Source organism: Pelophylax lessonae, assembly GCF_965119305.1.
Source record: "Pelophylax lessonae genome assembly, chromosome: 9".
Classification (NCBI taxonomy): domain Eukaryota; kingdom Metazoa; phylum Chordata; class Amphibia; order Anura; family Ranidae; genus Pelophylax; species Pelophylax lessonae.
Window position 1 is genome coordinate 192,608,863 of NC_138776.1, and position 72,089 is coordinate 192,680,951.

Sequence of the window (72,089 nt, forward strand, 5' to 3'; positions counted from 1 at the left end):
AGCCCAAACTTGAACATCTCAGGAGAGATCTGAAAATGACGTGCACCGATGCTCCCCATCCAACCTGATGAAGCTTGAGAGGTCCTGCAAAAAAGAATGGGAAAAACTGCCCAAAAATATGTGTGCCGAGCTTGTAGCATCATACTCAAAAAGACGTGAGGCTGTAATTGGTACACAAAGGTGCTTCAACAAAGTATTGAGCAAAGGCTGTGTTTACTTATGTACATGGAATTTGTTTCCTTTTTTATTTTTTAAAACATTTGTAAAGATTTAAAAACAAACTTCTTTTACATTGTCATTATGGGGTATTGTTTATAGAATTTTGAGGAAAAAAAATTTAATCCATTTTGGAATAAGGCTGTAACATAACAAAATGTGTAAAAAGTGAAGCGATGTGAATACTTTTCGGATGCACTGTATAAATACATGTGTACTTGATTAGACTGTTTTATGGTTGGCCTCTTTGCTTGCACTGTTAATGCCTGAATTTTACTTTTTTTATGACTGTCTTCCATGTATTCTATGCCTATGTATCTGGAATTAGACTCTTTGTTTGATATTTGTTTTCTTGTTTTGCAAGTTTCTTTACATAACAATAAAAATTCAATAAAACAAGAAAATACATAAGCACCCCCCAAAAAAAATAAAAGAAAACAAAAATAAAAATTAAACTTTTCTTATAATCTAAGCTGGTTTCAGTAAGAGTGGAGGAGTCGTGGGTAATAAATCACAGCACTATACAAAGAAATAAAAATCTGACTGAACAACCACCCTCTATGTATAAAGAAAAGCAAAAACACAAACTGACAATAAACACCACTAAAGTTGCAAAATTCCTTACAAAATGTATTTACATATTCATATCTTAAATTTAACACATATTTAAAAAGCTTGGCCAAGTAAATGTGCAAATCAAAAATTGTATTTAAAAAATTGACCAACACCCCCTGATTCATATTCATTCATTTTAAAAAAAATTAGACCTGTGGGTGTGTTACAGTGGCAGGGAGGGAAGAAATCCCCATTGGGTTCACCTGATAGTAACGTAATCTCTGTCCACGCTATAGTAAATGGTTAGCCTTAGGATTTAATATATACTATTATACATTTGATTTACTGTAAGTTATGTTTGCAGAGTTAATGACATTTAAAATGAATAACAACAAATGTCAGTAAGTACGGCATTGTTAGCAAGCAGACATTAATTGAAAATTTAAGCAGGGGGCTGCCAAAAATCAGAAAATTAAAAAGGCATTCCAAAATCACATTTTATTTAATCCGTTTAGCATTTTCCACAAGCGACAAAATCCAGATTTCTGTTGTGATTTTTTTCTATGCCTCTTTCTTTCAGTGCTCTTATGAACTCATCTATATGTTCCTGTTTTCTTTTCTTGTCCGAAACAACTTCTAGACATGTTGTCTTGTTGAAATAGGCCGATGGTTGTCCACTCACCAGGATATCTGAAGCTGGAACAAAATAAATGTGTTTTACCACTGTGCGCCATTGTCTCTAACGGAAAATATGTTTCCACTATGAACGCTGAGCAGAGAAACTGCAATCCCTTCCCTTTGACTAGGAGACTGACCTGTCAGATATTGTCATAAAAGGAAGCACAGCAATAAGAGCTTCAAATCTGTTGATTCACAATTAAAAGAAACACTGCCTGCTGTCCTTCTGAATCAGGGATCCTCAAACTACGGCCCTCCAGCTGTTGCGGAACTACACATCCCATGAGACATTGTAAAACTCTGACATTCACATACAAGACTAGGCATGATGGGAATTGTAGTTCCTGAACAACTGGAGGGCCATAGTTTGAAGACCCTTGTTCAGAATGGTTATTCCATTCTGGACACAGAGCTAAGAATACTGCCTGTTTCTGACTCATGTACAGTGGCAAACAAAAAATGCCATAAAGTGGCCAAGCTACGGTATTCAGAGCGCTTCACTTTTTCCACATTTTTTTATGTTACAGCTCTATTCCAAAATGGATTAAATTCATTATTTTCCTCAAAATTCTACACACAATTCCCCATAATGACAATGTGAAAGAAGTTTGTTTGAAATCTTTACAAATTTATTAAAAATAAAAAACGAAAGAAAATCACATGTACATAAGTATTCACATCCTTTGCCCAATACTTTGTTGAAGCATCTTTGGCACCAATTACAGCATCAAGTCTTTTTGAGTATGATGCTACAAGCATGGCACACCTATTTTTGGGCAGTTTCTCCCATTCTTCTTTGCAGGACCTCTCAAGCTCCATCAGGTTGGATAGGGAGCGTCCGTGCACAGCCATTTTCAGATCCCTCTAGAGATATTCCAACGGGTTCAAGTCTAGGCTCTGGCTGGGCCCCTCAATGACATTCACAGAGTTGTCCTGTAGCTACTTCTTTGTTATCTTGGATGTGTGCTTAGGGTCGTTGTCCTGTTAGAAGATGAACCTTAGCCCTAGTCTGAGGTCCAGAGCACTCTGGAGCAGGTTCTCATCAAGGATGTCTCTGTACATTGCTGCATTCATCTTTCCCAAAATCCTGACTAATATCCCAGTACCCAGTTGCTGCCACTGAAAAATCCCCACAGCATGATGCTGCCACCACCATGCTTCACTGTACGGATGGTATTGGCCAGGTGATGAGCGGTGCCTGGTTTCCTCCAAACATGACACTTGTCATTTAGGCCTAAAAGTTCAATCTTTGTTTCATCAGACCAGAGAATTTTTTTTCTCATGGTCTAAGAGTCCTTCAGGTGACTTTTGGCAAACTCCAGGCTGGCTGCCATGTGTCTTTTACTGAGGAGTAGCTTCCGTTTCTCTACTATACAGGCCTGATTGGTGGAGTGCTGCAGAGGTGGTTGTTCTTCTGGAAGGTTCTCCTCTCCCCACAGAGAAACTTTGGAGCTCTGTCAGAATGACCATTGGGTTCTTGGTCATCTCCCTGACTAAGGCCATTCTCCCCCGATCGCTCAGTTTGACTGGGCGACCCACAATAGCAAGAGTCCTGGTGGTTCCAAACTTCTCCCATTTACGGGTAATGGAGGTCACTGTGCTCATTAGGACCTTTAATGCTGCAGACATTTTTCTGTACTCTTTCCCAGATCTGTGCCTCCATACAATCCTGTCTTTTGAGGTCTACAGGCAATTCCTTGGAATTCATGGCTTGATTTTAGCTCTGAAAAAGCCCTGCTAACTGTGGGACCTTATATAGACAGGTGTGTGCCTTTCCAAATCATCTCCAAAAAACTGAGTTTACCAAAGGGGGACTCCAAGCAGGTTGTAGAAACATCTCAAAGATCAGTGGAATCAGGATGCACCTGAGCACAATTTTGAGTATCATGGCAAACGCTGTAAATACTTATGTACATGTGATTTATTTTGTTTTTTATTTTTAATAAATTTGCAAAGATTTTGAACAAACTTCTTTCACGTTGTCATTATGGGGTTTTGTTTGTAGAATGTTGAGAAAAATAAATAATGTAATCATTTTTGGAAAAAGGCTGTAAAAAGTGAAGCACTGTGAATACTTTCTGGATTCACCGTATGTTCATTTAAATATTTACATATTCTTGGGAGCACAACATGGTTTGATGCAGGCACGTGGAGCAATTCGTCCTTAAATTTCACTACAGAGGTGGTCTAGGAATCTTTTGCTGTGATCTTTGATGTTGAGTCCACAGTTCCTGTAGCTACTGGGGGTCAATAAGGGCTTCTATTAAAACTCTTTTATGGCAAGTTAAGGATTGATGCACCAATCACCCATAATATTATGACCACCCATAGTGTAGAAGTTAGAATCAATATGTTTATTTAAAAAATAATAGTAACACACATTCAGATCGATAAAAATGCTTGGGTATGTAAAAACACAAAGCAGCATACAGATCTCCAACATCTCTTCTGGTCCAGGATTCCCTACGCGTTGTGTCACAACACATTACTTCATCGGGAGAACTGGATTGGTTAGGTTAGATGCCATTTATCTGGTGGAGCCCGAAAATTGTGTGGTGACAATTCTGTTGGGGTTTCCATTAAAAAACATATGGTGGCTATTTTCCTAGACCGGAAGTGATGTCAGAGATCTGTATGCTGCTTTGTGTTTTTGCATAACCAATCGTTTTTTATTGATCTGAATGTAAGTGTTACTATTTTTTTTTATTGATTTTGACTACTACACTATAGGAGGCCATTTTGCATTACCCGAACATATGGATTATGCATGGTGAACGGAGCCTTAAAGGGACCACTCCCAAGGAATATCCAAATACATCTGATAGATCTTCAACCAGGCCAGGATTGGGGAAACGTCGCCCTGAGCACTGTAATCAAAAAGCTTATAAAAAAACCCAGAGCAATGAAGATAAGGAAATCTACAAGATTAGGCAGAAAGAGGCCAAGCAAGTTATAAGAACTTCTAAAGCGCAGGCAGAAGAAAAACTAGCTCACTCTATGAAAAAGGGGGATAAGACATTCTTCAGATATATAAATGAAAAAAGGAAATTAAAACAAGGAATAACTAAATTAAAAACAAAGGACGGAAGGTATGTAGAAGAGAATAAAGGGCTAGCCGACTGCCTTAATGAATACTTCTGTTCAGTTTTTACAGAAGAAAAAGAAGGAGAAGGACCTCCACTTGAAAGGATGACTAATAAATCGTTTGATGCATGTGTCTTTACAGAGGAAGACGTTCTAAGATTGCTGTCTAAAGTGAAGACAAATAAGTCACAGGGTCCTGATGAGATACACCCAAAATTAAAAGAGCTAAGTGGTGAGCTGGCAAAACCATTAACAGATTTATTTAACCAATCATTAGTAACAGGAGTCGTCCCGGAAGATTGGAAATTGGCAAATGTCGTGCCCATTCACAAGAAAGGTAGTAGGGAGGAATCGAGCAACTATAGACCAGTGAGTCTGACATCAATAGTAGGCAAATTAATGGAAACCCTATTAAAAGGATAGGATTGTGGAACATCTTAAATCCCATGGATTGCAAGATGAAAAACAACATGGGTTTACTTCAGGGAGATCATGTCAAACAAATCTTATAGATTTTTTTGACTGGGTGACTAAAATAATAGACGGTGGAGGTGCAGTAGACATGGCATATCTAGATTTTAGTAAGGCTTTTGACACTGTCCCACATAGAAGACTTATCAATAAACTGCAGTCATTGAGCATGGACTCCCATATTGTTGAGTGGATCAGGCAGTGGCTGAGTGACAGACAACAGAGGGTTGTAGTCAATGGAGAACATTCAGAACAAGGTCATGTTACCAGTGGGGTACCTCAGGGATCTGTACTGGGACCAATTTTGTTTAATATCTTCATAAGTGATATTGCAAAGGGCCTCGATGGTAAGGTTTGTCTTTTTGCTGATGACACAAAGATATGTAACAGGGTTGATGTTCCTGGAGGGAAACGCCAAATGGAAAAGGATTTAGGAAAACTAGAAGAATGGTCAGAACTCTGGCAACTGAAATTTAATGTGGATAAGTGCAAGATAATGCACCTGGGGCGTAAAAACCCAAGGGCAGAATATAGAATATTTGACACAGTCCTGACCTCCGTATCTGAGGAAAGGGATTTAGGAGTAATTATTTCAGAAGACTTAAAGGTGGGAAGACAATGTAATAGAGCAGCACGAAATGCCAGCAGAATGCTTGGATGTATAGGGAGCGGTATAAGCAGTAGAAAGAGAGAAGTGCTTATGCCGCTGTACAGAACACTGGTGAGACCTCACTTGGAGTATTGTGCGCAGTACTGGAGGCCATATCTCCAGAAGGATATAGATACTCTAGAGAGAGTCCAGAGAAGAGCTACTAAACTAGTACATGGATTGCAGGAAAAAACTTACCAGGAAAGGTTAAAGGACCTTAACATGTATAGCTTGGAAGAAAGAAGAGACAGAGGGGATATGATAGAAACTTTTAAATACATAAAGGGAATCAACTCGGTAAAGGAGGAGAGCATATTTAAAAGAAGAAAAACTACCACAAGAGGACACCGTTTTAAATTAGAGGGGCAAAGGTTTAAAAGTAATATGAGGAAGTATTACTTTACTGAGAGAGTAGTGGATGCATGGAATAACCTTCCTGCAGAAGTGGTAGCTGCAAATACAGTGAAGGAGTTTAAGCATGCATGGGATAGGCATAAGGCTATCCTTCATATAAGATAGGGCCAGGGACTATTCATAGGATTCAGATATATTGGGCAGACTAGATGGGCCAAATGGTTCTTATCTGCCGACACATTCTATGTTTCTATGTTTCTAATTTGGTTACTCACTAAGGTGAGAGTTCTGGGAGCACAAGAAGGTGAAAGTACACAACTTTGTTTATACTATATATATTCACACGAGAGGCACTTTATTTGGAAGCAAGTGGTTATAATTGTCACATCACAGCTGGAGAATGAACTGTTATACACTTTGATATACAGTAGATGCACTTTTGAAATGGACTGCACTAATGTTATGCACTTTATATGCCATGCTATATACAGTATGTTACAAAAGAGTACACCCCTCACATTTTTGTAAATATTTTATTCTATCTTTTCATGTGACAACACTGAAGAAATGACACTTTGCTACAATGTAAAGTAGTGAGTGTACGGCTTGTATAACAGTGTAAATTTGCTGTCCCCTCAAAATAACTCAAGATACAGCCATTAATGTCCAAACCTCTGGCAACAAAAGTGAGTACACCCCTAAGTGAAAATGTCCTAATTGGGCCCAGTTAGCCATTTTTCCTCCCCGGTTTCATGTGATGTGTTAGTGTTAAAAGGTCTCAGGTGTGAATGGGGAGCAGGTGTGTCAAATTTGGTTATCGCTCTCCCTCTCTCATACTGGTCACTGGAAGCTCAACATGGCACCTCATGGCAAAGAACCCTCTGAGGATATGAAAAAAGAATTATTGCTCTACATAAAGATGGCCTAAGCTATAAGAAGATTGCCAAGACCCTAAAACTGAGCTGCAGCATGGTGGCCAAGACCATACAGCAGTTTAACAGGACAGGTTCCACTCAGAACAGGCCTTACCATGGTCGACTAAAGAAGTTGAGTGCACGTGCTAAGCGTAATATCCAGAGGTTTTCTTTGGGAAATAGACGTACGAGTGCTGCCAGCATTGCTGCAGAGGTTGAAGGGGTAGGGGGGTAAGCCTTTCAGTGCTTAGACCATACGCCGCACACTGCATCAAATTGGTCTGCATGGCTGTCATCCCAGAAGGAACCCCCTTCTAAAGATGATGCACAAATAAGCCCACAAACAGTTTGCTGAAGACAAGCAGACTAAGGACTTGGATTACAGGAACCATGTCCTGTGGTCTGATGAGACCAAGATAAACTTAATTGGTTCAGATTGTGTCAAGCATGTGTAACCAGGTGAGGAGTACAAAGACAAGTGTGTCTTGCTTACAGTCAAGCATGGTGGTGGGAGTGTCATGGTCTGGGGCTGCATGAGTGCAGCTGGCACTGGGGAGCTACAGTTCATTGAGGGAACCATGAAAGCCAACATGTACTGTGACATACTGAAGCAGAGCATGATCTCCTCCCTTCAGGGACTGGGCTGCAGGGCAGTATTCCAACACGATAACGACCCCAAACACACCTCCAAGACGACCACTGCCTTGCTAAAGAAGCTGAGGGTAAAAGTAATGGACTGGCCAAGCATGTGTCCAGATCTAAACCCTATTGAGCATCTGTGGGGGCATCCTCAAACAGAAGGCGGAGGAGCTCAAAGTCTCTTACATCCACCAGCTCCTTGATGTTGTCATGGAGGAGTGGCAACCTATGCAACTCTCATGAACTCCATGCTCAAGAGGGTTAAGGCAGTGCTGGAAAATAATTGTGGCCACACAAAATTGTGAAACATTGGGCACACTTTGGACATTTTCACTTAGGGGTGTACTCACTTTTGTTGCCAGCGGTTTAGACCAGCGTTTCCCAATTGGTGTTCCGCTGAACCCTAGGGTTCCAAGAGAACAAAATTGGGGTTTCGCGGCATTTTGCCACATCAAAGATGGCCGCCGCTACCTGCCATTTCCGGAAGGTCGGAAACAGCAGAGCAGGGCCAGTACAGGGGCGGAACCTTCACTTCCCTGTCAGCGGAGATACCCACGTGACAGGGGCTTTGTAGTGACGACAGCCGCCGGCCAGAGCGCGAAATTTCAAAGGACCAAGATGAGAGGAGCAGAGGGTTTGCTTGCCGAAGCTGTGACCTGGAGGAGCCGCCGTGCCAAGTAAGAACCAAGCACTGTTAATCCCAGTAAGTTGAATGCCATCATTAACTCTTTGGATTGGGGGGAGACTGAGGCTGAGGGGAGGTTAATTACCAATGGTATTTGTATTATGCAGAATGAGGGGGTTAATGTATTGCCACTGGTCACTGATGCATTAGTGACCGACCAGTGGCAGTTAATTAACCCGTTTGAGCTGTATTAGTGCAACCAGTGTCAGTGTTTATTAGTGCACTAATTTTATGAGTGCATTTTAATTTGTTTTAATAAAATACTATTGCTAATTTAAGCGGTAAAACAATGTGTATAATTTCTATTCCTTTTGGGAGTTATTGGTGGTGAAAATATCTTGCTGTGTTTCCCTCACATCATTGGATATACTGAAGGAGTCAAGAGTTGGTGTCTGGATACCAGAAGCAGCCAATTAAGACCCTTTAAAGGGGAAAGCACATTGTGACCTATATTGCCAAATAGGTTAATGTGTTAAGGTGAGCGTCGATAGTGAATGGTGGTGGTATTTACTGAAGAGTGTTTACAGCGAGAAATGTAGGCTTCTTTTTAGTAGATAGCAATTGAGTTGGTTTGGAATAACTTGGTGATGGAAATCTCACACTCATACACTTATGGACTTTTACATTTTTTCTTTTCATTTTCACATCTCTGAATATTGTACACATTGGATTTATTGTATATATGCATATATAGTGTATTGGTAGAGTAATATTTATTGGTCACAACATTGGAGTATTTGCACTATTCTTTACACATTTCTTGTAACAGATATTGGTTTCTTGATGATGGAATAATGTTGCACAGTACTATTTAAGATATATTTATGGTTTTATGTGAGGAGTTCAGTGATTTTCAGGAACATTTAATAGATTTGGAGAATGGACCTTTTACACATTTTTATTTGTAGCGGTTTATCACATTTGGTGTTGTGCAGAGAATTGTATTTACTAACACTCCTTAATGTGCTGCTTCAAGGGGTGTGTAATGTGTAGCGTGTAACGTGGCTACGCCAGGAGTCAGTGTGTGTGTGTGTGTGTGTGTGTGTGTGTGTGTGTGTGTGTGTGTGTGTGTGTGTGTGTGTGTGTGTGTGTGTGTGGGGGGGAGCTATATAATTTTAACCTAAGCCGGAAAGAAGGAAATGCTGTACCATACAGAAAAAGATAAGATTTTCCTAAGTTCTTTAACCTCCCTGGCGGTATGATTCTGTCAGGAATTCTGTTCCAAAAGCGGTACAATTCTTTTCATGGAAATTTGGCGTTATGTATTATAGGCCTACAATTCTTAGTAATTACTGACTTAAACCTGACCAAAATAAGACTCTAGTAGACATCCCAGATGTGATAAATTTGAAACACAAACAAGTGAATTATAATCGAATCAATAATATTATTTTATTATTTAATATATAATATATAATATATATAATAAAATTATATTATTATTAGATTATAATTCATGCGTTATATATTATATATATATATATGCATATATATATACATAACGCATGAATTATAATCGAATACATAATATAATTATATATTTATATATATATATGTATAGATATATATATATGTATAGATATATATATATATATATATATATATATATATATATATATACACATGCATATATATATATATATATATATATGCATATATATAATATAAAATGTGTTATGTGTTTTGTGCAACGTTTTTTTTTTTTTTTTTTTTAATTTCCCTCCCTAGTTCCGCTCCCATGCAGCATTGCTGCTGCAGGGAACGGAACTAGGAAGTCCTCCTACCGACAGACGAGTGGCGGAGATCTCACTGGCGGTCACATCAATGAGAGCTCATCGCTGGATCGCCAGGATAAGGTAAGAGAAGCTCCGCTGCGCTGTCTGCATAGCTCTGCCATTCACCCCGAGCGTGACTCGGGGATACCGCTAATAGCAGAAAATTCCTACCCCGAGTCACGCTCGGGGATACCGCTAAGGCGGTTAAGAGCGAGAGGGTAGAACCAGATGAGCATAAGTTGTTTTAATGGGTTAAGTTCTACTAAATCATTATACAACCTCTTTAATGTATTTACATATGGCTGCACATGCACAATGGGGTTGATTTAGAGGCGGTTCATTTAGCAAATTAAATGGAAGTTTTTTTTTTCTTGCACATGATTGGGTATTGAAACATCACCTAATTCAGTATGTTCAGTGGACGTTCACTTTGGAACACCACAGATTTTTGAACTGCAAAAGTGATAAAACCCAACATAGTTTCATAGTTAGTAAGGTTGAATAAAGACATCAGTCCATCCAGGTGTGTGTGTGTGTGTGTGTGTGTCTACCGGTTCCTACATCCTTGTATAATGTGTTAAAAAAAAACCCATCTAAGAGTATTTTTAAATTAGTGACACTTCCCTCTGAAACCAACGATTGTGGAAGCGTCTTCCACATCCTTACCACTCTAACAGTAAAGAACCCCTTACACAGTTTAATGTTAAGTCACTTCTTATCCGACTTCATTGAGTGGTAATGTGTCTTCTTGAGTGACCTGAGACTGAAAAGTTTCCTCCTGATGTTGGAATCATCATTAAGATATTTGTATAATAATATCATATCCCCTCTTAAGCATCTTTTCTTCAGGGAGAATAAAGTTAATGTTTTTTTTCTAACTGGGATCCTCCAGCCCCCTTATTAGTTTCATTGCCCTTCCCTTGACTCTGTCCAGTTCCAGAACATCCTTTCTGTGGACTGTTGACAAGAGCTGGATGGCATACTCAAGATGTGGCCAAATCAGAGTATTATAAAGTGGTATAATTAACATTTTATCTCTTGAGTAAATACCCTTTTTTTGCATGCTAATATTCTGCTGGCCTTGCTTGCTTCAGCTTGTAATTGCATGCTATTGCTCAGTCTGTCATCAATTAGGACCCACAGGGTCTTTTTCCATCCTTGATTCTAGCATGTAGCTTGCATTCATATTTTTACCCCCCAAGTGCATTACTTTACATTTCCCAACATTGAACATCATTTGCCAAGTGTTTGCCCACCCCTCTATTTTATAGAGGTCTTCCTGTAAACTTGTTTTCTTCTGTTGTGAAATGATTGCCCTGCTTAGCTTTGTATCATCAGCAAATGCTGAGATTGAACAATTTATCCCAACCTCTATATAATTTATGAACAAGTTAAACAAAATTGGTCCCAGGACAGAGCCCTGGGGTACCTCACTTATAACTTCAGACCATTCAGAAGATGCACTATTTATCATTACCCTCTGGACACACCCCTGTATCCATTTACATATACACCAACAGAGCTCAATTTGTGGACTAAGCATTTATGGGGTAACGTGTCAAATGCTATTTATTTTTTATTTGTTTTTCTTTTCATATTTCACATGCGGAACAACAATTAATTCCACCAACTTACCAATGCATTCTGCTAGCCGAGAACCTCCGATATACTGAATTGTCCAAGTGTAGGCAGTTATTTTTCCACATTCCTCATATAGCCTGCTCCTTCTCAAAAAAGCGAAGTCATAACCCTTGAGTGAAGTTTTAAAAACTCATACATTAGTACAGTGTAAACGGCAATGTTATGTAAGTACCTACGATTTCTATTTCATGAGTCATTTATCTAGGACTAATGAATGGTTATTTCTTATTGCCTGCAATGGTTTGCCACATTGGGTCTGTGAATTAAATAGGTTGGAAAGTCTCTTAAGCTGGCCATAGATTAATTTGTTTCTTTTTTTTTTATTGCCAAGCTAGCGGATCAAAAAAAAAAAAAAAAGGATTTCCCCATCCACAAATTTGAAGGAACCCTCCCTGCTGCCCTACTGTATTCGGACAGCAGGGACTCTGCCACTGTCAGAATACATTGATCAGTGCCGCAGCGGATTAGCTGTATGCGCTGACTGATTAAAATATTTCCAACATTTCCGTTTGAGAGAAGAAGATCCATAATTTGACTTCTCTCTAGCGGGAATGGCCACATTTCTGCTGAACTAGTAGAATACCGACCCATCTATGGCCAGCTTAAGTGTTGCTATAGATTTTATCTTTGTACATTACATGAAGACAAAACTTCTCCACTGTTTTGGGGTTTATACACTAAATATTAAAAGAAAAAACTGAATTTTTGTAAAATCTTACCGTAAAATTCCTTTCTCTGAGTCCTCCGACCTCGTAGAGTGCGCCTTGACAGGGAAGGGAGGAACACGATCCCGCAACGAATAGGCCTGTACAATGGTGTGTCTGATCCATTTGGCAATGGTTGCTGCAGATGCAGCCAAACCCTTCCGAGGTCCCTCAGGAAGGACAAACAAAGAATCTGATTTCCGAAAGAATTCAGTCGACGACAGGTAGACCATGATCGCCCGGACAACATCCAAGGCATGTAAAGCAACCTCCTTAGGATGCTTGGGATTCACGCAAAGCGAAGGCAAAACAATGTCCTCATTTAGGTGAAATTCCGAAACCACCTTCGGCAGGAAGGACTGATTAGGTCGCAAGACCACCTTATCCCTATGAACCACCAGGTAAGGTGAGCGGCAAGACAAGGCTGCCAACTCAGACACCCTGCGAGCAGAGGTGATCGCCACCAAAAAAGCCACCTTTTTTGATAACATAGGCAACGAGATTTCCCTGGTGTTTTCAAACGGGGAACTCTGTAACACGGACAGAACCAAGTCCAAGTCCCATGGAGGCAAAGGCTCCTTCCTAGGAGGGGCCAAGTGCCGCACACCTTGAATAAAGGTGCGAATTAAGGAATGAGATGCCACAGGGCATTGGAAAAGAACAGCCAGGACAGAGACCTGACCTTTAATCGTGGCCAGCGCAAGGCGCTGGTCCACCCCAGTTTGGAGGAAAGCTAACACTCTCGACACAGAGTAAGAACGAGGAGAGAAACCCCTGGACTCACACCAGGCAAAATAAGCTTTCAAGTATGGTAACAAATCTTACCAGAAGAGGCTTTTCTAGCCCTGATCAAAGTAGGAATGACCTCCGAGGAGAGACCCCTGTCTCTCAGGACCTGGCTTTCAACAGCCAGGCTGTTAAAGCCAGCGACTGTAAAGCAGGATGGAAGATCGGTCCCTAGGACAGCAGATCTTCTCGCATTGGCAGTCGCCATGGAGGCTCTATGGCCAGGTGAATGATGTCCGCATACCAAGACCGACGAGGCCAGTCTGCTGCCACCAGAATCACCAGTGATGGTTCCGAGGCCAACCTGCGAAGGAACCTGGACAGCAGCTGAAGCGGAGGAAAGGCATATATCAGACGATACTGACGCCAGGGCACCACCAGCACATCCGAGGCATCTGCCAGAGGATCACGCGTTCTTGCCACAAATCTTTCCACCTTGTGGTTCAGCCGAGACACAAACAGATCCACAACCGGGGATCCCCACTTCGCACACAGCATTTGAAAACACCTCGGAGTGTAGGGACCATTCCCCCTGGTCCAAGGTCTGGCAGCTCAGATAGTCGGCCTGCCAGTTCTCCACACCCGGAATGTGAACTACCGACAATGCCGGGACATGAGTCTCGGCCCAAGACAGAATACCGGTTACCTCCTGGGCCGACCGGGCACTCCTGGTGCCCCCTTGGTGGTTGATGTAAGCCACCGCAGTGGCATTGTCCGTCTGCACCCGCACAGGACGGCCCTCGAGACGTTCCGACCAATGGAGCAGGCACAGCCTGATTGCTCTCAATTCCAAAATGTTTATCGGAAGGGAGGATTCCTCCTTCGACCAGGTGCCCTGGGCAGACAGGTTGCCCTGGGCAGACAGGTTGCCCAGGACGCCACCCCAGCCCGACAGGCTGGCATCCGTGGTCACTACTGTCCACAGAATTGGCCGGAAGGATTTTCCGTCCGACACCGCCGGGGACTGAAGCCACCACAAGAGATCCATTCTGGTCTGGTGACTCAGACACCCTCAGGTTCAAGGACTGAGGCAGTCTGTCCCACCTGGCGAGGATCTCCGCCTGGAGAGATCTCGTGTGAAACTGGGCAAATGGTATCGCCAGGAAGGCTGAGACCATCAACCCCAGGGACCGCATACAGGTCCTGAGTGACGAGGATTCGTTGTCCCTGAGGGACCTGACCTCGTTCTGCAGAGTCCGGAGCTTGTCCTCCGGCAAGAACACCTTTGCTTGAGCAGAGTCCAGAACCATCCCCAGATACTGGAGACAAACAGAAGGCGACAAGGTCGACTTCTGAACGTTGATCGTCCAACCGAACTCCTGAAGCGTCTGGACCGTAGTGGACAGATCGCGCAGCAGGTCCTGACTGGCACTCAATCTTAACAGGAGATCGTCCAGGTATCCCAAGACCGTGATGCCCTGTGCCCACAACAGGACCAGAACAGGCGCCAAGACTTTGGTAAAAACCCTTGGAGCCGAAGCGAGACCAAAAGGCAACGCCACAAACTGGTAATAATCCTCCGCGATAGCGAAACGGAGGTACCTCTGATGACCCTCGAAAATGGGGATGTGCAGATATGCATCCTTCAGGTCTATGGAAGCCAGGATCTCCGAATTCCGGATTCAGGGAGGCCACCACTGAACGGAGTGACTCCATGCAAAATTTTTGAACGCGCACGAAGCTGTTCAACGCTTTTAAGTTCAGAATCGGACGCACTTTGCCCTCCTTTCTGGGCACAGTGAACAGATTCGAATAGAAACCCCGAAACCTGTCCCAAAGAGGCACCGGGACAATCACCCCCTGAGCGAGAAGATCCTGCACCGCCTGATGCAGATCATGTAACCGCCCTGGGGTCAAATGAAGATTTGAGGGAAAGAATCTGTTTGCCGGCCTTGAAAGAAATTCGATCTTGTACCCTGACCGAATGATTTCCTGAACCCACCTGTCCGGGATTCGGAGCAGCCAAGGTTGTAGGAAACCGCGCAAACGTCGCCATACCCCTGTAACGGGTGAGGGCGCCCCTTCAGGCAGAGGCGGACTGAGCTGCCGCACCGGCCTGGCCGGATTTCTGCTTGCCAAACCAGGGCTTTTTATGATTATCTTGGCCCTTGAAGGGTTTCCCCTTGTCCTGCGCCCTGAAGGCACGAAAGGACCCTTGAGTAGGTTTAAAGGATGGGCCCCGCTTACCGCGGAAAGACTTGCCCTTGGGATTCTGGGGGAGCAAAGTGCTCTTACCCCCCGTGACACCCTTAACCAATTTGTCCAAGGATTCTCCAAAAAGGCGAGATCCCGCATAGGGGATGTCAGCCACCGTCTTCCTGGACTTCTAGTCAGCTGACCAGCACTTCAACCAGATCGACGGTTAACCACAGCGACACTGGACAGGCGTATTGCCAATGGGGCCTCATTCAGAGCCGCATCGCACAAATACATGACCCCACCATGAATCTGCTCCACCATGGCCACAGTAGTGGCAGGGGCAGAGTCAGCCACGAGAGTGCGTTTGAGCACCGTGGTCCAATCCGCCACCGCCTGAGCCACCATTACAGAGGAAAAAATCGGTTTGAGCATGGAACCCGCCACCGTATAGGCATGAAGGGCAAGAGACTCCAGTCTCCTATCAGTAGGATCCCGAAACACCGGGGAGTCCTCAGTGGGCAACAGGGTAGACTTGTTCAATCTGGCCACCGAGTGGTCCACTTGAGGAGACACACACCAGCACACAGCCGTAGTAGCCACAAAAGGGGAGAGAAGCTGAAACTTCTTAGGCACCACGAAGGTGTGCTTCAAATTACGCCATAGCTCAGTCACCTTATGGTGAAATTCCGTGGGGCAAGGAAAAACCTGCGCCGTCTTGCGGGTCCTGTGTGTTCCAAAAGAGGACACAACGCCCGGAGGAGTGGGCTCATCCTCCAAATGTAGTGTTTCCTTCACTGCTAGGATCAACTCATCCATAGCTGCGCGTTCCTTGGGTGACCCGGGGGGGGGGGGGGGTCATCCACCCCTGCGACCTCCGCCTCCCCCTCAGACTCTTGCGGGTCCTGAGAAGAGCGAGACCCTGAAAGAGCCACGCTACCTACAGCAACCATGTCACACTCAGAATCAGAAGAAAAGGAAATCCTAGGCCTTTTCCTAGCAGCACGTTCAGACATCAGCACATCCATTTTGACACCAAAGTTGCCACAATAGCAGCCAAATCAGTCTGATTAGAGGATGCAGAGGACTCTGAATCCCCCACCAAGGCTGGCGGGAATTAGCTGTCCTGGGATTCCATAGCAGAAAATAATTATTATTTTTTTTTTTTTAGAACCTGGACCTTTAAGTGCGCTGCGGAGCCCTCCCCAGCACATAATATACAGAACCCCCACAGGGACAAAACCGACCAGGAAAGGCACACAAGGCAAGGCAGGAAAAAGAACAGCAGGACAGAACCCCACAAGGTGTTACCAGCTCCTTCGGACTCTCCTGTGAAAAAGGAGGAAGTGATGTCACCGCTGGAGGCTGAGCCAGGCTGCAGGCCAAGGGAAAATGGATGTCAATGTAAACTAATGGGAGGCTTCAGCAAGATGGCCGCCGACATGTGCTCGGAGCGATCGCATTGCCACACACAAGATGGCGCCGGTCGGCGCGAAAATACACTACATAGCATGCTGCCAGAGCGCCCACAGTGAAGCCAGACATGCTGCCCACATTAAAAATGGCGGACCGGCGGTGTGTTAACACTCAGCGGTCGCTGCAAATGTCTGCATCCACAAGCACCCTAAGTGACATGTAGAATAGGGACCCCCAAACACCCCACACAGCGCAGCTGTGAGAGAAAAGCGCCCCCACAGGGACCGGAACAGGGAGCCCAAAAACGCACAGACACAGGGGACACCACAGACACACATGGACTGCCGACCCCAAACTGTACCGATGGCGTGGGGTGCCTCAGATCAAGCGGGAAACCGCCCACCCTCAGATGGCAGGGGAGTGCCGCCAGCCAAAAATGCAGGACACTAGGAATGCACGGACGAACCTATGCTGTGTCCAGTGAGGTAGCCACCTCACATGGCTGCATCCCTGAGGGACAGGGATGGGTCGTTTATGAGGCCAGGGCGAACACATAGCCTGTGAAATGCTTGATGGCAGGCTGGGATTCAATCTGACCCTCTGTCCTGGAGAACCAGGACGGACAGTCCGATTCCCAGCTCCGCAACGTCATCTTCAACCGAAGATCTAACTAAACTAGCGCTGACGAAAGAAACAGCTAGCAATGTAAAGAAAAAAGAAAATTTCCAGAAAATAAATCATAAGGAAAAGAGGAAGGCTGAGACAGTAGCCCCAGCACAGGGAAGCCTATCCACTCCTAAGCTAGGCAGAAGACAAACTGAATTGGGTTGGCTATTGCAGGGGGGTATTGGACTAGTAGGACAGCCCCCATGGGAGTGACTATGTAGATTTATTGTTCTTTTACAAGTCTTATGCCTAGAAACTCCTGTGGAGATGAAGTCAATACCCATAAGTGAAGACTATGTGAATGGGCGGCGACTGTCGGAGGACGTAAGAGAAAATAATTTTTTAATGTTTCAAAAATGCATTAGCTAATATTATTTGAGCTCTAGGAAAAAAAAGCCTAACGCACAGTTGAAACACATATATGGAAGCCGGTTTACCTGTCAAATGGTTTTTATTTCTCTCTATCTGATCCTGAGATTTATATAGCCCCACCCGACATCACAGCTACAGAAAGTTTGTGAGCTAAATTAAAAATGTAAAGATGGCTCTGACATGCATAAATAAAATGAGAAAAACAGCACCTTACAATAAACAAAATAATAGTGGATGATGCTCACATACAGTATCTCACAAAAGAGTACACCCCTCACATTTTTGTAAATATTTTATTCTATCTTTTTATGTGACAACACTGGAGAAATAACACTTTGCTATAAATGTAAAGTAGTGAGTGCACAGCTTGTATAACAGTGTAAATTTGCTGTCCCCTCAAAATAACTCAACACACAGCCATTGATGTCTAAATCGCTGGCAACAAAAGTGAGTACATTCCTACGTGAAAATGTCCAAATTGGGCCCAAAGTGTCAATATTTTATTTGGCCACCATTATTTTCCAGCACTGCCTTCACCCTCTTGGGCATGGAGTTCAACAAAGCTTCACAGGTCACTACTGGAGTCCTCTTCAACTCCTCCATGACGATATCACTGAAGCTGGTGGATGTTAGAGACCTTGCGCTCCTCCACCTTCTGTTTGAGGATGCTACACAGATGCTCAATAGGGTTTAGGTCTGGGGACATGCTTGACCAGTCCATCACCTTTACCCTCAGCTTCTTTAGCAAAGCAGTGATCGTCTTGGAGGTGTGTTTGGGGTCGTTATGTTGAAATACTGCCCTGCGGCCCAGTCTCTGAAGGGAGGGGATCATGCTCTGCTATAGTATGTCACTGTACATGTTGGCATTCATTTTTCCTCCAATGAACTGTAGCTCCCCAGTGCTGGCAACACTCATGCAGCCCCAGATAATGACACTTCCACCACCATGCTTGACTGTAGGCAAGACACACTTGTCTTTGTACTCCTCACCTGGTTGCCGCCACACACACTTGACCCCATGTGAACCAAATACATTTATTATGGTCTCATCAGACCACAGGACATGGTTCCAGTAATCCATGTCCTTACTCTGCTTGTCTTCTGCAAACTATTTGCTTGCTTTTTTGTGCATCATCTTTAGAAGAGGCCTCCTTTTGGGATGTCAGCCATGCAGACCCATTTGATGCAGTGTGCGGCGTATGGTCTGAGCACTGACAGGCTGACACCCCCACCCCTTTAACCTCTGCAGCAATGTTGGCAGCACTCATAAGTCTAATTCCCAAAGACACTCTCTGGATATCACCCTGAGCACATGCATTCAACTTCGTTGTTCGACCATGGTGAGGCCTGTTCTGCGTGGAACCTGTCCTGTTAAACCGTTGTATGTATGGTCTTGGCCACCATGCTGCAGCTCAGTTTCAGGGTCATTACAATCTTCTTATAGCCAAGGCCATCTTTATGTACAGAAACAATTCATTTTTTCGGATCCTCAGAGAGTTCTTTTGTCAGGGCACTACCAATGTCATTGCTAATCAGCGAATTCGCGCATTGGCGCGAACACGCATGCGCGCCCAATCACGGGCGAACGCAGTCCGAAATGTGCGTGCGCCAATGCGCACGTGCATACGCAAGTGCGTAATGGCGCTAAACGGCCTATTTAAAGCCAGCAATCTCAACAACAAGTTGCTGGATGATCAACAGCCTCCCGTGTTCCCTGTGCCTTGTAACCTGCTGATCGTGATTCCCTGTTGCCGACCCGGACTGTCTGACGTTGTTTCTCCTGGCTCCTGACCCCTTGGCTTACTCCTGGTTTCCTGTTGTCTGCTCCTATACTTGACCTCGGCTTGGCTCTTGACTTCTCTACAGCATACTCCCAGTCTGTTCCTGTTTGCATCCTGCTACTGCCTGGCTTGCTAAAGTGTTCCGGACCTGCTTGGAACTTCACAACAAGCTTTGTTCCTGCTTCCATCTGGTCATCCCAACCGGCAATCCGTGCAAGTTCGGGCACAGCACTCCTTGTCCCACTTCCAGGGGTGCTCTGCACCTAGCCACAAGGCGGAGCCCTCTCTACACTCCGGCTTCGGATCAGGTACGTGACAGTATCATCCAGCCATGACAGAAGCTGAGAGAGGTGTCTCCCCGTTGGAAGCTTTATGTCAACAAGTAACAGCATTAACCCAAGCGGTTAAGAACCTCCAAGATGGTTACTTCCAGATAGAAGGTCGCCTCCAGAACCTGTCAGCACCATCTTTGCCGGCAACCCCTGGTCCATCCGCTGCAGTCTCCGCCTCCGCTCCTTCAGCTTCAGGACCCTCAGCACCTGCTGTGATGGCTCCTCCCCCTGAGCCGAGGGTACCCACTCCGGAACGTTTCTCTGGTGACCGCAAGAAATTCAAGTCGTTTAAAAACGCTTGCCTGCTATATCTGGCTCTACAGCCTAGAACTTTTGCCTCAGAGACAGTTAAAGTGGGATTTGTTATTTCCTTATTATCCGATGAACCCCAATCATGGGCCCACCATCTGTTGGAACAGAAAGACACTGCCTTGAACTCTATAGACGTTTTCTTTGCTTCTTTGGGTCAATTGTATGATGACCCACAACGCACAGCCACTGCCGAGGCAACCCTCCACAAGTTACAGCAAGGCCGACGCCCTGTGGAGGACTATACCGTGGACTTTCGTAGGTGGGCTGCAGACACGGGTTGGAATGAGGCCGCCCTCAAATATCAGTATCGGCTAGGCCTTTCCGAGACCCTTAAGGATGAACTCGCAAGAATAGAGACCCCCACCACATTGGAAGGTCTCATTCAGCTTTCTATTCAGCTGGACAGACGTTTACGGGAGCGTCAGTCGGAACGTGCACAATTATTTCAGCCATCTTGGATGCTGCCCAAAGTTCCGCCAACTCCGGCACCACTGCCCACGGCTGCCAGTCCGATTCCCCCTGACGAACCGATGCAGATTGGGGCGGTCCGCGCAGCTTTAACTCCTGCTGAACGACTTCGTCGCCGACAAGCAAACCTGTGCCTTTACTGTGGAGGAGATGGACACTTCCTTCGCAACTGCCCGGTGAGACCAAGTAAGGCTCCTTCTCCCAGCTGCATGCATCTCCAGATTCCGGGACCTTCCCCAACTCACCTAGTCCTCTCTGTGTCTTTGCAGGTTTCGGAAGGGGAAGTCAAGCTACCCGCCATCATTGACTCCGGAGCCTGCAGTTGCTTCCTGGATATCTCTCTAGCAAAGGCCCTTCATATCCCGCTTCAGACTAAAGGCCATAAACTAGAGATCCACCTTGCAGATGGCACCACGCCCAGATCAGGGCCCATTACTCAGGAAACCCTACCCATCCTTTCCACAACTGGCCCCAACCATCAGGAGTTCGTTCACTTTAATGTTCTTCCTTCACCCATGTTTCCCATAATTTTGGGAATTCCTTGGTTACGGGCACATAACCCACAGATAGACTGGCTCAAAGGGGAGGTCTCCTTCAAATCAATGTACTGCCTCCAACACTGTATGCCATCTGGAATCCCGCAGTCTACAAGCTGTCTCTCCATTCAACCTGTTTCTAATGCCAGCCAAGAGGTCCCTTCTGTTTATCACGACTTTCTGGATGTCTTTGACAAGAAAAAAGCGGACGCACTACCACCTCACCGTCCCTATGATTGCCCAATTGAACTGTTGCCCGGTGCAGAAATTCCCTTTGGGCGTATCTTTCCACTTTCAGAAACAGAGCTTGAAGCCTTACGTCAATATATTGATGAGAACCTCAGGAAGGGATTTATTCGTCCTTCTTCCCCGGGAGGAGCTGGGATCTTCTTCGTGGAGAAGAAGGATCACACTCTCAGGCCATGTGTGGATTACAGGGACCTAAATAAAATTACCATTAAAAATCGGTACCCTCTTCCCCTCGTTCCCGAACTCTTTCAAAGGTTCCGTACCGCCCGAGTTTTCACTAAACTAGACTTGCGAGGGGCCTACAACCTGGTACGGATCCGAGAGGACGACGAGTGGAAAGCTGCCTTTCGAACCCGCTTCGGGCACTACGAATACCTTGTCATGCCCTTCGGGCTGTGCAATGCCCCGGCCACTTTTCAACACCTAGTGAATGATATCTTCAGAGAATTTTTGGACAATTTTCTCATTGTTTACTTGGATGATATCCTTATTTTTTCTGCCACCCTGGAACTGCACAGAATGCATGTAAGGAAGGTACTGGCTACTCTAAGGAAACACGGACTTTATGCAAAATCAGAAAAGTGCGAATTCGAAAAATCGTCTATACAATTCCTGGGCTTGATCATCTCAACAGATGGAGTGGCAATGGATCCTCAAAAGGTATCTGCCATCCTGGAGTGGCCTGTTCCCACAGACAAGAAAGGCATCCAAAGGTTTGTGGGTTTTGCAAACTTCTACCGGAGGTTCATCAAGGACTTTTCTCGCATTATTGCTCCTATTACCCAAATGACCCGGCAACACACCCGTTTTCAATGGTCCTCAGCAGCTCAGATGGCATTTGACAAGCTCAAAGCCCTGTTTACCTGTGCCCCTGTGTTACAACATCCAGATCCAGCCTTGCCTTACGTCCTAGAGGTCGATGCTTCAGAAGTGGCCACAGGAGCAGTTCTCTCCCAACGCCAAGGACCCAAGGTGATGCTTCACCCAGTTGCCTTTTTCTCCCAGAAGCTCAGCCAACCTGAAAGGAATTACGATGTGGGTGATCGGGAACTGTTGGCCATTAAGGCTGCTTTTGAAGAATGGCGGTATCTGTTAGAAGGTGCAGCACATCCGATAATGATATTCACCGACCACAAAAATCTTGAATATCTCAGATCGGCCAAACGTTTGAGACCTCGACAAGCCAGATGGGCATTATTTTTCTCAAGATTCAATTTTCATCTCACGTACCGTCCGGGCTCCAAAAACGGGAAGGCGGACGCTCTCTCACGGATGTTCCCTGAAACCCCTGTGGATACCACCCCCAGCACTATCCTGTCCTCCCAAAATTTTCTCTTAATGCAACCAGACCTTAGGTCTACCCTGGAATCAGCCTCTGCCCAATGTTTTGTTCCTGAGATCCCTTCACTCGAGAAACGAGGAAAACTTTTTTGGCACAAGGACAAGATTTTTGTACCTCAGGAAACCGGACTCTCAGTCTTTAAAGCATGCCACGATCACCAACTAGCTGGCCACTTCGGGGTCCGCAAAACTCTGGAACTAATCCAACGAGCCTATTGGTGGCCAAACTTAAGGCAGGACTGTCAAAATTACGTGAGCTCCTGTACAACCTGCCTTCGTAACAAGGGCAGCCACGTCCAAGCCTGGGGTCTACTAAGACCACTTCCTGTCCCAAGTCGGCCATGGGAAATGTTGTCTATGGACTTCATAGTAGATCTACCCTCTTCAGACGGATTCTCCACAATCATGGTGGTGGTGGATCGCCTATCAAAAATGGCCCACTTCTTGCCCATGATAGGTACTCCTTCGGCCATGGACACGGCACACACTTTTGTGAAAGATCTTAAGGCTACATGGTCTACCCGGCAGTATCGTGTCCGATCGTGGGGTACAATTTACCTCCAGATTCTGAAGGACGCTCTGCAAGGTCCTAAACATCCAGGTCTGCTTGTCTTCAGCTTACCACCCTCAAACTAATGGCCAAACTGAAAGAACTAACCAGACATTGGAGCAATACCTCCGCTGCTTTTCTACCTTTTCCCAGGACAACTGGGCAGTCTTACTGCCATGTGCGGAATTCGCTTATAACAACTCCATCCATGCCTCCACTCATCAGTCTCCATTCTGGGCGAACTACGGATTCCACCCATCTTCTCTGCCTACACCTATGCCCGAAGCTACTGTACCTGCCGTCCAAGACAGCCCTTATACAAGAAAACTTCCTACTCTTACAGGAAACTTTGCAAAAAGCACAAATGGATTACAAGGAATTCTATGACAAGAGGAAGAAGGACAGTCCAGCTCTGAAGGTAGGAGACAAAGTGTGGCTCTCCGCAGTGAACCTTAAGTTGTCCTGCCCATCCAGAAAGCTGGGTCCGAAGTTCATTGGCCCCTTTTTCGATCAAAAGGATGATCAATCCCGTGGCGTTTGAACTTTGTCTTCCAAGCACATACAGGATTCACCCAGTCTTCCACGTCTCCCTGCTAAAGCCTGCAAATCCTGGCCCCTTTCCTGGAAGAGATGACTTGCCTCCACCTCCTGTTACGGTAGATGGAGAAACTGAGTACGAGATTGAATCCATCTTGGATTGCCGGAAAAGAGGAAGGCAGGTTCAGTACCTGATAAAATGGAAAGGCTATGCACCTGAGGAGAGTTCGTGGGAACCGGCGAAGAACATACATGCTCCCAGACTCCTGCGAGTATTCTTCAACAGATTCCCTGAAAAGCGATCTTACTTGAGCATCCGGAGGCTGCCCCTCAGGGGGGGGGGGCACTGTCAGGGCACTACCAATGTCATTGCTAATCAGCGAATTTGCGCATTGGCGCGAACACGCATGCGCGCCCAATCACGGGCGAACGCAGTCCGAAATGTGCGTGCGCCAATGCGCACGCGCATACGCAAATGCGTAATGGCGCTTGGCGCTAAACGGCCTATTTAAAGCCAGCAATCTCAACAACAAGTTGCTGGATGATCAACAGCCTCCCGTGTTCCCTGTGCCTTGTAACCTGCTGATCGTGATTCCCTGTTGCCGACCCGGACTGTCTGACGTTGTTTCTCCTGGCTCCTGACCCCTTGGCTTACTCCTGGTTTCCTGTTGTCTGCTCCTATACTTGACCTCGGCTTGGCTCTTGACTTCTCTACAGCATACTCCCAGTCTGTTCCTGTTTGCATCCTGCTACTGCCTGGCTTGCCAAAGTGTTCCGGACCTGCTTGGAACTTCACAACAAGCTTTGTTCCTGCTTCCATCTGGTCATCCCAACCGGCAACCCGTGCAACTTCGGGCACAGCACTCCCTGTCCCACTTCCAGGGGTGCTCTGCACCTAGCCGCAAGGGGGAGCCCTCTCTACACTCCGGCTTCGGATCAGGTACGTGACATCTTTGCCATGAGATTCCATGTTGAACTTCCTATGCCCAGTATGAGAGAGTTAGAACGATAACAACAAATTTAATACATCTGCTCCCCAGGCCTTGCAACTCTAACAAGTCACATGACATTGGGGAGGAAAAATGGCTAATTGGGCCCAATTTAGACATTTTCACTTAGTACTCACGTTTGTTGCAAGGGGTTTAGACATTCATGGTTGTGTGTTGAGTTATTTTGAGGGGACAGCAAATTTACACTGTTATAGGTGGCTTATCCTGTAGTTATTTTCATCTCAAAACTATCAGCAACACACCATCTAAAATACAGATAGCCACTAGAAGACGAACCAGCATAGGAAATACTGTATCTGTATTGTAAATACAATCCTAAAAATTGTAACATAATGACAACAAAATGTGAACTAAAAGACAGAAATTGATTTCTTGTATAAGAAATATTCAAAATAACCATTTTTGACAGCACTAAAAATAATATTAATAAAGTAAAATACCTGATTACACATTGGTTTGCAGTAATAGTTGTCAAAATAAACACACACCAATCCTCCATTGTTTGGTACCCGAGGCACTGAGCAGTTGGTTAATTTCACAATCTGTTTAAAATCTATAAACGTCAAGAGAAGAAAATAAGATTATAGGTAATGTCAAGAAATTTAGATAGATCAAAAAATGAAGTTAAAAACACAGGCAGGATTTTGATGACCCTAATGTCTTCCTGACAAGGAGCACTGACTCACCTAAAACGAAAATAGAAGTGCCCTTCCCCCCCCCCCCAACCAATATTGAACAAATCAATGTGCCAAACATACACTCACTCTACCCTGAAGAAGCCCACGTGGCTTCTGGGCGAAATATTTCGGTGCTACTGCCTGCACATGCCTGTGATCCTAAGCATGCCATGGCACTGTTAACATCCAGCTATCCAGCATTACCCCGCTGACCGGAAGGAAGTGACCAGATGGGAATCCAGAGAGCCCCACATGACAGCCCACACACAAACACCACTTCTCGTGGGAGCCTGTTGTGATGGAGAGCACGGTGCCGCACAGCAACCCAGCACAGTATTTTGGAGGAACAGGCATAGCACATCCAGTGGTACCCCACAGCAACAGTTGTTATCAGCGCTCAGTTCAGAAGCCTGCATTTCTGATGGTATGGGGTTGCATGAGCGTGTGTGGCATGGGCAGCTTACACATCTGGAAAGGCACCATCAATGCTAAAAGGTATATCCAAGTTCTAGAACAACGTATGCTCCCATCCAGACGTTCTCTTTTTCAGGGAAGACGTTGCATTTTCCAACATGACAATGCCAGACCACATACTGCATCAATTACAACATCATGGCTGCGTAGAAGAAGTATCCAGGTACTGAAATGGCCAGCCTGCAGTCCAGATCTTTCACCCATAGAAAACATTTGGCGCATCATAAAGAGGAAGATGCGACAAAGAAGACCTAAGACAGTTGAGCAACTAGAAGCCTGTATTACACAATAATGGGACAACATTCCTATTTATAAACTTGAGCAACTTGTCTCCTCAGTCCCCAGACATTTGCAGACTGTTATAAAATGAAGAGGGGATGCCACACAGTGGTAAACATGGCCTTGTCTCAACTTTTTTGAGATGTGTTGATGCCATGAAATTCAAAATCAACTTATTTTTCCCTTAAAATAAAACATTTTCTCAGTTTAAACATTTGATATGTCATCTATGTTGTATTCTGAATAAAATATTGAAATTTTAAAATTCCACATCATTGCATTCTGTTTTTATTCACAATTTTTACAGTGCCCCAACTTTTTTGGAATCGGGTTTGTATATTGGTTTACCTGTAACATGATTGTTAGACAGTTCTCTAACATTTTCTAAAATAAAAAAAAAAAAAAAACTATCTTGAAAAAACACTTTAAAGAAGAATGTATATTTGCACATAGTATACATAATAAACACATATTGCTGGTTATCCTGAAGCAGAAATTAGTTGCATAATACACACATATTGTACAGAATACAATATGAGTGTCAGCAAACGTCTGATTTTCACAAGAATCTTAGCAATAGATGGTTGAACTTGTTGCTCATTCTCATAAGACCAGTATGCCACGTTTTGTGTGAAACTTATCTCACACTGTCAGTAAAACATCCTGGGTTTTCATTATTCTTCATAGGGGTGTAAAGAACTAGATGCACAAACAATTTTCTCTGTACAATAATGAGAACCTGTGACTGCTTTGGAGAGCTGGTTACTGACCATTAGAGTCCTGAAATTGTCTCATAGAAAGTGAAGCTCTAAAATGGAAGCAGAATTTGTCCTTTTCAAGTTATCTTTAGGGTCTGGTATGGATTCAAGGGGGACTCGGGCCAAAAAAAAAAATTGCGAGCCCCCCCAATGCCAGATCCTGGATCCGAGAATGCAGCCTGGCTGGCCAGGAAAGGGAGGAAGCATAATAATAGGGAGTGTGAAGGGTGGAGGTGGGCAAATCTGGCAGGAACCATGTACCATTGGGTGAGTATCTTCATAGCAGATTTTGTAGATATCATACTGATAGTACAAGAGGTAAATGTGGACCAAAGTTGTAGCCAATCCTCCTCGGATTTGGTACTTCTAAGATCGTTCTCCCACTTGAAAACATAAGAATGGGCTATATGGGTGGACAGGTGATTACGTTGGAATACAGCAAATAATGGTAATTTGGTTAGGTGACAGTGCTGTGTCATAACAGATATTTTCAAAGATCAAAATTCGTTGGATGTCCACCAATAGAATTTGCTTGGCGATTCAAAGCCTGGGAGAAAGCATGGGTTTCCCAGAAGTGGTAGTAAGGGTAAATGTGGCAAAGTAAGTTTGCTAAAATGTTTAGTAGAGTGCCAGATGGTCAAAGTATGGCGTATCAGGGGGCTCGAGGGTTTTGGGTCTTGATTTGGGTGGGAGCCAAGGGAGCGCCTCAGGTGTCCACCCGTGAACAGCTGTATGATTCAAGTAGCACCCATAAGAGAGTAGTATCAAATGTAAAAAAGGATATTACAGTAATTGTGTAATTTGGACCACTTTGAAGTAAACTCAGAAACCAGGGACTCCAAGTCTCCTCCAGATCATTTGCGTACAAACATTGTGTGCATTGGCTTTTTTATGAATTTATTAAATAAACAGCATTACACTGTGGGAGGCTCTTCCCTGTTCTTTCCTATGGACTAGTTTTGCATCTCTACTTCATTATATGAGAAAATAAGGTCATGCTAGTGTCAACAGTTTGCCGATGGGAGACCTACCAGTGGATTATGCTTATCTTGGTTCTATTTGTGCGGTGTGAGGATTTTGGTATACTTGGGTGGAAGACACTTGTATTGATGCTAACACCTGATGTGGCACTTAATGTTGTCATTTATATTAGTATAGTGCCACTGGACACTATCACTATTTGGACTTAAATATAAGTGGGAGTCATATGTGTTTATATATGTTTCTTTGCACTGTTAAATTTTACATATTGTCACATATTGTCTAGATGTTAGTTATTTTACATTTGTCCGGGTTGACATTTTTGAGACATTTTATGTCTTATGACAGCAGCTAACTTTTTTGCAAGCACTATTTGAGTGGATTTTGAGTGTTTTAGTAGAGTAACAACCAAGCGCAGCTGGATGATTTTTGAGTATTGTGTGCTTGGTGATTCTAGAGAACTAGAGGGAATGTCAATGAAATGGAAGCGCAATTGGTTCCCTCTTGAGGACCCTCAGAAGATAAGGGTTCCAACAGAAGTGCTTAATGCTCTTCTGCCTCTAGGAGAACGTGTACTCCACTCCACCATCACAGCATTTCTTAATTATACTGGTTTACCTGCAGTTTTATTGATGGACAGTCCTGTAACATTTTCTGAAAAAAAGAAAAAAGAAAAAACTACCATTAACTTGAAAACACTTTAAAGAAGAATGTATATTAACAAAAAAGACAACTTTCCTTTAATTTTTTTTTTTTTTTTGTAGGTGCTCATTGGTAATGCAGCCCCATGATAGATTATTTATGTTGTCTATTCTGAAGCAGAAATTGGTTGCATAATACACACATACTGTACAGAATACAATATGGGTGTCAGCAAAACGTCTGATTTTTACAAGAATCTCTGCAGATTTGATCACTGTTTGCATTAAATGTGTAGCAATAGATAGGTGAACTTTTTCTTGCTTATTTTTAAAGGATCAGTCTGCCACAACTTGTGTGATACTTATCTAGCACTGTCAGTAAAACATCCTGGGTTTTCATTATTCTTCATAGGGATGTAAAGAACTACATACACAAACAATTTTCTCTGTACAATAATAAGAACCTGTGACTGCTTGGGAGAGCTGGTTTCTGACCACTAAAGTCATGAAATTGTCTCATAGGAAGTGAAGCTCTAAAATTGGAGCAGTATTTGTCTTTTTCATGTTGTCTTTAGGGTATGGTACAAACTTAAGGGGGACCCTGGGCAACAAAAAAAATTGTGAGCCCCCCCCCCCCCCCATACATTTATGCCAGACCCTGAATCCGAGCATGCAACCTGGTTTGCCGGGAGAGGGAGGATGCACAATAGGGAGTGTGAAGGGTGGAGGTGGGCAAGTCTGGTAGGAACCATGTACCATTGGGTGAGTACCTTCATAGCAGATTTAGTAGATATCCTGATAGTACAAGAGGTAAATGTGGACCAAAGTTGTGGTCAATCCTCCTCGGATTTGGTACTTCTAAGATCGTTCTCCCATTTGAAAACATACGAATGGGCTATATGGGTGGACAGGTGATTTAAGGCCCGTACACACGTACCGATCGTCGGCATACAAACGTCGGCGGACGAAAGATCTGCCGATTGTACGTGTGTTAGTATGGTGCCTCCGACAGATGTCTGCGCACAATCCGCGGACAAAAGTCTTTCGTGCAAACATGAAAATTTTTGTCTGCGGACACCAGAACGGACGATTGTTCGCCTGTCAGTACAGAATTCGGCCGACAGACCGCAGATTTGCAAGACTGGGCATGCTCAGAAAATTAAAAACACAGGGAAAGTTAACCATTACATGACATCACTTCTGCAGTCAGCTGAAGTCTGCAGACAAAATTCTTGTGCTGTCCTTGTGCTGTCTTTGCACTTTTCAACAGACACCGACATCCCGGGGAGAAAAGACGAACATTTGTATGCCGACGATCGGTACGTGTGTACGGGGCTTAAGTTGGAAATACAGCAAATAATGGTAATTTGGTTAGGTGACAGTGCTGTGTCATAACAGATATTTTCAAAGATCAAAATTCGTTGGATGTCCACCAATAGAAGTTGCTTGGCGATTCAAAGCTTGGGGGAAAGCATGGGTTTCCCAGAAGTGGTAGTAAGGGTAAATGTGGCAAAGTAAGTATGCTAAAATGTTTAGTAGAGTGCCAGATGGTCAAGGTATGGCGTATCAGGGGGTTCGAGGGTTCTGGGTCTTGATTTGGGTGGGAGCCAAGGGACCGCCTCAGGTGTCCACCCGTGAACAGCTGTATGATTCAAGTAGCACCCATAAGGGAGTAGTATCAAATGTGAAAAAGGATATTATAGTAATTGTGTAATTTGGACCACTTTGAAGTAAACTCAGAAACCAGGGACTCCAAGTCTCCTCCAGATCATTTGCGTACAAACATTGTGTGCATTGGCTTTTTTATGAATTTATTAAATAAACAGCATTACACTATGGGAGGCTCTTCCCTGTTCTTTCCTATGGACTAGTTTTGCATCTCTACTTCATTATATGAGAAAATAAGGTCATGCTAGTGTCAACAGTTTGCCGATGGGAGACCTACCAGTGGATTATGCTTATCTTGGTTCTATTTGACTCTCTAGTTTATTCAAGGAGTCAACGTTATCTGGTAAATGTGCGGTGTGAGGATTTTGGTATACTTGGGTGGAAGACACTTGTATTGATGCTAACACCTGATGTGGCACTTAGCCCCCGTTCACACTAAGGCGACCTGTGAGACGACTTGGTCGCCTCACAGGTCGCCTCCCATAGGGAAGCTGTGGACCCGTTCTAATAGGAGCGACACAAGTCGCTCCGACCTAGAAAAAGGGTCCGGAGCTTCTTTGGGGCGACCAGGAGGTGACCGCCATAGACTTCAATGTTATGAAGTCCGTGGCGGCCGCTCCAAGGTCGCGGCGCGCTGCTCGCACCGCGATCTCGGAGGTCGCCCCGGGAAGTAGCGTCGCGGTAGTGTGAACCGGTGCTTAATGTTGTCATTTATATTAGTATAGTGGCACTGGACACTATCACTATTTGGACTTAAATATAAGTGGGAGTCATATGTGTTTATATATGTTTCTTTGCACTGTTAAATTTTACATATTGTCACATATTGTCTAGATGTTAGTTATTTTACATTTGTCCGGGTTGACATTTTTTAAACATTTTATGTCTTATGACAGCAGCTAACTTTTTTGTAAGCACTATTTGATTGGATTTTGAGTGTTTTAGTAGAGTAACAACCAAGCGCAGCTGGATGATTTTTGAGTATTGTGTGCTTGGTGATTCTAGAGAACTAGAGGGAATGTCAATGAAATGGAAGCGCAATTGATTCCCTCTTGAGGACCCTCAGAAGATAAGGGTTCCAACAGAAGTGCTTAATGCTCTTCTGCCTCTAGGAGAACGTGTACTCCACCATCACAGCATTTCCTAATTATACTGGTTTACCTGCAGTTTTATTGATCGACAGTCCTGTAACATTTTCTGAAAAAAAGAAAAAAGAAAAAACTACCATTAACTTGAAAACACTTTAACCACTTAAGCCCCGGAGGATTTGGCTGCTAAAAGACCAGGGGGTTTTTTTGCGATTTTTTTCTGCGTGACTTTAACGGACAATTGCGCGGTCGTGCGACGCTGTACCTAAACGAATTTGACGTCCCACAAACAGAGCTTTCTTTTGGTGGTATTTGATCACCTGTGCGATTTTTTGATAATGCGCTATAAACAAAAGAGCGTCAATTTTGCAAAAATAACAACATTTTTCACATTTTTTTATATGAAATTCCCCCCCAAAAAAATCAAAATTTTTTAACATTTTCGGCCAATTTGTTTTATGCTACATATGTTTGGTAAATAAAATCGCAAAAAGCGTATTTTGATTGGTTTGCGCAAAAGTTATCGCGTTTACTAACAAAGGGAAAGATTTTTGTCATTTTTGGTGTTTTTTTTTTTTTTACGCGTAATGGCGGCGATCTGCGATTTTTTTTTTCGGTACTGCGACATTGCGGCAGACAGATCGGACCCTTGACTGACATTTTTGACACTTTTGGGGGTACCAGTGACATTACTGCAGTAATCAGTGCTATACATATGCACTGTTACTGCAAAAATGACACTGGCAGGGAAGGGGTTAACTTTATTGGACAGGGAGGGGTTAAGTGTGTCCTAGGGGGTGTGATTCTAACTGTGCAGGGACATTGCTATTGGTGTAAAAACAAAGATCAACGGTCCTACATAGTAGAACCGTCTGATCTTCATTTTTACACCAGGGAGAATGACGGGCGGCTTGTTTACATAAGCCGCTCCGCCTTTCTCCCTTCACCGGAGCGATCGTAGTGTGACCGGCGGACATCGAGTCCGCCGGTCACACGCACTGACTTGTCTGTGAACGAGCCGCGGCGAGGCGCGCACCCGCCCGCAATTGGCTCGCAAGTCAGTGACAGGCGAGTGACGTATCCATACGTCACTCTGCCTGGCCGGGGCTGACTGCCGCAGTATATAGTCGTGCGGCGGTCGGCAACCGGTTAAAGAAGAATGTATATTAACAAAAAAGACAACTTTCCTTTAATTTTTTTTTTTTTGTGGGTGCTCATTTGTAATGCAGCCCCATGATAGATTATATTATTTATGTTGTCTATTCTGAAGCAGAAATTGGTTGCATAATACACACATACTGTACAGAATACAATATGGGTGTCAGAAAAACGTCTGATTTTTACAAGAATCTCTGCAGATTTGATCACTGTTTGCATTAAATGTGTAGCAATAGATAGGTGAACTTTTTCTTGCTTATTTTTAAAGGATCAGTTTGCCACAACTTGTGTGATACTTATCTAGCACTGTCAGTAAAACATCCTGGGTTTTCATTATTCTTCATAGGGATGTAAAGAACTACATACACAAACAATTTTCCCTGTACAATAATAAGAACCTGTGACTGCTTGGGAGAGCTGGTTTCTAACCACTAACGTCATGAAATTGTCTCATAGGAAGTGAAGCTCTAAAATTGGAGCAGTATTTATATTTTTCATGTTGTCTTTAGGGTATGGTACAAACTTAAGGGGGACCCTGGGCAACAAAAAAATTGTGAGCACCCACTCCCCCCCTATACATTTATGCCAGACCCTGAAACCGAGCATGCAACCTGGTTTGCCGGGAGAGGGAGGATGCACAATAGGGAGTGTGAAGGGTGGAGTGGGGCAAGTCTGGTAGGAACCATGTACCATTGGGTGAGTACCTTCATAGCAGATTTAGTAGATATCATACTGATAGTACAAGAGGTAAATGTGGACCAAAGTTGTGGCCAATCCTCCTCGGATTTGGTACTTCTAAGATCGTTCTCCCACTTGAAAACATAAGAATGGGCTATATGGGTGGACATGTAATTACGTTGGAAATACAGCAAATAATGGTAATTTGGTTAGGTGACAGTGCTGTGTCATAACAGATATTTTCAAAGATCAAAATTCGTTGGATGTCCACCAATAGAATTTGCTTGGCGATTCAAAGCCTGGGGGAAAGCATGGGTTTTCCAGAAGTGGTAGCAAGGGTAAATGTGGCAAAGTAAGTTTGCTAAAATGTTTAGTAGAGTGCCAGATGGTCAAAGGATGGCGTATCAGGGGGCTCGAGGGTTCTGGGTCTTGATTTGGGTGGGAGCCAAGGGACCGCCTCAGCTGTCCACCCGTGAACAGCTGTATGATTCAAGTAGCACCCATAAGGGAGTATTATCAAATGTGAAAAAGGATATTACAGTAATTGTGTAATTTGGACCACTTTGAAGTAAACTCAGAAACCAGGGACTCCAAGTCTCCTCCAGATCATTTGCGTACAAACATTGTGTGCATTGGCTTTTTTATGAATTTATTAAATAAACAGCATTACACTATGAGAGACTCTTCCCTGTTCTTTCCTATGGACTAGTTTTGCATCTCTACTTCATTATATGAGAAAATAAGGTCATGCTAGTGTCAACAGTTTGCCGATGGGAGACCTACCAGTGGATTATGCTTATCTTGGTTCTATTTGACTCTCTAGTTTATTCAAGGAGTCAACGTTATCTGGTGAGTGCGGTGTGAGGATTTTGGTATACTTGGGTGGAAAACACTTGTATTGATGCTAACACCTGATGTGGCACTTAATGTTGTCATTTATATTAGTATAGTGGCACTGGACACTATCACTATTTGGACTTAAATATAAGTGGGAGTCATATGTGTTTATATATGTTTCTTTGCACTGTTAAATTTTACATATTGTCACATATTGTCTAGATGTTAGTTATTTTACATTTGTCCGGGTTGACATTTTTTAAACATTTTATGTCTTATGACAGCATCTAACTTTTTTGTAAGCACTATTTGAGTGGATTTTGAGTGTTTTAGTAGAGTAACAACCACGCGCAGCTGGGTGATTTTTGAGTATTGTGTGCTTGGTGATTCTAGAGAACTAGAGGGAATGTCAATGAAATTGAAGCGCAATTGGTTCCCTCTTGAGGACCCTCAGAAGAGAAGGGTACCAACAGAAGTGCTTAATGCTCTTCTGCCTCTAGGAGAACGTGTACTCCACCATCACGGCATTTCTTAATTATACTGGTTTACCTGCAGTTTTATAGATGGACAGTCCTGTAACATTTTCTGAAAAAAAGAAAAAACTACCATTAACTTGAAAACACTTTAAAGAAGAATGTATATTAACAAAAAAGACAACTTTCCTTTAATTTTTTTTTTTTTTTTTTTGTAGGTGCTCATTGGTAATGCAGCCCCATGATAGATCATTTATGTTGTCTATTCTGAAGCAGAAATTGGTTGCATAATACACACATACTGTACAGAATACAATATGGGTGTCAGCAAAACGACTGATTTTTACAAGAATCTCTGCAGATTTTATCACTGTCTGCATTGAATGTGTAGCAATAGATAGGTGAACTTTTTCTTGCTTATTTTTAAAGGATCAGTCTGCCACAACTTGTGTGATACTTATCTAGCACTGTCAGTAAAACATCCTGGGTTTTCATTATTCTTCATAGGGATGTAAAGAACTACATACACAAACAATTTTCTCTGTACAATAATAAGAACCTGTGACTGCTTGGGAGAGCTGGTTTCTGACCATTAAAGTCATGAAATTGTCTCATAGGAAGTGAAGCTCTAAAATTGGAGCAGTATTTGTCTTTTTCATGTTGTCTTTAGGGTATGGTACAAACTTAAGGGGGGCCCTGGGCAACCCCCCCCCCCATACATTTATGCCAGACCCTGAATCCGAGCATGCAACCTGGTTTGCCGGGAGAGGGAGGATGCACAATAGGGAGTGTGAAGGGTGGAGTGGGGCAAGTCTGGTAGGAACCATGTACCATTGGGTGAGTACCTTCATAGCAGATTTAGTAGATATCATACTGATAGAACAAGAGGTAAATGTGGACCAAAGTTGTGACCAATCCTCCTTGGATTTGGAACTTCTAAGAACGTTCTTCCACTTGAAGACATAAGAATGGTCTATATGGGCGGACAGGTAATTAAGTTAGTTATTTTACATTTGTTATAGCACTGTCTGCCTTGATTGTGGGCCATCCAAGTTGACATTTTTGAGACATTTTATGTCTTATGACAGCAGCTAAGTTTTTTGTAAACCCTATTTGAGTGGATTTTGAGTGTTTTAGTATAGTAACAACTAAGCGCGGCTGGGTGGTTTTTGAGTATTGTATGCTTGGCGATTCGAGAAAGCCAGAGGGAATGTCAATGACATAGAAGCGCAATTGATTCCCCCATAAGGAAGGGACCCTCAGAAGATAAGCATTACAACAGAGGTGCTTAATGCTCTTCTGCCTCTAGGAAAACTTGCACTCCACCATCACAGCATTTCTTAATTATACTGGATTACCTGCAGTTTCATTGATGGACAGTCTTGTAACATTTTCTAAAAAAAACAAAATAAAAACTACCGTTAACTTGAAAAAACACTTTAAAGAAGAATGTATATTAACATAAAGACAACTTTCCTTTCATTGTTTTGTGTGGGTGCTAATTTGTAATGCAGCCCCCATGATAGATTACTTTTGCTGTCTATCCTGAAGCAGAGACTAGTTGCATAATACACTCAAACTGTACAGAATACAATATGGGTGTCAGCAAAACGTCTGATTTTCACAAGAATCCCTACAGATGTGATCAGTGTTTGCATATATGGGTAGCTAGGTGATAGATAGGATAGATAGGTGAACTTCTTTTTGCTAATTTTTGAAGGAACAGTCTGCCACGACTTGTGTGATACTTAATTGGCACTGTCAGTAAAACATCCTGGGTTTTAATTATTCTTCAAAGGGATGTAAAGTACTAGACCCACAAACAATATTCTCTGTACAATAATGAGAAACTGTGACTGCTTGGGAGAGCTGGTTACTGACCACTAGAGTCCTGAAATTGTTTTATAGAAAGTGAAGCTCTTAAATGGGAGTATTATTTGTCTTTTTCAAGTTATCTTTAGGGTCTTAAGGGGACTCTGGGCAAAAAAAAAAATACTGTGAGCCCCCCTATAAATCAATGCCAGACCCTGATTCTGAGCATGCAGCCTGGCTGGCCAGGAAAGGGAGGAAGCATAATGGGGAGTGTGAAGGGTGGAGGTGGGCAAGTTTGGTAGGAACCATTTACCATTGGGTGAGTACCTTCATCGCAGATTTAGTAGATATCATACTGATAGAACAAGAGGTAAATGTGGACCAAAGCTGTGGCCAATCCTTCTCGGATTTGGTACTTCTAAGATTGTTCTCCCACTTGAAGACATAACAATGGGCTATATGGGTGGACAGATGATTAAGTTGGAAATACAGCAAATAATGGTAATTTGGTTAGGTGACAGTGCTGTGCCATAATAGATATTTTCAAAGATCAAAATTTGGTGGATGTCCACCAATAGAATGTGCTCGGCGATTCCAAGCCTGGGGGAAAGCATGGATTTCCCAGAAGTGGTAGCAAGGGTAAATGTGGCAAAGTAAGTTTGCTAAAATATTTAGTAGAGTGCCAGATGGTCAAAGTATGGCGCAACAGGGGGCTCATGATTCTGGGTCTTCATTTGAGTGGGAGTCAAGGGAGCGCCTCAGGTGTCTACCTGTGAACAGCTGTTTGATTCAAGTATCACCCATAAGGGAGTAGTATCAAATGTGAAAAAGGAAATTACAGTGATTGTGTAATTTCGGCCACTTTGAAGTAAACTTGGAAACTAGGGACTCCAAGTCTCCTCCAGAGCATTTGCGTATAAATATTGTGTGCATTGGCTTTTTTATTAATTAATTAAAAAAACAGTGTTACACTATGAGAGGCTCTTCCCTGTTCTTTCCTAAGGACAGGTTTTGCATCTCTACTTCATTACATGAGGAAATAAGGTCATGCTAGTGTCAATAGGGTGCCGGTGGGAGACCTACCAATGGATTATGCTTATCTTGGTGCTATTTGACTCTCTAGTTCATTCAAGGAGTCAACTTTATCTGGTGAATGCAGTGTGAGGATTTTGGTATACTGGGGTGGAAGGCACTTGTATTGATGCTAACACCTGATGTGGCACTTATTGTTGTCATTTTTTTTATTATAGTGGCGCTGGACACTATCACTATTTGGACTTTAATATAAGTGGGACTTATATGTGTTTATATGTGTTTCGTTGCCCTGATAAACATTACATATTGTCACATATTTTCTAGAAATTAGTTATTTTACATTTGTTATAGCACTGTCTGCCTTGATTGTGGGCTTTCTGGGTTGACATTTTTGAGACATTATATGTCTTATGACAACAGCTAACCTTTTTGTAAACACTATTTTAGTGGATTTTGAGTGTTTTATTAGAGTAACAACTAAGCGCGGCTGGGTGTTTTTTGAGTATTGTGTGCTTGGTGATTCTAGAGAACCAGAGGGAATGTCAATGAAATGGAAGCGCAATCGCTTCCCCCATAATGACCCTCAGAAGATAAGGGTTCCAACAGAAGTGGTTAGTGCTCTTTTGCCTCTAGGAAAAGGTGCACTCCACCATCACAGCATTCCTTAACTATATTGGTTTACCTGTAGCTTGATTGTTGGACAGTTCTCTAACATTTTCTAAAACAAAAAATAAAAAAAAACGACTAACTTGAAAAAACACTTTAAAGAAGAATGTATATTAACACATAGTATACATAATAAACACATATTGCTGTTTATCCTGAAGCAGAAATTAGTTGCATAATACACACATATTGTACAGAATACAATATGAGTGTCAACAAACTTCTGATTTTCACAAGAATCTCTGCAGATTTATTCAGTGTTATATAGGTGTAATGTTCCGGTACCTTTGGTACCCTAAATTACACTTTCCACAAGTGTATGCGCCCCACCATTTACTTTTGGAAAGGTGCGCATACACCTTTAAGACTGGAGCTTTCATCACCCAGCGCCGGACTAGATGGCTATTTAAAGTGCCGGTTCTCACTCACGTGTTCGTTCAAACACCCTTACCTGGATGCTAACCTTGCTTGAAGCTTCCATGCTTGCAAGCTTACCTCACTGACGGAACCTAGCCGCGCTGATCCCTGTATCCCGCTACTGGATCATCCGCCTCTCCTGAACCACCCTTCGGCTGTATCGCTACTAGTGCTAAGTACCCCGCAGGGGAATTCTCTATAAACTTATACTAAGCTTACACTATCTAGCTCTGCATAGTAAAGACTGTTTATTACATCTGCATAACTAGATTGCTAGCTCTTGAGACTATTGCTACTTTTCTGCACTGGGTTGATCTCTTTTGTATGTCCACCTGCTATTCTGTCATCTGCTACCATACAACATTGCTAAACCTTCCTGCATCCATCTGCTACTGTCTCACCTTCAAGTGTCTATCACCTACCACCTCCACTCAACCTATCCCTCAACCTTCATCATTGTGTTACCACATACATAAAGTCATTCTAGGAACCAGCTTGCCAATTGTGTGTATTTACTGGCTGAAATAAGACCTTCCACACATGATGAGTCATTGAGGTTGGGAATGGTATCTCAGCATATCTCTTACATGACTACTGACGTGGAACTATTTCTGCAGCTGAAAATCCACACCATATAAGAAACGCAGGAGCGTTACAGATTGAACGAACCAAAAAAATGGATTCAGCAGAAATAACCACTCAGGTGACACAATTAAAACAGCAAGTATCTGCGTTAATACACGCACTTGCTGAATTAAAAGAAGACAATCAGGCTCTGTCGCAGCAGGTAATTAGACTGACACAACTTACCTCTGCTCAGTCCCCTGAACCCAAGATAAATCCCCCTTTGGTATTTACAGGCGATCGCAAAAAATTTCGCGAATTTAAAAACGCATGTGAGTTACTTTTTTTGCTAAAACCTCGTACCTACCTTACTGATCACATTAAGGTTTGTACTATTATTTCTTACCTATCAAGCGATCCTCGAGCCTGGGCAGATTCTCTTTTTGAGAAAAACGACCAGCTTCTCAACTCCTATGCCTTGTTCCTGGCAGAGCTCACTAGCCTATATGATGACCCCAATAGGCAGAGTACTGCTGATCTTCAGCTAAGATCCTTGAAACAAGGAAGGAGGCCTGTAGAAGACTTTGTCGCAGAGTTCAAGAGATGGACCCTTGATTCAGAATGGAATGATGCATCTCTAAAAACCCAATTTAGGCTTGGCCTATCAGAAGCCGTTAAGGACGAGCTCACCCGAGCGGATCTGCCAAAAACCCTGGATGCATTAATACAACTCAGTATTACCATAGATAGAAGACTACGAGAAAGAAAGGCTGAAAAGATGGGAATGCCATTATCCGTTTCCTCTCGGAGTCTGGCCGTTCCTATGGAGGTAGGAACCATACGCCCACCGCTATCAACTATGGAAAAAGCCAAAAGACGAAATGAAAATCTCTGCTTGTACTGTGCATCCCCGGATCACAAGATAAACGTCTGTCCCCTAGTCAACAAAAAGAAGGGTGAGTGTTCACATGTCTCCCTAGGAGGATTGACAACTTCATTCACTAACCCCTACATTTCTGTTTTTTTGACATTACAGTGGGACCAGAACAGGATTACTACTAAGGCCATGATTGACACAGGATCTTGTGGAAATTATATGGATATATGTTTTGCTGCTTTAAATAAAATTCCTATTATTTCTAAACTCAAACCTGTCTCAGTAAGTCTTATTACCGGTGTTCCGTTATCCTCTGGTCCGATCACCGATCAGACACAAGCACTTCTAGTCACTATTAACGAGTCTCATAGGGAGACTTCTACCTTCGATTTAATACCATTACCCCACTTTCCCATTGTGTTGGGACTTCCCTGGTTGCACACACACCAACCAACCATAGATTGGAAGAAACGGTCCTTGACCTTCCCTTCTTGTTATTGCGAGGAAACGTGTAACCTCCCGTTTTCCGGGAAGATTCTGTCTGTGGTGACAGATGAGATTGCACCACTATGTTATCAGGATCTTTCTGAGGTTTTTCTTGAGAAAAATGCTCAAGCATTACCTCCTCATCGAGACTATGATTGTAGCATTGATCTACTCCCAAATAGCAAATTGCCGTTCGGTCATGTTTATCCTCTTTCACAGGATGAACTTGCCCATCTCAAAGGTAGCAAAGTGTGGGGCCAGGATGGGATTTTAAGGGTACCGTTATATAACTAATAAAAGAGATGTATCTACAGGGATAGCTAAAAAGTATATAATTTTATTATATCACATAGAATGAAAAAAATAATACAAATACAAGTACAAGGACATTACTGTTACAAGATAATATGATACATCATCATAGTAACAACAGAATTGATAAAATATCGTCAAAGATAATTTCCTTGAAATGTGGACAGGACTCGTCAGGGGTCACAGTTAGTCTGGAGGTGCCAGAACTGGTATGTGTCCCTCTAGTCGTTCCAAATACCACTACCCGACATGTTTCGCGGTAATACCGCTTCTTCAGGGGTATAAAGGATGTAACTTGATAAAAAGCCACTAAAGAATGACAAAAGTAGGTACATGATTATCATACATATATAAAAGCGTGTGTACATATACATGTTCGTTTTGCTGTTTCGAATATCGGTGTGTGTCAAGTATGGAGCAGTTGGCGATAAGCCCCTCCTACTTCTGACACTAATACGTCATTTATTCGATCACATGGTAGACATTTTACTTACATGAATATATAAGAAGAGTGTTCTACACTGGCATGCAGGCCAAAGCATATATGTGATACTTCCAGTGGTGGAACTGATGGTTAATGGCAAACGGAGCGTAGGCGTCGGTCACCAAAAAATTGTCCCCCGGGCGGGCAAGGATGACCAATTGGCAAAAAAGCCTAGACAGTGGAAAATATAGAGAATGCTGGTATATGGAGTATTATATTCATTTAAAGGCTGCAGAAATATATACTGCAGATTATGTTGGTCACATTATTCAGATCATTAGATATGAGTAGAAATTGGTGTTGAAAAATTTAAAAATATAAATTGAAACGCCTCCAATCTTTATAGATAGGAATGGGGTGAGGGGGGGGGGGGGGAAACTCACCAAAAAATGACATCAATAGAGTATATGAAAACCTACCAGACTCTATGCCAAGGCTTGTGTGATGGTCAGACGATGGAGAAAGGGTGGAGAAAATATGTGCGATCAGAGAGGCACAGGAATGATATCGCAAATCAAGCGAACCATCATATCTCAATCTCCAATTTAGCCAGTACCGCTCTGTAAAATGTTTAAAAAAAAAGAGGAAAGTAGCAAAATAAGCAAAAAGGAGAGCTTAAACAGGTTGGTTCTAAACATACTCTGAGTCCATACATGGTCACAGATTGCTGAGTAAGTGCAGCTTAATGCCCATACCCAAACTCTAAGGGAGAGGGTACATGGCTAAATGCAGAATGTGCAAGGTAAAAAAAGAGAATAGTAGATGATAAGGATTTGACGTCACCGAGGCGCGCGTCGCCGTTGTGTGACGGCGGAGTTGATGACCTATTTAAGACAGGTATGGTAGCCAGCTAGTGTGCAGACGATGGAGCTCCGACATATGGATCAGTAAACGGTAACTACGCTTCAGCCTCCTTATCATCTACTATTCTCTTTTTTTTACCTTGCACATTCTGCATTTAGCCATGTACCCTCTCCCTTAGAGTTTTGGTATGGGCATTAAGCTGCACTTACTCAGCAATCTGTGACCATGTATGGACTCAGAGTATGTTTAGAACCAACCTGTTTAAGCTCTCCTTTTTGCTTATTTTGCTACTTTCCTCTTTTTTTTAAACATTTTACAGAGCGGTACTGGCTAAATTGGAGATTGAGATATGATGGTTCGCTTGATTTGCGATATCATTCCTGTGCCTCTCTGATCGCACATATTTTCTCCACCCTTTCTCCATCGTCTGACCATCACACAAGCCTTGGCATAGAGTCTGGTAGGTTTTCATATACTCTATTGATGTCATTTTTTGGTGAGTTCCCCCCCCCCCCCCTCACCCCATTCCTATCTATAAAGATTGGAGGCGTTTCAATTTATATTTTTAAATTTTTCAACACCAATTTCTACTCATATCTAATCATCTGAATAATGTGACCAACATAATCTGCAGTATATATTTCTGCAGCCTTTAAATGAATATAATACTCCATATACCAGCATTCTCTATATTTTCCACTGTCTAGGCTTTTTTGCCAATTGGTCATCCTTGCCCGCCCGGGGGACAATTTTTTGGTGACCGACGCCTACGCTCCGTTTGCCATTAACCATCAGTTCCACCACTGGAAGTATCACATATATGCTTTGGCCTGCATGCCAGTGTAGAACACTCTTCTTATATATTCATGTAAGTAAAATGTCTACCATGTGATCGAATAAATGACGTATTAGTGTCAGAAGTAGGAGGGGCTTATCGCCAACTGCTCCATACTTGACACACACCGATATTCGAAACAGCAAAACGAACATGTATATGTACACACGCTTTTATATATGTATGATAATCATGTACCTACTTTTGTCATTCTTTAGTGGCTTTTTATCAAGTTACATCCTTTATACCCCTGAAGAAGCGGTATTACCGCGAAACATGTCGGGTAGTGGTATTTGGAACGACTAGAGGGACACATACCAGTTCTGGCACCTCCAGACTAACTGTGACCCCTGACGAGTCCTGTCCACATTTCAAGGAAATTATCTTTGACGATATTTTATCAATTCTGTTGTTACTATGATGATGTATCATATTATCTTGTAACAGTAATGTCCTTGTACTTGTATTTGTATTATTTTTTTCATTCTATGTGATATAATAAAATTATATACTTTTTAGCTATCCCTGTAGATACATCTCTTTTATTAGTTATATAACGGTACCCTTAAAATCCCATCCTGGCCCCACACTTTGCTACCTTTCCGAATTTGTCCAGGGATGAGGTACCTAAATACCTAATATCTAATTCAATGGGCTAATTTCTTGCCCATCTCAAAACCTATTTGGACGAGAACTTGGAAAAAGGTTTTATTAGACCTTCCACTTCTTCCACAGCAGCAGGACTCTTTTTTGTTCGCAATAAAGATTCAAGTCTCAGACCTATCATCGACTACAGGAAATTGAATGCTATCACAATAAAAGATCGCTATCCTCTACCGCTTATCCCTGAGCTCATTGAGCAGGTGCGTGGAGCTACCTATTTTTCAAAATTAGACCTGAAAGGAGCATACAATCTCATTCGAATCCGTGATGGACACGAGTGGAAGACTGCATTCAGAACTAGATACGGATTGTTCGAATATCTTGTGATGCCATTCGGCCTATGCAATGCCCCCGCAGTTTTCCAACGATTTATAAACGATATTTTTAAAGACTTACTAGATGTCTGTGTTGTGGTATATCTGGACGATATACTTATATATTCACGGACCCTGTCTGAACACATAAGACATGTAAGACTTGTATTATCGAGATTGCTTGCACATAATCTTTATGTGAAGCTGAAGAAATGCTTGTTCCATAAAGATGAGGTACTCTTTCTAGGCTACATCATATCCAAAACAGGAATCGAGATGGACATGAGTAAAATATCCTGCATTCAGGATTGGCCTACACCAACTACACGCAAGGCGCTACAGCGATTCCTGGGATTTTCAAATTTCTACAGGAAGTTCATAAAAAACTTTTCTGCTATTGTGAGACCCCTCACACAGCTCACTAGCATAAAAATACCATTTAAATGGTCAGAAGCAAATAAGGCTTTCCACTTGTTAAAGACAAGGTTTACTTCCGCTCCCATATTACGCCATCCAGACCCATCCCTCCAATACATTCTGGAGGTAGATGCGTCAAACATGGCAGTAGGAGCAATACTCTCCCAACGACCTACCCACACTTCACCACTTCATCCAGTCGCTTTTTTTTCTAAATCCCTGAGCAGTCCCGAGATAAATTACCCCGTGGGTGAAAAGGAACTGCTTGCTATAAAATTGGCTCTGGAGAATTGGCGACATTTACTCGAAGGCACCCAACTACCAATAATTATATACACGGACCATAAAAACCTCCAATATCTTCAGACTAGCAAAACTCTCTCGCATCGACAGGTACGATGGTCACTATTCTTTCTAAGGTTTAACTTCCTAGTGACCTACACACCTGCAGATAAGAACAAAAAGGCGGATGCACTATCACGACTAACTGAAGAAAACTACTTTGAAATCCCTTCCGTTCCTATAATACCTCACAAACGCATTATTGGAGTTGTCCGTTCCTTAAAGGAAGAGGTTCTGCATGGTATAAGTTTGGATTCACCCCCACCACAACTAAATACTGATGCAGAAGGCTTCCTCTACTACAACGACAAACTGAACATACCACCTACCCTACGCACCAAGATCTTGGAATTATCGCATGATGTGCCTATGGCAGGACATATGGGTATGACAAAGACTTTCAATTTGACTTCTCGACAATTCTGGTGGCCTGACATGAAAACATCTATACAAAAATTCGTCTCTTCATGCAATGTCTGTGCCAGGTCCAAAAATGACACTACGAGACCATCCGGTCTACTATGCAGTCTACCAATACCCCAAACTCCATGGGAGGTTTTGTCATTGGACTTCATCGTAGAATTGCCTCCTTCCAAAGGATTTAATACCATCTTGGTGTCAGTGGACCATCTGACAAAGATGGCACATTTCATTGCTATTCGCAGACTACCTTCGTCCAAACAAACGGCAGAACTCCTGATGAAACATGTCTTCAGATTACATGGTATCCCAAAAACTCTTCTGTCTGACCGTGGATCCCAATTTATTTCTAAATTCTGGCAAGAACTATGTCACATACTACGGATTGAGCGGAAGCTCACTTCTCCTTACCATCCGCAGACCAACGGACAGACTGAAAGAGTCAACCAATGCATCGAGCAGTATTTACGTTGTTACACTTCTTACCAACAGGATGATTGGTTGGATCTTCTCCCCCTGGCAGAATTTGCCTACAACAACGCAACTCACAGTACAACCAAGCAGAGTCCGTTCTACTTGAACTATGGGTTCCATCCCTCTATTCTCCCTCCACGCATCCTTCCTTCAAATAACCCAGTAGCCTCAGACTATCTTACCCAAATAAAGGATTCTCTGGGTTTACTAAATACTACCATTGCACACGCTCACAGTCAACAAAAGTAGTACTATGATCTTCGTAGAAGACCTTCTCCACAGTATACTATCGGGGACCTCGTTTGGCTCTCAACAAAAAACTTGAGACTGAAGATCCCTAGCAAAAAGCCTGGACCTCTGTTCTTGGGACCTTTCCCAATCAAGAAACTTATTGGAAAAGCTGCAGTGCAGCTTACATTGCCAATGGACCTAAAAATCCATCCCATTTTCCATGTGTCGCTACTAAAACCCCATGTTCCGGACCAAGGAATAAGGCCTAATATTCCACCTCCCCCTCCTGTACAAGTTGAAGGTGGAGAAGAATACGAGATAAAAGAGATTCTGGATTCTCGTATCTACAGAAGAAGACTTCAGTACTTGGTTAGATGGAAGAACTATGGGCCCCAAGACGACACCTGGCTAAACACCTCTGACATACATGCCCCTAGATTAATCCGCAATTTTCATGCGAGATACCCAGACAAACCAGCTCCAGAGGCCTTCAGGAGCAGGCCTTAAGGGGGGGGTATTGTAATGTTCCGGTACCTTTGGTACCCTAAATTACACTTTCCACAAGTGTATGCGCCCCACCATTTACTTTTGGAAAGGTGCGCATACACCTTTAAGACTGGAGCTGTCATCACCCAGCGCCGAACTAGATGGCTATTTAAAGCGCCGGTTCTCACTCACATGTGTTCGTTCAAACACCCTTACCTGGATGCTAACCTTGCTTGAAGCTTCCATGCTTGCAAGCTTACCTCGCTGACGGAACCTAGCCGCGCTGATCCCTGTATCCCGCTACTGGATCATCCGCCTCTCCTGAACCACCCTTCGGCTGTATCGCTACTAGTGCTAAGTACCCCGCAGGGGAATTCTCTATAAACTTATACTAAGCTTACACTATCTATCTCTGCATAGTAAAGACTGTTTATCACATCTGCATAACTAGATTGCTAGCTCTTGAGACTATTGCTACTTTTCTGCACTGGGTTGGTCTCTTTTGTATGTCCACCTGCTATTCTGTCATCTGCTACCATACAACATTGCTAAACCTTCCTGCATCCATCTGCTACTGTCTCACCTTCAAGTGTCTATCACCTACCACCTCCACTCAACCTATCCCTCAACCTTCATCATTGTGTTACCACATACATAAAGTCATTCTAGGAACCAGCTTGCTAATTGTGTGTATTTACTGGCTGAAATAAGACCTTCCACACATGATGAGTCATTGAGGTTGGGAATGGTATCTCAGCATATCTCTTACATGACTACTGACGTGGAACTATTTCTGCAGCTGAAAATCCACACCATATAAGAAACGCAGGAGCGTTACAATAGGTAGCATAGGTGAACTTGTTGCTCATTTACGAAGGACCAGTCTGCCACGTTTTGTGTGAAACTTATCTAACACTGTCAGTAAAACATGCTGGGTTTTCATTATTCTTCATAGGGATGTAAAGAACTAGATACACAAACAATTTTCTCTATACAATAATAAGAACCTGTGACTGCTTGGGAGAGCTGGTTACTGACTACTAGAGTCCTGAAATTGTCTCATAGAAAGCGAAGCTCTAAAATGGAAGCAGTATTTGTCTTTTTCAAGTTCAACTTCATCTTTAGGGTCTGGTACAGATTTAAGGGGGACTCAGGCCAAAAAAAAAAAAAAATTGTGAGCCCCCCCCCCCTATAAATCCATGCTAGATCCTGAATCAGAGCATGCAGCCTGGCTGGCCGGGAAAGGGAGGAAGCATCATAATAGGGAATGTGAAGGGTGGAGGTGGGCAAGTCTGGTAGGACCATGTACCATTGGGTGAGTACCTTCATAGCATATTTTGTAGATATCATACTGATAGTACAAGAGGTAAATCTGGACCAAATTTGTGGCCAATCCTCCTCGGATTTGGTACTTCTAAGATCGTTCTCCCACTTGAAGACATAAGAATGGGCTATATGGGTGGACAGGTGATTAAGTTGGAAATACTGTAGATAATGGTAATCTGGTTAGGTGACAGTGGTGTGTCATAACAGATATTTTCAAAGATCAAAATGTGTTGAATGTCAACCAATGGAATGTTCTTGTTGATTCCAAGCCTGGGGGAAAGCATGGGTTTCCTAGAAGTGGTAGTAAGGGTAAATGTGGCAAAATAAGTTTGCTAAAATATTTATTAGAGTGGTTAATGTATGGCACATTTCTTTAGGGTCTGGTGCAGGTTTAAGGGGGACTCTGGGCAAAAAAAAAAAATTGTGAGCCCCCTCCACATAAATCCATGCCAGAGCCTGAATCTGAGCATGCAGCCTGGCTGGCCAGAAAAGGGAGGGTCAAGTTTGTGGCCTCCCTCTTTACCTGAACCATATGCCCTCAATGTGGGGGTGCCCTGCCATGTCCCCATAGTGAGGACGACAATAGGGACCTCATCCCCACAACCTTGGCTGGTGGTTGTGGGGGTCTGCAGTCAGGGGGCTTATCAGAATCTGGTATCCCCCTTTAAAAATAAGGAGGCCCCCAGATACCCCCTATGTAAAGGGGTATAAGGTACATAGTACACCTAGTCCTTCATGGAAAAAAAAAAAACTAGAAATAAAGACACCCTAATGTTTGACAAGTTCTTTAATAGAAAAAAATAGAAATCACCACATAATGTTCCTCATTATAATTCCATCATCATGCTGACTTGTCAAAAAAAGAAAACAGATAACAGGCACACAAGTGATCCTGATGGTGCCACTAGTCAAATGACAGTGTCCTGAGCTGCCATCATATTCATAAGGGAAGGGGTGGGCATAGTGGTAGCATCATTGAACAAATATGGCCATGGCCATTTTGGTCAATGTCAGGGATGTCACTGCTATCCCACCCCTTTGCTTAAAAGAAGAGGGGATTCTTGATTATATGAATGGCTCTTAGGGATGCTGTGGGTGCAAGCACCCTTAGAAGCCTACAGTGAAAAGTTGTCATATAAGAAGCTGTAGAAATGCCACTTCTAAATCGGTCGATGAACAGGGTGCAGAATGTGCTAAAATTCAGCCCCCTTTGTGTTTGGTTATAAGTTTGGAAAAACAATTTATATTCCTCTATTATGTCTCCTTATGCACAACCTTGATTTTTATGTCTAACTGTAAAATCGCTATGTCAATATATGCAATGTGCAATATAGTGCAGACAATAATACTGTGTTTTTAACCAATATAACACTGATGCCTTTTAACAGGAGAAAAGTTGCAGTTCAAGGGAGCAGTTTGTCAATTTGTTTTTTACAAAATAAAATTAGCTAGTTCTCTAGAGTCTGCATGTTTCTATAAAATGTCATATTACTAGGCCTGAAAATATCACTAAGACCATTCAAAAGAAACCCAAGAGCAAATCTTAATTATACACACCATGTGCAGGATGCCCCTCAGTTTCTAAAAAGAAGATGAAATACAGTTTAATAAGAAGATAGGAGACATTTCTGTATTACTAGAACACATTATTAAAAACCAAATCCAAATGCAACCACAACATCAAACTACTGGTAAGTTGCAACATTTTACATTTTCGTTCTTGGTTTTAAAGTAAGAAAGTTAAAGTAGTTAAAAGTTAAAGTAGAAGTCCACCCTAACACCAAAATCTCTGCATCTACAGACCTCCTCGATCTAACACTAACCTATCTAGACCTGTAAAGAAGAAATCAGTATACAAACCTTTTTTGAAGCCGATCAGACCCGATCCCATGCTGAGCTGTCAGCCGCTGCTTCACTGTAGAGACGGGTGCAGAGGACACAAACGACAAGGGAAGACCCATAGTAAGTGTATGGGTGACATCACTCCCCATTCATTTCACAGCCGTTGTTGGCTGTGTCCTCTGCAGAGCTCCCGCCGCCAGAGACCAGAACTGATTGGCTTCAAAATGGTATATATATATTGATTTCTTCTTTACAGGGCTAGATAGGTTAGTGTTAGATCGTAGAGGTCTATAGATGCAGGGATTTTAGTTTTAGGATGGACTTACACTCAAAAGTAAGAATACAGGATTGTTAAAGCATTAGAAGTGGTAGTCAAAAGATTGTTCCTATTGCCTTTGGGATTGAACTGTCAATAAAGGAATTGATCTACCTTGCTTGAGAATTTCATATGGTCAAAAACATGTCAAGAAATATTTTCAAAATGCATAAGCAAGTTGTGCTAGATCAAAAGATTATCGTCATTACTAATGTACATCAGGGTAACAAATAGAGCCAATGCATAAATTAAACTTTCAATTATGGAAACTAGAGGTTATTAGAACAAAACAAAACCAGGCTGAGATGTTAAAAACAAACAAAATGTTTAAAGGCATAGAATACCAACATGTCATGATTGCTTTGAAAATATGGGCTACCCAAACTAAATGTTTGCTTTAACAACCACATAGTCAAACTATTTACGTAGGTTGCAGAAAAAGTACAAGGTGGCGTTACAAACTTTCACTTGTCCCATCATGTTAGTTAGGTGGCAACTTCCTAGATAGGCGATAGGTAGTAGATAGCTTAGCTTTAGTTTTGTTTGATAGGTCAATTTCGTTGCCACACTGTAGACAGTGCGGATAATTTGTTTTAGGCATCTGTACCTGGGTCTTGTAAATACAGATATTGTTGGATCTTGGGAACTTTGTGATCTAGCTACCCCCTCTTCCTAGTATAGTCAGTTGTGGGTCTATTAAAGGGGACACTGGCTGGTGGTACTGAAGAGCTCTAGCCAGATACTGTCTACTAAAGACAAAAGGACTTCGCTCTACTTGCTCTACTCTACTTTTTTTTAGAAAAAAAACATTCCCCTCTGGGTGATCTATTTACACTACAAGGACTTTAACAAACTTTGTTGCAAATTTCTAACTTCTGAAGAAATCCGTGTGTGTTTGTCTTTGTCCCTGTGGAAAGGGAATCTAATGGGAGTGGTTTCATAATTACCAATCAGCTGTTGCACCTGCAGGACTCCAATGAGGAAAAGCAAATGTAGGGTTTACACCCCTTTAGACATGATTTCCTATTGGTAGTATTTTACCAAAAATGACATTTTTGTTGCAGGGGATGCCTGAAATCTGACTTGTATCTTAGTGCAGATTTCTGGGAAAATCAGTGAGCTAATCTCACACAAGAAGGAAATTATATTTGTACAGAAAGCCTTCAAGTAGCCATAATGCATTTTATTTGTCAGAAAATTACAGAGCTGCAGATTGAAAAGGAAAGGTAAGTTTTAATAACATGCAATTACAATTTGACTTGTGTCGCAATTGTATATGCGTTATTTTTTTAATTTATTTGTTGTTGTTTTTTCCCCAAAAAAGTGGGGTTACCCTTTAAGTCCTCATTGTATATAATTTTTATTCTTGGAGTATCCCAACACATCCTTCATCCCTATCCAAGTTTTCCAAAAATAAAAACAACAAAAAATCCCCTAGACTGGTCATTGAAGAAACAAGTGTTGTGTGCAACTGTCTGTGGAAACTACTGTGTGCCTGGCTGCAGGGCTGAAGTTGAGAAGACCTGGGCAAACTTCCAGTGGCTCTAAGGGAGTAGCACTACACTTGAAAATCAGAATTAGCCTTGACACCATGGTGGTGTAATGAAGGTAACCCATGTGACAATAAATGCTGGATTATGTTTCTGACACTCATTAGAACTGCAAACGTTTCATGGATGAGTGGTGATACATCCTCAAATTACAGAAAAACTGAATTTTTGTAAAATCTTACCTGTAAAATTCCTTTCTCTGAGTCCTCCGACAATCGCCGCCCCTTCATATTCATCACCAATGGGGGTAAATGACCTTCTCCGTAGGAGTAGCTAGGCAACAGAATATGTTAATATTAAGGCTTTTAACATATCCCACCCCCACGGGGGTGGTCCCCTCAGTCAATACCCTCCTACTTCCTGTGTCCATACCTCAGTTTCAGTGGAATAGCAGTAGAGTATATAATCAAACCCCAAAAGAGGGGCGGGGGCGGCGACTGTCGGAGGACTCAGAGAAAGGAATTTTACAGGTAAGATTTTACAAAAATTCAGTTTTCTCTTACGTCCTCCGACAGTCGCCGCCCCTTCATATTCATCACCAATGGGGACGTCCCATAGCAGTGTAAACATGAGGGGTGGGAAACGCAGCCGCACCCAAGGCAACGCCGTCTCCACAACAGAGAAAAGAACCTTACCAAGGGAAGGAACCCAGCCGGGTAGCATGAAAAAAAAAAAAAATCGCTCAACAGGAGCAACAACCCAGGAAAAAACAAATAACTCAGGGATAAAACGCTATCCCAAACAGCCAAGGGCCCAAAACAAGGGACCCTAAGGTACTGCCGCACTAAGAACCTTGCGGCCAAAGGAAGCATCAGCCGATGCCTGAACATCCACCTTGTAGAACTTAGTGAAGGTGTGAACGGACGACCAAGTCGCCGCCTTACACACCTGGGCCACGGAAGCCCGATGATGACAGGCCCAAGACGTACTCAAAGATCTAGTAGAGTGCGCCTTCACAGGCATAGGAGGAACTTTCCCCTTCAAAGCATATGCCTGTTCAATGGTCTGTCTGATCCATTTGGCGATGGTAGAAGCCGACGCCGCCATGCCCTTCCGAGGACCCTCATGAAGGACAAATAAGGAATCCGACTTGCGAAAGGATTCAGTCGACGTCAGGTACACCCTGATCGCCCGAACAACATCCAGAGAGTGCAAATCCACCTCCTTCGGATGCTTGGGCTTCGCGCAGAGCGAAGGGAGGACAATATCCTCATTGAGGTAAAAATCAGAAATCCGTTTCGGAAGAAAAGAAGGGTTAGGTCGCAAGACCACCTTATCCAGGTGAACGACCAGATACGGAGACCTGCAGGACAAAGCTGCCAGCTCCGACACCCTGCGAGCCGAAGTGATCGCCACCAAAAAGGCGACCTTCTTGGACAACATAGCCAACGAGATCTTCCTGATCTGTTCAAAAGGAGCATGTTGTAACACGGATAGAACGAGATTCAAATCCCAAGGAGGCAGAGGATCCCTCCTAGGAGGGACCAGATGTCGCACCCCTTGAACAAAAGTGCCAACCAAGGAGTTAGATGCCACAGGACGTTGAAAAAGAACGCAAACACGCCAACGCAAACACCTGACCCTTAATCGTAGCCAGCGCCAAACGCTGGTCAACACCCGTTTGAAGGAAGAACAACACACGAGACACCGAATACGTGCGAGGGGAATGCCCCCTGGACTCACACCAGGCAAAATAGGCCTTCCAAGTACGGTAATAGACCTTCCCCGAGGAAGACTTCCTCGCGTTGATCAAAGTGTGAATGACCTCAGGGGAGAGACCCCTATCCCTCAGGACCTCGGTTTCAACAGCCAGGCCGTCAAAGCCAGCGACTGTAAAGCAGGATGGAATATCGACCCTTGAGACAGGAGATCCTCTCGAAGAGGCAGACGCCACGGGGCGTCGACCGCCAGATTCACGAGGTCTGCGTACCAGGACCGGCGAGGCCAGTCCGGTGCCACAAGAATCACTGCGTGCTGTTCCGAGCTCAACCTGCGCAGGAACCTGGACAGCAGTTGAATCGGTGGAAATGCGTACATCAGTCGGTACTGATGCCACGGAGCTACCAACGCGTCTGACGCGTCTGCCCGAGGAACACACGTCCTTGCCACGAACCTCTTTACTTTGTTGTTCAGACGAGACGCGAACAGGTCCACCTCCGGAAGACCCCACTTCGCGCACAACATCTGGAAGACACCCGGGTAGAGGGACCATTCCCCCTGGTCCAGGGTCTGGCGACTCAGATAATCCGCCTGCCAGTTCTCCACCCCCAGAATGTGAACTGCCGTTATCGCCGGGACGCGAGTCTCGGCCCAAGACAGAATCTCGGCCACCTCCCGAGCCGCTCAGGCACTCCTGGTGCCCCCTTGGTGGTTGATGTAGGCCACCGCTGTGGCAATGTCCGTCTGCACCCGAACCGGACGGCCCTGCAGCCTGTCCGACCAACGTCGCAGACAGAGATTTATCGCTCGCAGTTCCAGAATGTTGATCGGAAGGGAGGATTCCTCCACCGACCAAGTTCCCTGGGCGGACAGAACGCCCAGGACACCACCCCAGCCCGACAGGCTGGCATCCGTGGTGATCAGCGTCCATGAGAGAGGACGAAAGGACTTGCCCCCCGACACCGTCGGGGACTGGAGCCACCACAGAAGATCCCTTCTGGTGCGATGACTCAATGAAATCTGGAGCTCCAGAGATCGCGGTCGCCCGTCCCACCTGGACAGGATCTCCGCTTGGAGACCCCTCGTGTGAACATGGGTGAAGGGAATCGCCTCGAAAGCCGAGACCATCAATCCCAAACAGCGCATGCACGTCCGGATGGACGAACACGGAACGTCCCTGAGGGACCTTACTTCTTCCTGAAGAGACCTGAGTTTGTCTTCCGGCAGGAAGACCCTCGCCTGGACCGAGTCCAGAATCATCCCCAGGTAGGGAAGACGAACCGACGGGCACAGCGTCGACTTTGGAAAGTTTATCGTCCAACCAAACTCCTGCAGAGTCTGCGTCGTGATGGAATGGTCCTTCACGAGACCCTGGCTGGTCGCAGACCGAACCAGAATGTCGTCCAGATACCCCAGGACAGATATGCCCTGGGCTCTCAACAAAGCCAGACCCGGTGCAAGCACCTTGGTGAACACCCGTGGAGCCGAAGCGAGGCCAAAAGGCAGCGCCACGAACTGGTAGTGATCCTCCGCAATGGCGAATCGAAGGTACCTCTGGTGACCCTCGAAAATGGGGATGTGAAGGTACGCATCCTTCAAGTCGATGGAGGCCATGAATTCCCCCGGAACCAGGGCAGCCACCACCGACCGCAGGGATTCCATGCGGAACTTGCGAACCCGCACAAAGCGGTTCAGAGCCTTCAAGTCCAGAATCGGACGCACCTTGCCCTCCTTCCTGGGCACGGTGAACAGATTGGAATAGAACCCCCGAAATCTGTCCCGATGAGGCACCGGAACCACTACTCCCTGAGCCCGCAAGTCCCGCACCGCTAGGTGCAGATCCCGCAAACCCTCCGGAGACAGTTGAAGATTTGAGGGAAAAAATCTGCTCTCCGGCCGGGAGAGAAACTCGATCTTGTAGCCAGATCGAACGATTTCCTGAACCCACCTGTCCCGAATGCGGGCCAGCCAGGGATGAAGAAAACCGAGCAAGCGTCCCCCCACCCCAGAACTGGGTGAGGGCGCCCCTTCAGGCCGCACTGTTATGGGCAGCGGAACCGGGTTGGCCGGACTTCTGCTTACCTGTCCACGGCTTCTTCTGGGAGCCTTGGCCTTTGAATGGCTTGCCCTTATAGTGTGACCGAAAGGCACGAAAGGAACCCTGAGAGGGCCGAAAGGAAGCGGTCTTCTTACCAGGATCCGCCTTAGCCTTGTGGGATTGGGGCAAGAGCGTGCTCTTACCACCCGTGATCCCCTTAATCAGAGTATCCAAGGAGTCGCCAAAAAGACGAGATCAGTTATATGGCAAATTAGCCAAGGTCTTGCACGAAGACTGGTTCACAGACCAACACTTCAGCCAAATCAGGCGGCGCGACAACACCGCCACACTGTGCACACGTGCAGCCAACGGTACTATATCCAAGTCCGCATCACACAAATACATGACACCCTGATGGATTTGATCCACCATAGCCAGCGTCGCCGGAGGGGCAGAATCAGCCACCAGGACGTGCCTAAGCACCTGCGTCCAATTTGCGACAGCCTGAGCTGCCATAAGCGAAGCAAAAATAGCTTTGAGCATAGAACCGGTAACCGAATAAGTATGACGGGTAAGAGACTCCAGCCTCCTGTCCGTCGCATCCCGGAACACCGGCGTATCCTCAGCAGGAATCGCAGTAGACTTATTCAAAACCAACACTGCGTGATCCACCGGTGGTGGCACACACCAATGTTCATCAGTAGCGGACATGAAAGGCTAACGCAGCTTGAACCTACTTGGCACAGCAAAAGGCTTCCGCAGATTGCGCCACTGTTCACTAACAGCGCGCTGAAAATCATCAGTGCAGGGAAAAACCTGTGAAGTTCTGCGTCTCCGCTGCGTCCAATAGGAGGCTAAAACAGCAGGAGGACATGGCTCATCCTGCAAGCTCAGTGTTTGTTTGATAGAAGCAACCAATTCATCCATGAGTGCAAGCTCTTCAGACGAGCCAGGGGGAGAATTATCAACCCCTTCCACCTCAGCCTCCACTTCTGATCCCACAAGATCCAGGGAGGAACGGGACCCCGACAAGGAGACCCCAGCCATAGCAGCCCCATCACCCTCGGAATCCGAGGAAATAGAAACCCTGGGCCGTTTTGTGGATTGAGCAGCCACAAGCATTTGCACCTGAGCAGCAAGGTTAGCCACAACAGCAGCCAAATCACCCCCTGGGGGGGAAACAGCAGCCCCTTGGCCTCCCACCAAGGTGAGAAGAAATTTGCTTTCCTGAGAATCCATGCCCCCAAAAAAAAATTTAGCAGGAGAATAAATAGCAACTGCCCCTTTAAAAAGCGCGGTCAGCGCAGCCCACCGCACTCACACACTAGCACAAGCCCCCACAGGGAAAAGGCACAGAAACTTAGGCAAGGATTTGTAGGATAGAGAGGTAAAAACCTGCAGAGACCACCGCTGCTGCCTCGATCGGTGCACCCAGGAGAAGAGGAAGTGATGCAATCAGGGCGCTCTATTAAAGCCTATGGAAGGCTACAAGAAAATGGCTGCCTGCAGTGTCAGCATGAGGCCGGAGCGATCGCCGCCAAAATGGCGGCGCTTGGCGCCGAAAAGCGCCGCTCCCGCCCACAGTAAAAAACACTATCACATGCAGTGTAATAAAAAATAATGGCGGACCGCCGCAGCGGTCGCCGCAGTATGCACAAACATGACACACATCATGCCCCGCAGCACACAGCCTGTCACACATGAAGAACAGCACACATTCTGATCCCAGAGATAGTGCAGCACAGCCCCCCTCTTTGCATGTCACAAAGTGCAGCCAAGACAGACAGGGATTCCAGCAGTGTGAACAGGGTCAGGGTTACACAGTCCCAGACTGACACCCCCCAAACAGACAGGTCCCCACACAGATACACTTACCTCTTAAAAGGCGTGGGGAACCCGGACAAGCGATCAAGCCACTGCACATGGGACAGGGAGAGTCACAGCCAGGACGCAGGAGGATTGCGGAGCGATACCGCAAGGCGTCCAGTGAGGTAGCCACCTCACCTAGCATCCCTGCAGCGAGCAGGGATGGGTCGTTCATTGTGCCAGGAAAAATACCTGACTGAACGCTCGATGGCAGACTGGGAAGCCACTGACCCACAACCTGCGACCAGGGGGATCAGCCTGAGACCCAGCCCGCACGATCCTCTTCATCAGAAGAACTAACTAAAGCTGACAAAAAGAACAGCTAAGTAAAGAGAGAGAAAAAAACTTCAAATAAAATCAAAAAAAGAGAAAAGGCTGAGACAAAATGCCCCAGCATAGAGACATCCAGCTACTCCTGACAAGCTAGACATTGAAACTGAGGTATGGACACAGGAAGTAGGAGGGTATTGACTGAGGGGACCACCCCCGTGGGGGTGGCATATGTTAAAAGCCTTAAAATTAACATATTCTGTTTCCTAGCTACTCCTACGGAGAAGGTCATTAAACCCCATTGATGTTGAATATGAAGGAGCGGCGACTGTCGGAGGACGTAAGAGAAAAGTCAATTTGAATGTGACTAACTGCTACTATCCAATAGCACGTTATACTTACTACAGTGTCCATATACTATATATTTGTAACTATAGATTGCTTTAAAAAAGGCCTGGATTCTTTCCTAGGTGTACATAATATAAATGGGCACTAACATTTTTTTTTTTTAGGTAAAGTTGATTCAGGGAATATCCAAATTGCCTCCCGGGGATCAGGAGGGAATTTTTTCCCCTGCTGTAGCAAATTGGATCATGCTTTGCTAGGGTTTATTTTCGCCTTCCTCTGGATCAACAGGGGGTATAGGATTGTGTATATGGGATTGTATGGTTGGGTTTTCAATACAGTTTTTTTTTTTTTTTTTGGTTGAACCGGATGGACTTGTGTCTTTTTTCAACCTGACTAACTATGTAACTAACTATGTAACTATATTTGGACTCTGGTATCTTCATGTGTTTCAAACCCAGGTTCCACTTATCAGGGACATCCCAGATACTATATGAAATATATTTGTATGTCGTATTTTTTTCATATTTTAAAGGTTTTCATAGGTTATGGCTATGTGTAAGTTTTTTTTTTTTTTTTTAATAAAGTATAAAGCAAATACATATATTTAGATTTTTTTGTCTTTTTTGAATATTGTGAATAGGTAGCTTGATGAGGGTGTACAAACTTTTATGAAGATTTTCTTTTTTACGCTGATCTTGTAGCTCTGGAGTAGTGAGGACTTTTCTTACACAGATATTTATTTAAACTAGCATAGCCCTGACCTGCAAGTTAACATGCTGTATGTTTGTGCACTGCAGTTCATCTGATAACCAATGCCCTCTCGTTTTATCCAATTAATTTTAACACAGTCAGTGTCCTTTATTTCTTCAGAGAACTTTAGGAATCAGATCGCTATTAGCTAAACGTTAGGGATACTTTTACCCTATTAATCAACTGTTTGCCAGAAAACAATAAAAACTCTTCATACCAGGGCTTAAATTCGTGGCATCATTCAACTCAGAGGAGCCTACAAAGAAAAAACATAATATAAGTCAATACACGCAAACACATTTAAATAGATCTTGCATCAACCCATCATCTTTCCTAATCATGTTATTGTCTTCCAATTCATTAAAGCATTCGTTACCCCTAATAAAAAAATTAACCTGTTCCCTTAAAGCATGTTATACAGCACAGTGCTTGTGCTGTTTAATTTGGCCCCCTGTAACACCCAAAACACCTGGCTGATCCTGCAAGTTTTCACCCTTTCCCCTGTATACTGACCACAGTGTATCATGGCTGTGAGACCTGACACCATGGTCAGTAGTGATGGACGAACATCGGCCAGGGCGGTTCGCGAACGTCAGCCGCAAGTTTTCTCAAATGGAAGGGCCCCATTGACTTTAATGAGAGGCAAACTTTAAAAACCTTTAGGTCATATTTTAAGCCACAAAAGACTTACTAGCTGTGCACAAATAGTCCCACCACATGGACAATGTCATAACAAGAAGTATTGCAATTGGAAAAGTTGCCCTAAAAATTCATTTTTTTTTACAGCAAAAAAATGTTGTTGTTTTTTTCCTAAATCAGCCAGAACTGAGAGCAGCCGGTAAATACATGTCAAATACATATAGGGTCCATTCACACATCTGTAAAATGGGTCCGCATCCATTCCAAAATTTGGCGGAACGTGTACAGACCCATTGATTTTCAATTCCAGTCTGAAAAATTAGGCATTCACAGGATAAAGAAGTGTCGGCCATTCCAGGCCCCAAAAATTAGCCAACATGCGTTTACTTGACAACTAAGAACGTTATATTCTGTGGCTAAACGTACATTAGGCATTCACAGGATAAATAAGTAAGTGTCGGCCACAAAAGGCCCCAAAAATTAGCCCACATGGGTTTACCTGACAGCTAAGAACGTTGTATTCTGTGGCTGAAGGTACATTAGGCATTCACAGGATAAAGAAGTGTCGGCCATAAAAGGCCCCAAAAATTAGCCCACATGGGTTTACCTGACAGCTAAGAACGTAGTATTCTGTGGCTAGAGGTACATTAGGCATTGACAGAAAAAATAATTGTCGGCCATGAAAGGCCCCAAAAATAAGGCATTCAATGGACATGAACGCCTTTTATGCTGCTGTATTTAGCGAAGACAAGGACCATGAATGTTTGTGGGTGGATGGCGGTCTGGCGGATATTTGTGGCCTGTCATGAGGAATTTAAATTAAACATGGTCTACTGGTCACATGTGTTGAATTTCTCAGAGATCCATGCCTTATTGATCCATGCCTTATTCATTTTTATAAATGTGAGGTAGTCTACACTGTTATGAGCTAGGTGAGTGCGCTTATTGGTCACGATCCTACCTGCTGCGCTGAACGTCCTTTCGGACAGGACACTGGATGGGGGGCAAGCCAACAGTTCCATGGCAAATTGTGCAAGCTCTGGCCAGAGGTCAAGCCTGCCCACCCAGTAGTCCATCCCTCCTCAGAGTGTCCACATCAGTCGTTAACCCAATGTAGTCGGACACCTGTCGGTCTAGGCGTTCCCTGATGCTGGATCCGGAGTACAGCTGGCGATGGGTCGGCTGAAAGAAGGATCTCATATCTGAAGTGACCAAGAAATCTTCAAACCACCCTCTTCTTGCAGGCGCTGTTGGATTGCTACCCTCAACTGTCTCTCTGTGACTGGAAATTCCTCTGCCAGTGCACACAAAAGCAGAATGCAGCATTTCTCGCAGCAAGGCCTGAAAGTGATGCATTCTGACCGCCCTCTGTGATGGTGGTTACATTTCCGCCATTTTTTGTTTGTACCGGGGGTCTAAGTACGTTGCCACCCAGTACTGGTCCTTGCCCTTTATGCTTTTTATACGGGGGTCCCCCTTAAAACACTGGAGCATAAAGGGCCCCCATTCGCACTAAACTGGAAGTGGTGTAGTGGTCTGGCTCAAGCTCATCATCCAGGATAATGACATCCTCGTTCTCCTCCCCCCCCCCCCATCCACGGATAACACCAGGGATCCCAGAAAGTTTTAAAGCATGCTCTTCTTGCTCCTCCTCATCCGCCCCGGCACCATCCTCCTCTGACTCCTCTTCAGACTCCTGCTGTTGACACCCCCTGGGAATTCATCCAACATTGCAACTTCCTCATCTTCCTGCTCCTGCTCCTCGACGGCTTGATCAATGACACAACGCAATGCAGAAAGAAGCCGTAAGGTACGATGTCACTGATGGCGCCCTGGCCGTGACTGACCAGTTCGGTGATCTCATCGAATGGCCGCAGAAGTCTGCATGCGTTGCCCATGAGCAGCCACATGGCGAGGTTATAAAAGACCCAAGCTCCCCAGAACCTGTCCTGCCGCAGAGTTCGTACAGGTAGTCGTTAACTGCACATTTCTACTGGAGCAGCCTATCAAGCATATGCAACATTGAGTTCCATTGCGTCGGGCAGTCACAAATAAGACGCCTGACGGGCAGGTTGTGTCGCCGCTGTATGTCAGCAAGGCGAGCCATGGCTGTGTAAGATCTTCTGAAATGGCCCAAGATTTTCCTGGCCTGCCGCAAGACGTCCTGGACCCAAGGGTATTTGACAACGAATTGCTGCACAACCAAGTTCAGGACGTGTGCCATGCATGGCACTTGTGTTATTTTGCCCTGTTTCAGCGCGCTCAGCAGATTGGCACCGTTGTCGCACACCACTTTACCAACTGTCAAATTGAGCGTTGTCAGACTCTGATCTGCCTGTGAATGCAAAGCTGAAAGGAGTGCAGGACCAGTGTGGCTCTTGGCTTCCAGGCACAACAGACGCAGCACAGCATGGCAACGTCTCACCTGGCATGTGGAATAGGTTCTGGGGATCTTGGGCGGTGCAGCGGAAGAGACGGTAGCAGCGGAAAAGGAGGAGTCAGCCGAGGAGGAGGAGGAGAAGAGGCAGGCCTGCATGCAATCTATGGCGGTACAACCAAATCTACACGGGTGCCACGGGTTACATGCTTGACGGCCGTCAGAAGGTTCACCCTGTGGGCAGTAAACGTGATATACCTTCCCTGCCCATGTTTGCTAGACCATGTGTCTGTGGTCAGATGTATCTTGGCACCAACACTGTGTGCCAGGGATATATTCACTTGCCGCTGAACATGGCCATACAGCTCTGGAATGCCCTTCTGCGAGAAATATTTCCTGCCTGGGACCTTCCATTGTGGTGTTCCAATGGCCACAAATTTCCGAAAGGCCTCTGAGTCCACCAGTTGATATGGCAGTAGTTGGCGGACTATCAGTTCCGACAAGCCAGCAGTCAAACGTTGGGCAAGAGGGTTATCCAGCGTCATCATTTTTTACGCTCCAACATTTAGGCCACGGAAGCCTGCCTTTTTCCAGAACGTGACGACGGCATCATGGAAGGTGGAGTGGAGGACAATTGTGAGGAGAGAAAAGAAGGAGAAGGAGAAGAGGCTGGATGATAAAAGCCTGGAGTGTGGCTTTGTGGGTTCTGACGGTGTTGCTCCCACTGGGATCGGTGATGGGAGTTCAGGTGCCTTCTTAAGGCGGTCGTCTCTAGGTGAGTGTTGGGCTTACCGCGACTTATGCGTTGACTGCAAAGGCTGCAGATGGCAACACTGTTGTCAGCAGCGGACACATTAAAAAAAGCCCACACTGTGGAGCCATGTGCCGGCATCCTGGGAGCGCCAGATGTGACTGATTATGGTTGATGGCTGATACATTTGCAGTCTGCTTTGTACCTCATGTGCAATGCAAGTTCCGCCTGCTTCTCCTCCCTATCTGCTGGTCCGTCTCTCCCTCTGAACTCCCCCCCCTCTTCCTCTCTTGTGGCCACCCACGTGACGTCCATAGACACGTCATTATCCACGTCACCTTCCCCACCACTAACATTCGAGATCTCGGAGTAGGCAGCAACAGCGGGGACCAACCTCCTTGGGCTGATCTGGGTACTGTCATCAGACTGCTGAGTGGCGTCTGTTGCTACAGTACCTCCTCTTCCTGATCCAATGCCAACAATGGCTGCACATCGCAAATGTCTTGTGATGGATCAGAAAATAATTCCAGTGACTCAAGCGGAGGGTATATGGAGGTGGTGGTGTTGGTGGTGTCTTTGGGGGTGCACACAGCAGAGAGTGAAAAGGGTGCAGAAGAGGAAGGCTGAGTGAGCCACTCAACCAGGTCTGGTGCGTCCTTTGATGTAATCGAACGCACCTTCTCAAACTTAACACTTTGGCTCCGGTCTACTGTTCCTGCCCTACCCCTACCACCCCTGCGTAAGGGCCTGCCTCTTCCTCTGCCTGTCATTTTTTAAATTACCCTGTGACAAAAGTCTCTAGAGAAGCGCAGTATATGTGGAACAAGGTATATAACACCCGCTTCAATCTGTGGTATTGGGCGGCCACAGGTTTATCACACCAGTTCTACAAATAATTGGCCAGTAACTGTTGTCACTGTGTGTAGCACAGTAAACGCAGCAAAAGAGGCCAAATTTTTGCAAGACTAAAATACACTCTTAGAAAAGTATACTGTTAAATAACACCCCACTTCAATATGTGGTATTGGGGGGCCACTGGTCTATCACACCAGTTGTACAAAAAATTTGGGCAGTGAGTTTGGCACTTTGTGTAGCAGAGTTAATGCAGCAAAAGAGGCAATATTGTTGCAGGACACAAATACACGTATACAAGTATACTCAGATAACACCCCACTTCAATATGTGGTATTGGGGGGCCACTGGTTTATCACACCAGTTCTACAAATAATTGCCAAGTAACTGTTGTCACTGTGTGTAGCACAGTTAACGCAGCAAAAGAGGCCGAATTTTTGCAGGACTAAAATACACCATTAGAAAAGTATACTGTTAAATAACACCCCACTTCAATATGTTTTATTGGGGGGCCACTTGTCTATCACACCAGGTATAAAAAAAAAATGGCCAGTGAGTTTGGCACTGTGTGTAGCAGAGTTAATGCAGCAAAAGAGGCAATATTGTTGCAGGACACAAATACACTTATACAAGTATACTCAGATAACACCCCACTTCAATATGTGGTTTTGGGGGGCCTCTGGTCTATCACATCAGTTGTACAAAAAATTGGCCAGTGAGTTTGGCACTGTGTGTAGCATAGTAAATGCAGCAAAAGAGGCAGTATTTGGGGGGGGGGGCACTGGTCTATCACACCAGTTGTACAAAAAATTGGGCAGTATGTTTGCACTGTGTGTAGCAGAGTAAACACAGCAAAAGAGGCAATATTGTTGCAGGACACAAATACACTTATACAAGTATACTCAGATAACACCCCACTTCAATATGTGGTATTGGGGGGCCACTGGTCTATCACACAAGTTATAATACTTTAAAAGTGCTTTTGTCACTGTTTGTAGTAGTGCTGCAGAAACGCTCGATACACCAGTCACAATGCTGCACAGTGCACAATACAAATCCACTATAATATGCTTTCTATATTAGAAAGTATATTATAAGTAGATTACATCCCTATATAGTGCACTGCACACCTATAGCAAATACCAGTCCTTAAAATGACTTTGGTGGACCTTAACAGAGCGATTTGTGTCACTGATGAATCTGTCCCTGGTGCACACAGCAGACCTCTCCCTACACTGACAAAAGAGACTGTACATCTATACCAAATACCAGCCCTTAAAATGACTTTTGTGGACCTTAACAGAGCGATTTGTGTCACTGACTATCTGTGATTGGTGCACACAGCAGACCTCTCCCTACACTGACAAAAAGCAGAATGTGAAATGACCGCCAGCTCAGGTCTATTTATAGGGTAGGGGGTATGTCCATGTGCTGCAATGTTTCAATTGGCTGTCCCATTCCACCTGATGGCTGTGTCATGGGTCAAAGTTCTCCCCAATGTAAACTAATATGGCCGCCGCGAACAAAGCCATGTGTTCGCAAAGTCGGCGGGCTGCGAACGAGCAAAGTTTGCCGCAAACCGCAAGGCCATCCCTAGTGGTCACCATTTGTGCCTCCGTCACCTGCAGCCCTGCACTGTCCTCCTCTGTCTCCCTCTGTCCTCCTCCCCCCTCCCCTCCCCTCCCATCCTGTCAGTTCTGACTGGCGCCGCTCTGCTCCCCTCCCAGCTGCTAAAAAAAAAACGTATATTTACACTATCCCCTCTGTTAAATTACAAACTGTATCCTAGTGCCTGTGCTTTATTTAAAAAAAAAAAAACTGATTTCTACCTGTTTTCTCAGTGCCTATTGGCGCTCACGTGACTCCCAGCTCTCTCCTCCTTTCCTGCCCACCTCCCAATCTGACGTCAGAAGAAGGTTTTGGCTCCGCTCGCTGGAGATGACGGGGAGAGAAGAGAGCCGGGAGTCATGTGAGCGCCGATAGGCGCTGTGAAAACAGGTAGAAATCTGCTTTTTTTTTTTTAAATAAAGCACAGGCACTAGGATACAGTTTGCAATCTAACAGTGGGGATGGGGTAAGCATAAGATAGTGGCTTAACAACCACTTCAAGCTAATTTTTACAGCACATTTATATTTTGTGATGAAAAATCATTTATAATGCATTAGGGTTGCTTAAGTTAATAAATCTGTGGTGGGAAACAGAAAATAAATATACTTTATGTCCCCCCGTTGCAGATGTAGGGACCCTGTCCTGAGCTGAGTTGTAGTCAGCTTGAGCTCTGAATTGTTTTTGGTCTGCTTTCAATTGGTTATCCCTAAACCCAAATTGCTGTTTAATTTTTGCCTGCTATTGGAGAGTGTCCCAGGCAATATAGTAAGAAGATAAAATAATTCTGAGCCATTACATTTATGTCTCCCTAGCTAACCATAAGGAAGTTTTTTGCCAGTGGTTCATGCTGGGGAAGGATATAAATATTTGGGACAACCTTCCAAAAAGATCTTTTTGTCCTTGCCTCCTGGGCTGTTGCTTGGAAAGGAGTCTGTTTTGGACCTACCACCCAGGCCTACTGCTAGGGGAGGACTAAGCCAAGAGTGGGCCTACAAGTAAATCCGGGGCCTGAAAGGTATGCACTACCGTGCTGGAGGATATAGGCAGGGTGCAGCTGCATCATTGTTGAAGCACCAGATAAAAGAGCTTTGCAGGTGAAAACTAGTAAAAAAAAAAAAAACATGCATAAAAGAAGGAGCGCAAACCAAAAGATAAAATAGTTCATACTCATTGATTAGTTTGTACTAGAAAATAGCCAATGTGTTTTGGGAGTCAGAACAACTGCCAATTCATCAGGGCGTCATATAAAATAAGAAAATCAAAAAGACTCAAAATAGAGCTTTCTTGGGTGAATCTGTGCAGGGAAGCTAACGGCTGGATTAAGAGAGTAATGCCCCGTACACATGTGCAGATTATCTGAAGACTTTTGTCTGCAGACTTACCAAAACCATATAATATGAGGTCAAACCTAAACACTTTCAATTTGTATGCAATCCGGCAGGCCCTTGCACTACATAGAAAAGGTAAATCTGAAGTACAAAAGTCTTCAGATAATCTGCACGTGTGTACGGGGCATTACTGGCCAGCAGCTTCTACATGAGCAATAAAGATAGGATTATATTTGCTGTTCAAGCAGACTAAAGCCCTAATGAAGGGGGAGAATTTCTGACTTCTTAAAGCATGTTTCCTAGTACAAACTAATAAATAAATTTGGACTCTTATCCTTTGGTCTGGAACTGAAGGGTAGCCTTGACTGTTATGAGCAACCGAACCTGAGCCAGTGACCTCTTCAAATGTTTTTGCTCTCTCACTACTTTGTATAAACACAAATCAAAGTCTCAGCATCTCTTGGATGCCTTCTTATTTATTGGGGTCACTGCTGAGGACCTTTTCGGAGAGCTCCTGCAAGTGGACATTGCCGGACGTCTGGTGACTCAACTGTAAAAGTGTATGTTCTGCTTAAAGATGCTCAATAGTCTAAAGAGTATAGATTGTCAGTCTCGGCTTAAAGGTTCATTTTCATTCTCAGTCTAAAGGTTCATAGCAGAGGCGTAACTAGGACCTTCAGGGCCACGGTGCAAGAAACCACGATGGGCCCCCCTGACCCCCACTTTCCTGGAAGTCCTGGGCTTCCAATTTTAGGAGGGCGTCCATGAACATCCTCCCAGAACCCTGCCTCCGTGTGCCCCCTAGGACACACATCCAGTGTACTCTATGACTGCTGTGTCCTTCAGATGATCACGGTAAAGGGCCAATCACAGCGGCCCTTTACTATGTGATCAGCTGATCACATGTAAACAGACTTGACGGTTATCAGCAGCCATTTCCTCCCAAGCTGTGTCTGTGTGAGGAAAGGAGAGCTGTTAACTAGCAAGATTGTCAGTACATTGTTTATACTGATATTCAGTGCAGCCTTTCAGTGCCACCTATTAGTGCCCATCAATCCTGCCTTTCAGTGCTCATCAATGCCGCCTATAAGTGCTGTCTATTAGTGCCACCTATCAGTGCTCAGCAATTCCACCTATCAGTGTCCATCAGTGCCACCTATCAGTGCTGCCCACCAGTGCTCAACGCCCATAGGTGCTGCCTATCCGTGCCACATATCAGTGCCCATCTGTGCCACCTATCATTGCTCATCAATGCCTCCTATCAATGCTCATCAATGCCCATCAGTCGCGCCTATCAGTGCCACCTATCAGTGCTCATCAATGGCCATCATTGCTGCCTATCAGTGCCACCTATCCATGCTCATTGATGCCACCTATCATTGAACACCAATACTGCCTATCAGTGCTCATTAATGCCCATAAGTGCAGCCTATCAGTGGCACCTATCATTGCTCATCAATGCCATCTATCAGTGCCCATCCGTGCCACCTATCAGTGCACATCAGTGCTACCTATCAGTGCTGATCCATGCTGCCTATCAGTGCCCATCAGTGCTGTCTATCAGTGCTCATCAGTGCCCATCTGTGCCACCTAACAGTGCTCATCAATGCCACCTATCAATGCTGTTTATAATTGCCCATCTGTGCCATCTATCAGTGCTATTCAATGCCACCTATTAATACCCATTAGTGCCTCCTATCAGTGCAACCTATCAGTGCAGCCTATCAGTGCTCATTAATGCCACATATCAGTGCTCATCAATGCTGTCTATCAGTGCCCAATAGTGCAGCCTATCAGTGTTCATCAATGCTGTCTATCAGTGCTCATTAATGCTGTCTATCAGTGCCCATTAGTGCAGCCTATCAGTGCTCATCTATGCCACCTATTAGTGCTCATCAATGCTGTCTATAAGTCTATCACTGTCTATCAGTGCCCATCAGTGCAGCCTATCAGTGCTCATCAATGCCACCTTTCAGTACCTATCAGTGCAACCTATCAGTGCTCATCAGAGCAGCCTATCAGTGCTCATCATTGCCACCTGCCTTCTTAGCAGGGCTCTGAGCTGAGAGCGTCCCTCATTCAGCTCAGAGCCAGCCCAGCATTGAGAGTTCTCCCTCCTCCCTCGCACAGAGGGGAAAGGAGACAACCTGGGAAGCGTGAAGCTGGAGCTGCATTTGATCAAGAATGCACACTCCACGGCGCACACAGGAGGGGAAGGGCGGGGGGGGGGGGGGTGAAGGAGCAGATCGGGGGTGTTTCTGACCCCTACAGTGAGACCACCACTTCCACAGTGTGTCCTTCATGCTGGCAAGGGACAGGATTTTCTACGTGGCTGCTTCCCTAAGAAAACAAATTGTAAGCCTTCAAACATCTTTTGTTTTTGGTGTACCTGGGATGTATTTAGTTAATTTAGGCTTGTAGGGTTGGATTACCTTTACCAAAAAGCTGCCTATGCAAGTAAGGGGTGTCTGTGGATAAAAACAAACTGCAGCTTTGACCAAGGTTGAATAAAGCCTGTCCTATAGGTGTGGCCATCCACCTACTTTCCGAAGCCTGGCTTAACCACTTTAGCCCCGGAAGGTTTTACTCCCTTAATGACCAAGCCATTTTTAATTACTTCTGCGTTACTTTAACTCAGGGCTTGACAAATTTTTCTGAAATCTAGGAGCCAGCTAAAAAAGTTAGGAGCCAGTTTTTTTTTTCTTTAAACAACCAAGCTTTATTTAATAAAACGGATACTAAATTTACACATAAATACGACTAGAACCCCACTCCCCTCTATAGCACAATTGGATGAAAACAGACTGTCTGTCTCTTTCCATCCGATGCCATCTGATCCGATCCACGGGATGGATAGAAAATAGAACCACCATCCGTCTGCTTTTGGTGGACAGGATCAGATGGCGGCAGATTACTGCTCCATAGAGGAGAATCAAGGGTCCGATCAGGTCTGCCTGAAAAACTGACAGGCGGACCTGATCAGACAGCCCGTGTGAAAGGGGCCTTCGGCTGTGGCATGGCGATGAGGAAAAAAAAAAAAAAAAAAGGATATATATATATATATATATATATATATATATATATATATATATATATATATATATATATATATATATATATATATATATATTTTTTTTTTTTTTTTTAATAATTGGAAAAAAAGAAAAAAATATTATTTATTTTTTTTTTTTACATTTAAAAAATAAATTAAATAATAATAACCACACTCCCTGTCAAAGGTAACTAACTGGACAGGGAGATGGTAATGAATGAATTGAGAACAAAAAGACAGTGGAAACAGTCATTACAACAGTCATTACTCCCGGCCTCCACAAGAGGGCGCCAGTTCCCCATTGGAAGCCTGTCATCTCAAGTAGGCCGAAAAGCCGGGGCCTCAATTTTCGGACGGCCCGGAAGTCCGTGCACTCCGTGCGCGGAGGTCCGGGCAAAAATGACAGGACACCTTCTGCAGGGCACCCCCAGGCGCCAGGTCGCTAATTCTAGTCGCAAATGCGACCTGGCGCCCGGGGATTGTCGAGCCCTGCTTTAACTGACAATTGAGCGATCGTTTGAAAAATATATATATATATATATATATATATATATATATTTTTACTTTCGGCTTTAAAACACATCCAATAAAAAATGTAAAAAAACAAAAATTTCTTCATCAAGTTAAGCCAATATGTTTTCTGCTACATTTTTTTTGGGTAAAAAAAATCCCAAAAAGGATATATTGATTAGTTTGCGCAACAGTTATCGCGTTTACAAACTATGGGATATTTTTATGGCATTTTTATTTATTTTTATACTAGTAATGTCGGCGATCAGCGGTTTTTAGTGGGACTGGGACATTGTGGCGGACAAATCGGACACCTAACTGACCCTTTTTTGGGGGACCAGTAACATTATTACAGTGAAAGGTGCTAAAAATATGCACTGTTAATATACTAATGACACTGGCAGGGAAGGGGTTAACATCAGGAGCGATCAAAGGGTTAAATGTGTCCCTAGGGTGTGCTTGCTAACTGTGTGGGGATTGCTCTGACAAGGGGAAGACAAGATCTTTGTTTTCTTCCCTATCAGAACAGCGATGTGCCTTGTTTACATAGGCAGACTGCCGTTCTCCCTATATTGGGAAGGATTGTGGGTGGCCGGCAGACATGGGGTCCGCTGGACCCACTGATTGGCTTCCCCTCAGTCCAATCAGCGTGAAATCTTGCCTCCAGCAGCGCGTGTGCGCCCCCTAGTGGCTATTGCACAAAATGACGTACATGCACGTGATTTGGCACAATAGAGCCAATCTGCCGCAGTAAATGTACGTTGGGTGGTCGGCAAGTTGTTGAAAAACTCCCAGATATTACTCCCTCCTCGTCCTGCCTTGTTGCTAGGATGTTGCTAAGGCACTCCCAACTGTTACTGCTCACCCCAACATCACAGGAGTGAGCTCTCAAACCCTTGCACTTGCACAGTTCACTATCTCCTCTATTGTGGCATTGCTGACCTCAGAGCTACTGCAAGAAGAAAAAGAAAGTGCATATGAGGGGGATTGAATCAGAAAAAGAGCTTGCTCCAGTGATGTTGGGGGTGAGCAGTAATGGCTGAAATATCTTAGCAATGTCCTAGCAACAAGGTAGGACCTATTGATGCCATCTCTGACAGTTTTTTGGCCAGGGTTTCGGAGGTACGTAGATAGCCTATACCTATAGCAAGGGCATTATTTAATTTTGGTCAAAGCCATACAGTGTTTATTAGCTAAAGGCACCCCTTACCTGCATAGTCAATTTTTTTTGTTAAAGTTGAACTAATCCTTTAAAGTTCAGTTGGAATTTAAATCTGAACTGTGGCCAAACAGCTACACGCACAGATGAAAAACACGTGTGGACTGTCTTGTACAGCAAAGGATTTGTAATTTTGCCCAGCCACTTTTACTCATACGCCCTAGCCGGACAGCATAACAGAGAGAGAGACACCGTTTTCTCTGTTAGAGATGCCTGCCTGCTAATTGGACAATGAAGGAACAGCTCCTGATGATGTCACATCGCCGAAACACGTAGAGCGTAATGGCATCACTTCCACCTACTTCCAGTCCGTGGAACGCACGTTTTTTTCCGGAAGCACCGTTTGTTACACTGCAATCGCTACTTTTCTGTTTGTGAGTATATTATCTTTAACCAGTCCTGGACCGGAAGGATTGGCCCCCTTAATGACCAGGCCATATTTTGTGATTCGGCACTGCGTTAATTTTAATTGACAAGTGCGTGGTCGTACGACGCTGTACCCAAATAAAATCGATGTCCTTTTTTTTTCACAAACAGAGCTTTCTTTTTGTGGTATTTGATCACCTGTGCGATTTTTATTTTTTGCGCTATAAACAAAAAAAGAGCGACAATTCTGAAAAAAAAAAAAACAATATTTTTCTATTTTTCACATTCTGCTATAGAACATTCCCAAAAAACAACTTAAAAAAATCAACATTTTTAACATTTTAGGCCAATTTGTTTTCTTCTACATATTTTTGGTAAAAAAAAATCCCAATAAGCGTATTTTGATTGGTTTGCGCAAAAGTTATCGTGTCTACTAACTACGGGAAAGATTTATGTCATTTTTATTTTATTTTTTATTTTTACTAGTAATGGCGAGCGATCTGTGATTGTTTGCGGGACTGCGACATTGCGGTGGACAAATCAGACCCCTGACTGACCTTTACGACACTTTTGAGGGTACCAGTGACATCACTACAGTAATCAGTACTAAAAATATGCACTGTTACTGTAATAATGACACTGGCAGGGAAGGGGTTAACACAGTAAGTGATCAATGTGTACATTGGGGTTAAATGTGTACCTAGGGTCGTGTTTCTAAATGTATAGGGGCGTGGCTTGTGAAATGATCATAGAGACCTGTGTTCTTATATAGAAGGATCACAGGAGCTCTATGATCATTTCAGAGAGAAGAACAGTCAGCTGTGTTTACAACAGCTGAACGTTCTTCTCTCTCAGCGTGAAGCGATCGCGGGTGTCAGGCGGCAATCGGAGCCACCTGCCCCGTGCATCGGGGTCCCCGCTGACAAGTGGGGGCGGGAATGTGCCGGCGGCAGCGCACGCTTGCCCCCTAGCTGCAGGCACGCAGCCAACATATACCTACGTTGGTTCGTGCAGGAGGGCCGCCCTGCCCCAGTATAACTGCGGCGGGTGGTCCGGGAGCGGTTAAATAAACTCTGTGGATTATACAAGTTACACTATGTGGCCATATTTCTTTTTTGACCTTTGAGACCAAGATCTCTCTACATCGGGGACGTGGTTTCATATCCAGCTGGGAAAAGACACTATAACCATCTTTAACATCAATAGGCTTATT

At 44.2% G+C, this 72,089-nt stretch overlaps 1 protein-coding gene and 1 long non-coding RNA gene across 2 annotated transcripts; one reads left to right on the forward strand and one right to left on the reverse strand.

Annotated features, from left to right (window-relative positions):
* Positions 1–1,184: 1,184 nt before the first annotated feature.
* Positions 1,185–28,719, reverse strand: LOC309563751 (uncharacterized protein). The gene is made up of 4 exons (XM_082268348.1): positions 28,645–28,719; positions 25,298–25,410; positions 11,656–11,770; positions 1,185–1,467 (listed from the first exon to the last, which is right to left on the reverse strand). The coding sequence occupies exons 1-4, from the start codon at positions 28,709–28,711 to the stop codon at positions 1,283–1,285; spliced, it is 480 nt and encodes a 159-aa protein (XP_082124474.1). The 5' UTR covers positions 28,712–28,719; the 3' UTR covers positions 1,185–1,282.
* A 6,640-nt stretch (positions 28,720–35,359) lies between these two features.
* LOC309563753 lies at positions 35,360–37,987 on the forward strand. The gene is made up of 3 exons (XR_014225740.1): positions 35,360–35,430; positions 36,720–36,941; positions 37,144–37,987. It is a non-coding gene; the product is annotated as an uncharacterized lncRNA (long non-coding RNA).
* Positions 37,988–72,089: the final 34,102 nt, after the last annotated feature.

Bases quoted from the DNA above. Each gene is read 5' to 3' on its own strand.
- LOC309563751 (XM_082268348.1), bottom strand. From the start codon at position 28,711: ATGGTAGTTTTTTCTTTTTTCTTTTTTTCAGAAAATGTTACAGGACTG. The intron at 11,771-25,297 runs GTATTTTACTTT...ACTTCACTCAAG, and splicing joins GCAAACCAATGTGTAATCAG to GGTTATGACTTCGCTTTTTT. The intron at 1,468-11,655 runs GTAAGTTGGTGG...ATTTTGTTCCAG, and splicing joins TCGGCTAGCAGAATGCATTG to CTTCAGATATCCTGGTGAGT.